Genomic DNA, 72,089 nt, shown 5'->3' on the forward strand with positions numbered 1-72,089 from the left:
TGTTGGCCAACTTTTGAAAATTTCCGAGGAGAATGAAAATTCAGGTTGGTACTGCTTCGAAAGAAAATGTGAATATGACTAAGAAAGGCACAACTGAAGTATGTTGATTTGAAATTGGCACAATTTGGCAGGATATTTGCTATGCTATGCCATTTTTTAAAGAGATTATAACAGTTTGGTGACAACAACAACAGACTTTATTTTCTCTCACAATTTTAATTTATTTATTATTTCTTATTCTTAGTGATTTATGAAATTTAATTTTTAGGATATGTGTTCTTATGTGACGATCTGAAAATATATTCGAATTTATTTACTTGTCATGAGTGGGAATAGCATATATTTGAAGGGAATATTTTTTTTATTCCTTTTGCCAAATGAAGATTGATTAATTTCTATATAGTTTGGTAGCATTGATGGAATATGTGGAAGATTATTTTCAAGGTAGTAAGACATAAATTAGGCTTTAAAATCATGAAAATTGTAGCGACCTTGAAAATTTGGTAAGGTTGTACGACATTAAAAAGCATCGACAAATATTATTATATCGTTTACCCGTCAAAAATGACACCCTTTTCTCCTTAGTATTTTCTTATATTCATAAGTGCTATTGGATATTTAGATTATTATACTTGTACGGTGAGACATTGACTAAGGAAATTAGAAATCTGATTTCTGCCAAAAAGAAGTTCAACTCGAAATAAGACGCAAAGCCTTATGGACCTCTATATGATGGCTTCAAAGTTAGCTTACCAAAATGAAAATATTCCACATCTCAATATATGAATTACTGTACTACAATATTGGATAGTTAAAGATATGACAAATATTTCAAAGTGAACAAGAAGAATGAGAGAAATTCGGGTTATGTTTCTTCTCTTCTTACTTATTTTCAATCGTTCTCCATCATTTGTAATTTTGAAGAAATGAAATACATGTTAGGATAATAGATATTTATGACTGAGACTACAGAAGAAATATGATGTCTTCGATCGCATACTCATTCTAAAGTTATAAAGATACGTTGTGTGATCATGGTGTTATGTGCTGTTGTCAGTACTTTGAAATACCTATAACGATTCCAATGGCTAGAATTTTGTCGTTGGGCTTGAAAATTAAATGAAGTTTGTTTTATAAACAGAGATCAAATATGTTGGCAATCTCTGTCTCATGAAATGTTTCCGCAAAATGGAGAATATAGTCCAAATACTTTGCTCAATAGTTTATTTCACGGCGTGCAAAATATAATAGACTATTGAATAAAAATAAGAAGAAAAGAACCGTTACAACTTCTCATAACTTGTCAAAGGGATGGTTTATGTTGAAAATCCAATGTGTATGATCTTGAGATTCATGCTACATATAGAAATGACATCTTTGGTATGCTTATCTCCTCACGACCCAAATCCGTAATAGGTCGAGATTGTACCTAATGCAGCCGTTAGGCAAGCTCATAAGTGAAACTATTAATTATTTACCCCTTTTTAACATATTTTAATACGAAAATTTCTTCCTTTTAGAGAATAGTTTAAACTAGCTTTTATGCAACTGCGACAAGTCTTTTTAAACTAAATGCCAACAACATAAGTACATACTCTGAGATGATAGAAAAGACAAGTACGGTAGTACATAAATGCTACAAATCCCCATAATCCGACGTCACAAGTACATGAATAATCTACAGAATATACAAAACTACTGTATGAAAGTGATAGACATGAATAGTAAATAAAATAGAAGGAGACTCTGGTGCTGCGAATCGTAGCAAGGAAAGCAACTCACCACTAAGTCTCCATAGATCATCGACTAAGCGCCCGCGTGATCACTGGTAGAACCTGTCTCAGTACCTGCACACCAGTGCAAAATTGTAGAGTGAGTACGGAAAACAACACGTACCCAGTAAGTATCTAGTCTAACTTTAAAAACGTAGTGACGGAGGGTTGACTTGACACTTACTAGAGGTCAATAATAATAATATAAGTGCATAAAGTAGACAAGGTGAGCATACAACATGTATCAATGAAACAATTAAAAACAACTACAATAAATACAACAGGAGTCTGTATCACATCACCAGCAACTCCTAACTGGCTGTGAAGGCACTAACTCAATTACCCAGACTGGGACCCATTTTGGTTATTAAGTACGAAGTTGCCGAGACGAACGGCCCGATCCCATAAGAATAGTGGTACTCAGTACTACTGAGGTGAACAGCCCAATCCTATAAGGAAAGTGTTACCATCATACTGCGGAGGCGAATGAACCTATCCCATAAGAATAGTGTTATCATACTGCCGAGGCGAACTGCCCGATACCATAAGAGTGATGTTATCATACTGTTGAGGCGAACGACCCGATCCCATTAGAGTAGAGAAATTTACCTCACCCGTGGAAGTACTTGCGAGGTGAGAAGACATGAATTTTCACAGTTTATTAAGTATTCCCTAACTTTTTCGAAATAAGAAGGCTAAGTCGATATTCGCAAATTTAAATCCCTAGTCTTGCCCTAATTAAGGCAATTAATACGAATAATAAATACAACAGTACGATCAAAAGCATGATGTGAATCTAAGTCTACCCGGACATATCATGGAATATAGCTACGCATGGACTTTCGTCACCTCGTGCGTACGTAGCTCCCCACACAAGTAACACACAACAATAATACGCCTAAGGGGGTGGGTTCTCTCTTACAAGGTTAGGCAAGAGACTTACCTCGGTCCCAAGTCTTCAATCCGGATCTCCAACCTCACTAGAACCCTTCAAACGACACTGAAGACTCCTAAACTAATCAAAAGTCATATAAACTAGTAAATATATGCTCAAGGTCCATATTTTAGCTTTTATAGTAGTTACCCAACTCAAGTTGGAAGATTAATAAAATTTATCCCTGGGCCCACGTGCCCAAATTTCGGAAATATTTTAATATAATTGTTACCCATGAACTCCCGAACTCAAATATAAAATTTGTTCCCATTTCCATCACCAAATTCGTGGTCAAATCCCAAATTTACCAAAACCCTAGGTTCCTCATAAATCCCACAAGTTTTCATAATTTTTCCATATTTAATCTACCTAAAATCCACATAATTAACTTGAAAATGGGTGGGAGTTACTTACCTTAGGATATTGATGAAAATCCCCCCTCAAATGTACTCTCAAAATCGCCCAAGATCAAATGAAATTTGAGGGAAAATGGCCTAAGTCTCGTATTAAAAGGCTTCACTCCCCAGTGATTTCCGCTTTTACGGACCTTTGGTCGCACCTACGATGTCGCATGTGCGGAACATCCATCGTAGATGCGGTCCTCACCAAGCTTGGCCAAGCTGCTTCTGCGGAGAAGAATGTGCACCTGCGCATCCGCTTATGTGGAGATGGTCCGCATCTGCGCAATTGCACCTGTGGAGAAAAGCCCTCTCCTGCGACCCCAAGCCTTCTTGGCCTATCCCGCACCTACGACCACTTGCCTCGCACCTTCGGTAAACCCTTCACTTCTGCAATCACTGGCCAGCCTACTCTAGGCCGCTTCTGCGATCGATGGTGTTACACCCTATATTTTCGTACTTAAAAGTGTGTCGTGAGAAAACTAATGTAGGACAAAAAATGAGATCATCTTTGAAAATATATAAAGTAAGTTAATCATGTTACCTCAGAGGTTACAAATATTGAAGATCATGAACAACAAGTACAAAGAGGGTTGGAAGGTTCCGAAGCTAATGGAATTGAAGAAAATAATATTTCATCGAAAGTCGACAAGTTGGGAATATTATAACATGTACTTTTGGGGTGAGACCAGGATGTTTAACATGATAAGGAGGTTATGTTATGAGTTATGTTATTCGTATGATAGTCGTGTGTTATGTTATGAGTTATGTTATTCGTATGATAGTTTAATTATCGTTGTTGTAGATTAAGGTGCGAAGAGGCGAGTTCAACTTGGTGATTGGAAAGATTGTGATAAGGTATGTTACAGCTAAGCCCGTCCTTCATTTTGGCATGATGTCGTAACTACATGTGTTTGATAACGAGGTATAAAGAGAACTTCATACTCCCGCATTTATATACATTATCCTAGTCATATAAGTTACAGTTTATTAAAGTATTTTCACCACCATCAAGCTATAATCGATGGGCAGACCCCTATTGGGCAACCTCTAATTAGTTGGTAAGTTATATACCGAGTTTACAGTGGCCGAGCACCTATGAGAGAGCCCAGGATGGCCGAGATATAGAGCCTAGTATGGACGAGCGCCTATGAGCGAGCCTACTACGACTGAGTAGTTACACGTACCGAGTCTTATAGGGCCGAACATTTATTTTACTTACAATGTTGAAGGAGTTGAGTTAGTATCAACAGGTAAGTATATCTCCATATCATCTTTGACTCCCTGTTACTTTCAGCTATTATATTATCAGTTCAGTTTCAGCTTTCAGGTATTTTATTGCCTTACATACTCGGTACATTATTTCGTACTGACGTCCCTTTTCTGGGGACGCTGCATTTCATGCGTAGAGGTTCATATAGACATACGGTAGACCTCCTCGGTAGGTGTTTCCCGAGTTCATATAGACATACGGTATTCCCTTTTTTAGGAGTTGCTGATGTGATCTTAAGAATCAGAATTCACAAGACTTCACAAGGTCTAGCATTATCACAGTCTCACTACATTGAAAAGATACTTGACAAGTTCAAGTATTTAGATTTCACAATTGCCAAGATCCAATTGACGTGAGTTAGGCACTTCAAAAGAATGAAGGTAAAAGTGACTCACAACTGGACTATGTATATCATAAATTGTACACAACCAGATATAGCATGTGCTATTAGTAAACTGAGTCGGTTTACAAGTAATCTCAATCACATACATTGGATGGCAATGAAACGAGTTTTGGGGTATCTCAAACATACCCAAAATTATGCTTTGCATTATAACAAATATCCCTCCGTGATCGAGGGATATAGTGATGCAAATTGGATCACTGGATCATCTGAAGTTAAATCTACGAGTGGATATGTTTTCACAATCGGGGGTTGAGAAGTGTCTTGGAAATCATCCAAACAAACGTGCATCGCCAGTTCTACAATGGAATCTGAATTCATAGCTTTAGAAAAGTCCGGTGAAGAATCTGAATGGCTTCGAAATTTCTTGGAAGATATTCCATTTTGGCCCAAACCTTTGGCACCTATTTGTATACATTGTGATAGTCAAGCGGCAATATGAAGGGCAGGGAGCGTTATGTATAACAGAAAATCTCGTCATATACGACGGAGACACAATACCGTTAGACAACTACTCTCCAGTGGTGTTATCACGATTGACTACATAAAGTCAAGAGATAACATGTTGGATCCACTTACAAAAGGCCTATCTAGAGAGGCAGTTGAAAGATCATCAAAGGGAATGGGATTAAGGTCTAGGACAAGTCATCATGGCGGTAACTCTACCTAGCAGACTGGAGATCCCAAGAGCTAGGTTCAAAGAGATCAAACAAAGTTATGAATGACGGTTCAACATTGTCAAATAGCTCAATCCATTCTCGTGATGAAGACAATGTTCAGAAATTGAGGTAAAGCATTAAGGCTTTTTGATGAGTCAATAAAGCTTAAAGCTTTTTAATGATTTGCTAAGTCTGGCAGTATATGACCAGATAGTGTGTTTATAGGATTACACGTTTAGAAATTACCTATGTGAGTGTGAAATGTAAGCCGCTTCAAAGGGAATGAAAGTAAAGGCTCATTCTCTAAGCACTCATGAAACCAGGCGGTGTTCACGGCTGAAACGAACACAACCATGAAAACCATAGATGGTTAAGGGTTAATTGTGTGACTTATGTTGTCTAGGTATACAACAAAGCTCGACGGTTGAAAGATATCAAATCTACCGATTGACCGAGTATATCCGATATAAGTTCACTACGGAAAATTCAAAGGGAAACCTACTTATCCATATGCAATTAATTCTTGCATGTAAAACACACACGCATCCGTGCATTCCTTTATTTTATAGTCATTCCCCATTTATGTGGGGGATTGTTGGGCTTTTAAGCTTGGTTTAGCTTAAAGAGGGTGAATGGGAAATGAAGAGAAAATAAAATATTTGAGTTTCCCTCTTTGGCAAAGGGACATTGTCTCATATTGGAGGAACAAAAAGCTTTTGATGAGTATATATACAATTGCTCTTCTTCTAGCTCTTAAAGAGTTAAGAAGAAGGCAAGCCTCGCGCCGTCGTCTTCGCTCGCTCGGCTCGGCTTCGTATTTGGATTTGGTCAAAGATCAATTGATTGATTAATCTTTTTGGATAAAATTCCTTTCAATTATTTAATTAATTAATTAATTAATTAAATTATTTAACAAAAATTTAATCTGGAATAACCCATGACCTGCGACCCGGTCCGTCCAGGCCCGTTGTTTTTCCCGAATTATTTTAAATCCATTTTTTCTGCAATATTGCAAATAACCTGTTCCAACAGCCATGGCTGTTACTGAAAGGTTGCAAACCTTTTCAGAAATAGTGCCAGAAAGTCTATAAATATGCTTTGAATCTCAGAATATTTCCTTACGAAATTTTCTACTCTTCTTCTTCTTATTATTATTATTATTATTATTATTATTATTATTATTATTATTATTATTATTATTATTATTATTATTATTCTGCACAGAATCTTCAGTGTGTTTACAATCTTCGAGTGGTTCGCTGTTACATCGGCGATTTTGGTACCAACACTCTGGTGAGTTAAATCGTTCTATCCTGGGATGATAATATTCCAGCACCTCGGGTACTTGAGGGGAATAATTTTCTTAAGGACACACTGTGCATTCAATAGGCTCGGTTTATTCCGAAATTATTTTTTCAGAAATTAGTTCGACATTCTTTTCTTTCTAACTTTCTGTTTCTGTTTTTCCTGTTTCAGAAAGTTTATTGTTTCATTATTTGCAGAAATACATATTGGAAAACAATCTTAAGGAAAATACTTTATTGTATTCTATTTGTGGAGATTAAAAAAACTTGTGTGATTTTCTACTCCTTCTACATTTTACTATTCTGACTTGAAGATATAAAAACTTCATCAGAGTATTGAAATTCAGAAATGATTTGAAGAACATAAAAACTTCATCGTTTTCTGTGAAACAAATATAAAAACTTTAGTTTTTATTTATTAAATGTACTGGTTATTGTTAATTATAGTATTGTTTACCATTCCATTTTCTACCATTAATTGAACTCTTCTATTATTGACAGTGAGAAATAGCTATTGATAACGGAAATCCTTCTGTGACTGTTGCGGCAACGACGATAGCCTCGTCAAGCCGAACTGTTGTTCCACCGGCCGAGAAATCGGGAAACTTTTCTGGAGCCAACTTCAAAGGATGGCAGCAAAGGGTATTCTTTTGGCTTACCACACTTGGTATGCAGAAATTCACTAGTGAAGAACCTCCAGTGCCTGCTGCGGACATGCCGGACAACGAGAAATTTATGATTGTTGAGGCGTGGAAGCAGGCAGATTTTCTTTGCAAAGGCTATATCTTAAGCACTTTAGAGGATGACTTGTACAATGTCTACAGTGCGATGAATACTTCAAAATAATTATGGGACGCACTTGAGAAGAAGTACAAGACTAAAGATGCATGCTTGAAGAAGTTCGTGGTTGCCAAGTTTCTAGACTATAAAATGATAGACAGCAAAACTGTTGGAACCCAAGTTCAGGAGCTTCAACTTATTTTTCACGAACTTATTGCTGAAGGTATGGTCGTGAATAATGCATTTCAAGTGGCTGCAATGATTGAAAATTTGCCTCCTTCGTGGAGAGATTTCAAGAACTATCTTAAGCACAAGCGTAAAGAAATAAAGTTGGAAGATATTGTGATTCGTCTCAAGATTGAGGAAGACAACAAAACAGCCAAGAAGAAGTCTCGTGGAAATTCAAAGATCATGAGAACTAATATCGTTGAGGAGACTGCTCCAAAATGTAAGAAGAGAAAGAGGTCTTTTGCAAAAACTAAGGAGCAGAATAAAAAGAAATTCAAGGGAAGCTGCTACAATTGTGGAAAAGCTGGTCACAAAGCCCCTGATTGTCGTCTCCTGAAAAAGGATAAGAAGAAGAGACAGGCCAACATAGTGGATAAGAATGATGACATTGATGATCTGTGTGCAATGCTTTCGGAATGCAACCTAGTTGGAAATCCGAAGGAGTGGTGGATTGACTCTAGAGCCAATCGACATGTTTGTGCTGTCAAAGAAGCATTTGCGACTTACCCTACTGCTGGTCACGAAGAAGAGCTTTCCATGGGAAATACTGCAGCAACCAAGATTGAAGGTTATGGAAAGATATTCCTGAAGATGACTTCCGGCAAGGTGTTAACGCTCAACAACATTCTTCATGTTCCTACTATTAGGAAGAATTTAGTTTCTATTTCTTTACTTGTTAAGAATGGATTCATGTGTGTATTTATTTCTGATAAAGTTTTTGTAAGCAAGAATGAAATGTATGTAAGAAAGGGCTACCTCACAGAGGGCCTTTTCAAACTAAATGTAATGGTTGTTGACAGTATGAATAAAATTTCAGTTTCTTCTTATTTGGAGTCAAATGATTTATAGCATATTCGTTTAGGACATGTCAATTACAAAACCTTGCGGAAGTTAATTAATTTAGAAGTATTGCTTAAATTCGAGTGTAATAAATCAAAATGTCAAATATCTGTTGAATCTAAGTTTGTAAAATATCCTTATAAGTCTATTGAAAGGAATTCAAATCCTTTAGACTTAATTCATACTGGCATTTGTGATATGAAGTCGACACCATCTCGAGGTGGGAAAAAGTATTTTATTACTTTTATTGACGATGGCACTCGATATATGTTTATTTGTTTAATAGTAAGGATGAAGCAATTGAAGCATTTAAGCAATATAAGAATGAAGGGGAGAATCAATTGAATAAAAAGATCAAAATGATTAAAAGTGATAGGGGTGGAGAATATGAATCTCCGTTTGTAGAAATATGTACGGAATATGGAATTATCCATCAAACTACTGACCTTACACACCTCAATCCAATGGAATTGCGGAAAGAAAAATCGGACATTAAAGAAAATAATGAATTCTTAATTAATAAGTGCCGAATTACCGCAGAGTTTGTGAGGGGAAGCTATCCTTACAGCTAACCGAATACTCAACAGAGTACCCCACAACAAAACGCAATCTATTCCATATGAAAAATGGAAAGGAAGAAAACCCAACTTTAAATATTTCAAAGTGTGGGGGTTTCTAGCAAAGGTACAAGTTCCTTTACCTAAAAGGGTTAAAATCAGACCAAAAACTGTAGATTGCGTTTTCATTGGATATGCTACAAATAGTAAAGCATGCCGATTTTTACTTCATAAATCCGATAATCCCGAAATTCATGTTAATACAGTAATGGAATCAGATAATGCTGAATTCTTTGAAAGCATATATCCATATAAAACTGAATGTGAGTCGTTAAGTGAAAGACCTAAACGACCTCGGGAAGAACAAAAGGAAAATACTCCAAGTATAGAAGATCCAAGGCATAGCAAACGTCAAAGAACATCTACTTCCTTTAGACCAGATTTTGTGACATTCTTGCTTGAAAATGAGCCTCAAACTTTTAAAGCAACTATGTCATCTTCTGATTTTGCGTTTGGAAAGAGGCAGTCAATAGTGATATTCAATCAAATTTGGATAACCATACATGGGAATTGGTTGATCTTCCTCCGGGAAATAAGCCTTTAGGTTCGAAATGGATCTTTAAACGGAAAATGAAAGTTGATGGCACTATTGATAAATATAAGGCAAGATTTGTTGTCAAAGGTTATACACAAAAGGAAGGCCTTGATTACTTTGACACTTACTCGCCAGTAACGAGGATAACATCTATTAGGGTGTTAGTGGCACTAGCGATCGTGCATGGTCTTGAAATCCATCAAATGGATGTTAAAACAACCTTCTTAAATGGAGAATTGGAGGAAGAGATTTACATGGAATAACCTGAGGGTTTTTTGGTTCCTGGTAAAGAAACAAAAGTGTGCAAACTTGTTAAGTCGCCTTATGGACTTAAACAAGCACCCAAATAATGGCATGCCAAATTTGACCTAACAATGTTGGTAAGTGGGTTCAAAATCAACGAGTGTGACAAATGTGTTTACATTAAAAACACTCCAAATCATGAAGCCATTGTTTGTTTATATGTTGATGACATGTTGATAATGAGTAAAAATATGACAGATATAAATGCTACTAAGCGCGTGTTGGCTAGCAAATTCGACATGAAAGACTTAGGAGTTGCTGATGTGATCTTAGGAATCAGAATTCACAAGACTCCACAAGGTCTAGCATTATCACAGTCTCACTACATTGAAAAGGTACTTGACAAGTTCAAGTATTTGGATTTCAAAATTGCCAAGACTCCAATTGACGTGAGTTATGCACTTCAAAAGAATGAAGGTGAAAGTGACTCACAACTGGACTATGCAAGAGTATTGGGAAGTTTGATGTGTATCATGATTTGTACACAACCAGATATAGCATGTGCTATTAGTAAATTGAGTCGGTTTACAAGTAATCCCAATCACATACATTGGATGGCAATGAAACGAGTTTTGGGGTATCTCAAACATACCCAAAATTACGCTTTGCATTATAACAAATATCCCTCCGTGATCGAGGGATATAGTGATGCAAATTGGATCACTGGATCATCTGAAGTTAAATTCAAAAGTTGATATGTTTTCACAATTTTGGGGGTGAAGCAGTGTCTTGGAAATCATCCAAACAAACATGCATTGCCCGTTCTACAATGGAATCTGAATTCATAGCTTTAGATAAGGTTGGTTAAGAAGCTGAATGGCTCCAAAATTTCTCGGAAGATATTCTATTTTGGCCCAAACCTTTGGCACCTATTTGTATACTTTGTGATAGTCAAGCGGCAATAGGCAGGGTAGGGAGCATTATGTATAACGAAAAATCTCGTCATATACGACGGAGACACAATACCGTTAGACAACTACTCTCTAGTGGTGTTATCACGATTGACTACATAAAGTCAAGAGATAATGTGTCGGATCCACTTATAAAAGGCCTATCTAGAGAGGCAGTTGAAAGATCATCAAAGGGAATGGGATTAAGGCCTAGGACAAGTCATCATAGCGGTAACTCTAACTAGCAGACTGGAGATCCCAAGAGCTAGGTTCAAAGAGATCAAACAAAGTTATGAATGACGGTTCAACATTGTCAAATAACTCAACCCATTCTCGTGATGAAGACAATGTTCAGAAATAGAGGTAAAGCATTAAGGCTTTTTGTTGAGTCAATAAAGCTTAAAACTTTTTAATGATTTTCTAAGTCTAGCAGGATATGACCAGATAGTGTGTCTATAGGATTACACGTTTAGAAATCACCTATGTGAGGGTGAAGTGTAAGTCGCTTCAAGGGGAATGAAAGTAAAGGCCCATTCTTTAAGCACTCATGAAACCAGTTGATGGCTGAAACAAATACAACCGTGAAAACCATAGATGGTTAAGGGTTAATTGTGTGACTTATGTTGTCTAGGTTTACAGAAAAGCTCGACGGTTCAAAGATATCAAATCTACTGATTGACCAAGTATATCCGACATAAATTCACTATGAAAAGTTCAAAGGAAAACCTACTTATCCATATGTAATTAACTCTTGCATGTAAAATACACACGCATCCGTGCATTCCTTTATTTTATAGCCATTCCTCATTCATGTGGGGGATTGTTGGGCTTTTAAACTTGGTTTAGCTTAATTTTAAGCTTGGTGTAGCTTAAATAGGATGAATGGAAAATGGAGGAAAAATGAAATATTTGAGTTTTCCTCCTTGGCAAAGGGACATTGTCCCATATTTGAGGAAGAAAAGGCTTTTGATGGGTATATACAATTGCTCTTCTTCTAGATCTTAAAGAGTTAAGAAAAAGGCAAGCCTCGCGCCGTCGTCGTCGCCGCTCGCTCGGCTCGACTTCGGCTTCGGCTTCAGAATTGATTGATTAATCTTTTTGGACAAAATTCCTTTCAATTATTTAATTAATTAATTAAATTATTAACGAAAATTTAATCCGGGATAATCCATGACCCGCGACCCGGTCCGATCAGGCCCGTTTTCTTTCCCAGATTATTTTAAATCCATTTTCCTGCAATATTTTAAACAGCCTGTTCCAACAACCATGGTTGTTTCTGAAATATTGCAAACCTTTTCAGAAACAGTGCTAGAAAGTCTATAAATATGCTTTGAATCCCAGAATCTTTCCTTACAAAATTTTTCTGTTCTTCTTCTTCTTCTTCTTCTATACAGAATCTTCAGTGTGTTTTACAGCCTTCGAGTGATTCGCTGTTACATCAGCGTTTTTGGTACCAACATTCCGGGGAGTTAAATCGTTCTATCCTAGGAGGATAATATTCCAACACCTCAGGTACTTGAGGGAAATAATTTTCTTAAGAATACACTGTGCATTCATTGAGCTCGATTTATTCCGAAATTATTTTTTCAGAAATTATTTCGACATTCTTTTCTTGCTAACTTTCTGTTTCTGTTTTTCCCGTTTCAGAAAGTTTACTGTTTCATTATTTACAGAAATACATATTGAAAAACAATTTTCAAGGTAGTAAGACATAAATTAGGCTTTAAAATCATGAAAATTCTAGCGACCTTGAAATTTTGGTAAGGTTGTACGATATTAAAAAGTATCAACAAATATTATTATATCGTTTACGTCAAAAATGACACCCTTTTATACTTAGTATTTTCTTATATTCATAAGTGCTATTGGATATTTAGATTATTATACTTGTACAGTGAGACATTGACCAAGGAAATTAGAAATCTGATTTCTGCCAAAAAGAAGTTCAACTCGGAATAGGACGCAAAGCCTTATGGACCTCTATATGATGGCTTCAAAGTTAGCTTACCAAAATGAAAATATTCCACATCTCAACATATGAATTACTGTACTACAATATTGGATAGTCAAAGAGATGGCAAATATTTCAAAGTGAACAAGAAGAATGAGACAAAATCGGGTTATGTTTGTTCTCTTCTTACTTATTTTCAATCGTTCTCCATCATTTGTAATTTTGAAGAAATGAAATACATGTTAGGATAATAGATATTTATGACAGACTACAGAAGAAATATGATGTCTTTGATCGCATACTCATTCTAAAGTTATAAAGATACGTTGTGTGACCATGGTGTTATGTGTTGTTGTCAGTACTTTGAAATACCTATAACGATTCCAATGGCTAGAATTTTGTCGTTGGGCATGAAAATTAAATGAAGTTTGTTTTATAAACAGATATCAAATATGGTGGCAATCTCTGTCTCATGAAATGTTTCCGCAAAATGGAGAATATAGTCCAAATACTTTGCTCAATAGTTTATTTCACGACGTACAAAATATAATAGACTATTGAATAAAAATAAGAAGAAAAGAACCGTTACAACTTCTCATAACTTGTCAAAGGGATGGTTTATGTTGAAAATCCAATGTGTAATGATCTTGAGATTCATCTACATATAGAAATGACATCTTTGGTATGCTTATCTCGCGGCCTGTCATGACCCAAATCCATAATATGTCGAGACTGCACCTAATGTCGCCGTTAGGCAAGCCCATAAATGAAACTATTAATTATTTACCCCTTTTAACATATTTTAATACGGAAATTTCTTCTTTTTAGAGAATAGTTTAAATTGGCTTTCATGCAACAGCGACAAGTCTTTTTAAACAAAATGCCAATAAAACAAATACATACTCTGAGATGATAGAAAAGACGAGTACGGTAGTATATAAATGCTACAAATCCCTAAAATTTGACGTCACAAGTACATGAATAATCTACAGAATATACAAAACTACTAAAACTACTGTATGAAAGTGATAGACAGGAAGAGTAAATAAGATAGAAGGAGACTCTGGTGCTGCGAATCGTAGCAAGGAAAGCAACTCACCACTAAGTCTCCATATATGATCGACTAAGCGCCCGCGTGACCACTGGTGGAACCTGTCTCAGTACCTGCATATCCGTAAGTATCTAGTCTAACCTCGAAGAAACAGTGACGAGGGATTGACTTGACACTTACTAGAGGTCAATAATAATAATATAAGTGCATAAAGTAGACAAGGTGAGCATACAATAGGTATCAATGAAACAATTAAAAACAACTACAATAAATACAACAGGAGTCTATATCACATCACCAGCAACTCCTAACTGACCGTGAAGACACTAACTCAATTACCCAAACTGGGACCCGTTTCGGTTATTAAGCACGAAGTTGCCGAGACGAACGGCCTGATCCCATAAGAATAGTGGTACTCAGTACTACTGAGGCGAACGGCCCAATCCCATAAGGATAATGTTACCATCATACTGCTGAGGCGAACGGACCGATCCCATAAGAATAGTGTTATCATTCTGCCGAGGCAAACTGCCAGATACCATAAGAGTGATGTTATCATACTGCCGAGGCGAACGACCCGATCCCATTAGAGTAGAGAAATTTACCTCGCCCGCGGAAGTACTTGCGAGGCGAGAAGACATGAATTTTTACAGTTTATTAAGTATTCCCTAACTTTTTCGAAATAAGAAGGCTAAGTCGATATTCGCAAATTTAAATCCCTAGTCTTGCCCTAATTAAGGAAATTAATACGAATAATAAATACAGCAGTACGATCAAAAGCATGATGTGAATCTAAGTCTACCCGGATATATCATGGAATATAGCTGCGCACGGACTTTCGTCACCTCGTGCGTACGTAGCTCCCCATACAAGTAACACATAACAATAATACGCTTAAGGGGATGACTTCTCTCTTACAAGATTAGGCAAGAGACTTACCTCGGTCCCAAGTCTTCAATCCGAATATCCAACCTCACTAAAACCCTTCAAACGACACCGAAGACTCCTAAACTAAACAAAAGTCGTATAAACAAGTAAATATATGCTCAAGGTCCATATTTTAGCTTTTATAGTAGTTATCCAACTCAAGTTGGAAGATTAATGAAATTCATCCCCGGGCCCACGTGCCCAAATTTCAAAAATATTTTAATATAATTGTTACCCATGAACGCCCGAACTCAAATATATAATTTGTTCCCATTTCCATCACCAAATTCATGGTCAAATCCAAAATTTACCAAAACCCTTGGTTCCTCACAAATCCCACAAGTTTTTACAATTTTTCCATGTTTAATATACCTAAAATCCGCATAATTAACTTGAAAATGGGTGGGAGTTACTTACCTTAGGATATTGATGAGAATCCCCTTCAAATGTACTCTCAAAATCGCCCAAGTTCAAATGCAATTTGAGGAAAAATGGCCTAAGTCTCGTATTAAAAGGCCTCACTGCCAAGCGATTTCCGCTTCTACGGACCTTTGGTCGCACCTGTGACGTCGCATGTGCGGAAAATCCATCGTAGGTGCGGTCCTCACCAAGCTTGGACAAGTCTGCTTCTGCGGAGAAGCATGTGCACCTGCACATCCGCTTATGTGGAGATGGTCCGCATCTGCGCACTCGCACATGTGGAGAAAAGCCCGCTCATCTGACCCTAAGCCTTCTTGGCCTATCCCGCACCTACGATCACTTGCCTCGCACCTACGGTAAACCTTTCGCTTATGCGACCACTAGCCAATCTACTCCATGCCGCTTCTGCGATCGATGGTGTTACACCCTATATTTTCGTACGTAAAAGTGTGACGTGAGCAAACTAATGTAGGACAAAAAATGAGATCATCTTTGAAAAAATAAGATATGGGCATTTTTGCGAGACTGCGCAGATTGTCACCTACTTGCTTAAATGAGAATCCAAATATGGGCCAGTTCGGGTCATCCAAAGAAGCCTTTTTAAAGGCCTATCTCCTTCATATATTATATTTATAATAAGTCACAATAACCAGACATAAGATCTGCAAAATCCTTCCAAAAATTGCCCACAAACCCTAATTGATTTTCTCTCCCTTTCAAGTTCTAATTGGAGGTAAAAACCTAGAGTTTAAAAAATCAAGATAGGAGCTGAGTTATCCAAAAAATAATGTAAGTTTACTTCTCTCTTTCTCTATTTTTTTCTGCTGTAAATGCATAGTAAGTAGTTCTATATTTGTAAGAACTCACGGGACGGTGATCGGAAGCCGTGAGTTGGAGTTATTCACTTGTAGCACACTATTTTGTGGGTTGTTTTGTGTTGTTGTTGGGCTGCGTGTTTTACTACTATTTTGTGGAGTTTTTAAGTAGGAAGGATATGGAGAAACACCATATAAATTCAGGGTGGTGGGATGGTCGTTCGTCATAACATTTTCGGATTGTTTGACACTACTAGGGTGGTCGTTTTGTGTATGAAGAGATTGGGGTATGTTGGGCTGTTTTGTAGTATTTTGTGGTGTATATAAGGTTGGAAACTAATGTATATAGGTTTTTATTATTGTGTTCTTGTGTTGTTGGTGTTATCTTGAATTTGGAGGAAGTAAGGATTATGGAGGAGATGCTGCCCATTTTAATATAAAATAAGCTTGTCGTTCGTTGTGCGATAGTTGTACCTTTCGTAACTTAATGATAGTATTATTATCATTTTTGTAGATTAAGGTGCGAAGAGGAGAATTCAACTTGATGATTGGAAAGATTGTGATAAGGTATGTTAAGGCTAAACCCTTTCTTCATTTTGGCACGATCTCGTAACTACATGTGTTTGATAACGAGGCATAAAGAGAAGTTCATATTCCCGAATTTATATACATTATCCTAGTCTCATAAGTTATAGTATTCTTCCTTATCAGAACTTTATATTCAATTGAGTATTGTTTTCTTCCAGTCAAGAGGGCAGAGGGTCTATATATATATATATATATACAATATTACAGTATTTTCACCACCATCGAGCTATAATCGGTGGGCAGACCCCTATTGGGAAATCTCTGATTAGATAGTAAGTTATATACCAAGACTACTGTTTTCGAGCGCCTATGAGAGCCCAGGATGGCCGAGATATAGAGCCTAGTATGGCCGAGCACCTATGAGCGAGCCTACTACGGCTGAGAAGTTACACGTACCGAGTCTTATAGGGCCGAACATTTATTTTACTTACTGTGTTGAAGGAGTTGAGTCAGTATCAACAGGTAAGTATATCTCAAGATCATCTTTGACTCCCAGTTACTTTCAGTTATTATATTATCAGTTAAGTTTCAGCTTTCAATTATTTTATTGCCTTACATACTCGGTATATTATTTCGTACTGACATCCCTTTTCTCGGGACGCTGCATTTCATGCGTGAAGGTTCATATAGACATATGGTAGACCTCCTCAGTAGGTGTTTCCCGAGTTCAGCCTAATCGGTAAGCTCCACGTCCTTCGTAGTTGTCGGGTTTAGGGATTCATGTACATCTTTTGTATGTATGTATATATGATATGGGTAGGTCAGGGCCCTACTCCGATCACAATACATCCATCAGTAGAGGCTTGTAGACATATCCTGTCAGTTAGTGTAGTATGTTGGGCTTGTAGGCCTGGTACGTATATTTTGTTGGTTTGTCAGTTGTGGTAGTTATGACAGCCTTGTCAGCCCAGCTTTATATTGATGTTTAGTCAGCGGTAGTTTCCGTTCAGTTTTATATTTTGCTTTGTAAATTGTCTTGCAATGTCCATGGCCAAATTATAACATTATATGTTCAAAGTCCCTTAGTCGCAAGTTGGTACGCTAGGTTTGGTGAGGCACCGGGTGCCGGTCTCACCCACAGGTTCGGGGCGTGACAAACTTGATATCAGAGTTGTTCTGTCCTAGGGAGTCTACAAGTCGTGTCTAGTAGGGTCTTGTTTATAGATGTGTTGTGCACAACATTATATAAGCAGGGAACTATGGGCATTTAGGAGTTGGTTACCCTTTTTTCAAATCTAAATCGTGTTGTAGAACTGAGTTATATGAAATTTGAGTTAAAATTACGTGTTGGTGTTTGTGTACACAGATGACGGTGAATAGGAAGACTACGGCTAGTCAGAGGGGAGATACAACAGCAGGTGAGGGGACTAGCAGGGTACCCCCAGTAGATGGGGCCCATTCTGAGGCCGAGGGAAAGACCCCTACTTAGCCATTACCGGCTCCTCCACCACCTAAGGAGATTCCTAGGGATACCACACATCCAGTTCCCACTCCACTTCCATCAAATCAGGACTTGAGGAGTGCGGTGCATCTTTTGACCCAGTTGGTAGCTACCCAGCAACAAGCTAGGGCATCAGCTAGTGCAGGATCTTCTGAGGGGTCTGGGAGTTCAAGGGTCCGAGAGTTATTGCTTTGAGTCCCCCAGATTTCACAGGGACAGATCAGAGGGAGGACCTGAAATATTTCATAGATTAGCTTCACAGGATCTTTCGGGTTATGCATGCCACAGAGACAGAGGCAATTGAGCTAGCATCTTTTCGACTCCGAGATATAGCCATCCTTTGGTACGAGGGATGGGAGAGGTCCAGGGAACGTGATGCATCTCCAGCTATTTGGGAAAACATTTCAGATGCCTTCCTTGACCAGTACTTACCGTGGGAAATCCGACAGGCTCGGTTCGATCAGTTTCCAGCCCTCAAGCGGGGCAATATGAGTGTTCGGGAGTATAGTCTCCGTTTTGACTCATTGGCCAAGTATGCACCATCCATAGCTATTACTATGCGGGACAGGATCCACGGGTTTATATCAGGGTTAGCCCCAGAGTTGACCGAGGCATGTGCCACGGCTGCATTGTAGGATAGTATGGATATCTCCCAGATTCAGGCATTCGCTCAGAATATACAAAGGGGTAGGTGTTGGCAGCAGGGAACAGAGAGGACTGAGCAAGGGCAGCATAAGAGGATGAGATTTCCCAGGTCTCAGGAGCAATCTCAGGGTAGTTATAGGCCCCAGTACTTCGGATGGCCACCTAGGCCTCCGCCACCTCAATTACAGGGTTACAGGTATGACCGATATACTTAGTCAGGACTAGGTGAGAGCTCACGGGCATCGGGTTTGCAGCGACAATGAGGTTTAAGGCAGACATGGTCATTTCCTCCGCGGTGTGACATCTGTGGTAGAGGACACTTGGGCCAATGCAGCGAGTTCAGCAACAGGATCATCTATGTTCGTGCATCCTTCAGGGCATGAGTCTCAGTCTTTGGCTGGTAGAGGTCGAGGCAGAGGTAGAGGTTCTAGTTCAGGTGGTAATCAAAACCGTATCTATGCTTTAGTGGGTCGACAGGACCAGGAGTCTTAACCATACGTTGTGACAGGTGTATTGCCCATTTGCTCTCACGATGCTTATGCCTTGATAGACCCAATATCTACTTTATCGTATACTACCCCATTTGTCGTGGGGAAGTTTGGTATAGTGCCTGAAGTACTAAGTGATACTTTTGCGGTATCTACACCGGTCGAAGAACCGATTATTGCTAGACGGGTTTGCCGAGGTTGTACGGTGACAGTTTGTAGTTGTCAGACCTTAGCCGACCTATTTGAGCTAGAGATGATGGATTTTGATGCTATCATGGGCATGGACTGGTTGGCATCTTGCTATGCCACAGTTGATTGTCGAGCAAAGGTAGCCAGATTTCATTTTCTGGGTGAGCTAGTCCTTGAATGGGTAGGTAATACAGCGACACTTAGAGGTAGGTTTATTTCCTATCTGAATGCGAGAAAAATGATCGCAAAACAGTGCATTTATCATATTGTGCGTGTTAGAGATGCAGATGCTGAGATACCTACACTTCAGTCTATTCCTGTAGTCAAAGATTATGCAGATGTGTTTCCAGATGAGATTCCAGGTATTCCTCCAGAGCGAGAGATTGATTTTAGCATCGATTTGCTTCTAGGAACTAAACAAATATACATCCCTCCGTATAGAATGGAACCTACCGAATTGAAAGAGTTGAAGGAGCAGTTAAAAGATTTGATGGAGAAAGGTTTCATCAGGTCCAGTACCTCACCTTGGGGTGCACCGGTACTATTTGTGCGGAAGAAAGACGGCTCGCTGAGGATGTGTATCGATTATAGGTAGCTGAACAAGGTAAATATTAAGAATATGTATCCACTTCGAAGGATCGATAACTTGTTTGATCAGTTATAGGGTGCTAGATTCTTTTCAAAGATAGATTTGAGGTCGGGATACCACCAGGTCAGAGTTCGGGAGAAATATATTCCGAAGACGGCCTTCAGGACCCGATATGGCCACTTCGAGTTCCTTGTCATGTCCTTCGGGTTGACGAATGCACCCGCTGTATTTTATGGACTTGGTGAATAGCCTATTCCGTCCATTTTTAGATTTGTTCGTGATAGTATTCATTGATGATATTATGGTTTATTCAAGTTCAGAGGATGAGCATGCGGACCACCTGCGAGCGTTACTCCAAACCCTCCGTGATCGTAAGTTGTATGCTAAGTTTTCTAAATGTGAGTTCTGGTTGAAGTCTGTAGCATTCTTGAGGCATATTGTATCCGATGAAGGTATAAAGGTAGACACTCAGAAGATTGAGGCCATGAAATCTTGGCCTGGACCTACCACTCTGATAGAGGTTCGTAGCTTTCTAGGCTTAGCAGGATACTACCGAAGGTTCGTAGAGGGTTTTTCTTCCCTTTCGGCACCATTGACGAAGTTGACGCAGAAAGCAACTAAGTTTCAGTGGACGGAGGCTTGCGAGCGGAGTTTCCAAGAGCTTAAGAATAGGTTGACCTCAACGTCATTTCTAACACTTCTAGAGGGTCCAGAGGGTTATGCCGTGTATTGTGATGTCTCAGGTGTCGGGTTAGGATGTGTCCTGATGCAATATGGGAAGGTAATTGTGTATGTTTCAAGGTAGTTAAGTAAGCATGAGAAGAATTATCCAACTCACTACCTCGAGTTAGCTGCGACATGCACTTAAGATATGGTGGCATTATTTATATGGTGTTCATGTTGATGTATTTACTGATCATAAAAGCCTGCAATATATCAAGCAAAAACAGTTGAATTTGCAACAGAGGCGATGGCTTGAGTTATTGAAAGATTACGATGTTAACATTCTCTACCATCCAGGGAAAGCTAATATTGTAGCAGATGCCTTAAGTCGCCGATCTATGGGTAGCTTAGCACATGTAGAGGCCGCGAAAAGACAATTAACTAGAGATATTCATCAACTGGCTTGTTTGGGGTTTTGGTTAGTAGATTTTGACAATGGTGGAGTTGTACTCCAAAACACTGCAAAATCATCTCTAATAGCTGAAGTAAAGGAAAGGCAGTACGAGGACCCAGAGTTAGTCAAGTTGAGAGAGCGAGTTTCGCAGTAGAAGAAGTCGTTGTTAGAGCTTAAGGGAGAAGGGGTTCTCAGATACAGGGGTCGTCTGTGTGTTCCAGATGTAGCAGGGCTACGAGACAGGATTATGTCAGAGGCACATTATTCGTGGTACTCCATTCATCCTGGGTCGACGAGAGCATCAGAAGCCCGGAGGGCTAATGCAGACTATAGAGATCCCGACGTGGAAATGAGAGGAGCTAAACATGTACTTTGTCATGGGTTTACCTCGTTCTCATCGTAAGTTCGATTCTATATGGTTGATAGTTAATAGGCTCACGAAATTATCTCATTTCCTACCTGTCAGATCTACATATACAGTAGAAGATTATGCAAAGTTATATATTAAGGAGATAGTGCGGCTACACGGAGTACCAGTATCTATTATATCTGACCGTGGGGCCTAGTTTATAGCATATTTTTGGAGGTCATTTCAGAGAGGTCTAGGGACTCAAGTGAATCTCAGCACAATTTTTCATCCACAGACTGATAGACAAGCCGAGTGCAAAATTCAGACGCTCGAGGATATGTTACAAGCATGTGTGTTGGAGTTTAAAAGAAGTTGGGATGAACATCTACCTCTTATCGAGTTTGCATATAATAACAGTTATCACTCCAGTATCCAGATGGCTCCGTATGAGGCTTTGTATGGGCGTAAGTGCACATCTCCTATAGGGTGGTTTGATGTTGGAGAATCTTGGTTACATAGGCCAGACCTGGTTCAGCAGGCCGTAGAGAAAGTAAATCTTATCCGGGAGCGATTGTTGATAGCTCAGAGTTGTCAGAAGTCATATTCTGACGTGCGACGACGAGACTTAGAGTTTGGGGTTAATGACTAGGTATTCTTAAAGGTATCACATATGAAGGGAGTGATGAGGTTTGGCAAGAAAGGCAAGCTTAGCCCAAGGTATATTGGGCCTTATAGAATCATTCAGAGAGTGGGCCAAATAGCTTATGAGTTAGAATTGCCCTCAGAATTGGAGTCAGACCATCCATTTTTTCATGTATCTATGCTATGGAAGTGCATTGGCAATCCTACTAGAGTGGTGCCCACAAATGATGTACAGATTACGGAGGACTTGTCATACGAGGAAATTTCAGTTTCCATCCTTGACCGACAAATCCGCAAGCTAAGAAATAAGGAGGTAGCTTCCGTGAAGGTTTTATGGAGAAGTAAGAATGGGGAAGAGATGACGTGGGAAACGGAGGAAGAAATGAAGTCTAAATACCCCCACCTATTTCAAACTGAAGATATGGCTCGAGATGGGATGCTACAACATAACTCTATTCAGGCTAGTAGGTCATCAGGTAAGCTCTTATTTCTTGACTTTTAGTATTTATGATTTACGGCTGTGTGAGGCAAAGTGTTGCTATTTATAGACATTGGCCATGTGGGTCATGCATAGTATGTTTTCTGGCTGCGTGCATGTTGGTTTTAGTCTAGTGTACGGAGGAGACTCTGGCAAAAATTTTCAAAAGTCTCTAAGAGTAAACATTCGAGGATGAATGTTCCCAAGGGGGGGAATGATGTTACACCCTATATTTTCGTACGTAAAAGTGCATCGTGAGCAAACTAATGTAGGACAAAAAATGAGATCATCTTTGAAAATATATAAAGTAAGTTAATCATGTTACCTCGGCGGTTACAAATATTGAAGATCATGACCAACAAGTACAAAGAGGGTTGGAAGGTTCAGAAGCTAAAGGAATTAAAGAAAATAATGTTTCGTCCAAAGTCGACAAGATGGGGATGTTATAACATATACTTTTGGGGTGAGACCAGGGTGTTTAACATGATAAGAAGGTTATGTTATGAGTTATTTTAGTCGTATAATAGTCGTGTGTTATGTTTTGAAGTCAAGCGAGTGGTGGAAAAAAAGTCGATGAAAGTCATCACAAGTTACGTTCATAAGTTTTACTGAAACTTTGGGTCAAATGTAACTGCGATTTTCTCCTAATATACTTAGAGTTACAGGGTGTTCCACCCATAAAATTGAAGATATATGAGTCTATTTTCTAACTCATTAAATCGTTTGTCAATACTATATCGGAGTAGAGAGATATGAGCATTTTTGCGAGATTGCGCAGACTGTCACCTACTTATTTAAATGAGAATCCAAAACTGGGCCAGTTCGGGTCGTCCAAAAAGGCCATTTTAAAGGCCTATCTCCTTCATATATTATACTGATAATAAGTCACAATAACCAGACATAATATCTGCAAAATCCTTCCAAATATTGCCCACAATCCCTAATTGAGTTTCTCTCCCTTTCAAGTTATAATTGGAGGTAAGAACCTAGAGTTTGAAGAACCAAGTCTGCTCTCTTTCATCCATTTTTATGCTGTAAATGCATAGTAAGTCATTCTATATTTGTAAGAACTCACGGGACAGTGATCGGAAGTCGTGAGTTCGAGTTATTTACTTGTAGTGGACTGGTTTGTGGACTATTTTGTGTTGCTGTTGGGCTGCGTATTTTACTACTATTTTGTAGAGTTTTGGAGGAGGAAGGGTGTAGAGAAACACCACATAAATTCAGGGTGGTGGGCTGATCGTTCGTCATAATATTTTCTGGCTATTTGACACTACTACGGTGGTCATTTTGTGTATGAAGAGATTGGGGTGTGTTAGGCTATTTTTGTAGTATTTTGTGGTGTATATAAGGTTGAAAAATAATGTATATAGGTTGTTTTTGTTGCGTTCTTGTGTTGTTGGTGCTATCTTTAATTTGGAAGAAGTAAGGATTACAGGGGAGATGTTGCCCGTTTTAATACAAAATAAGCTTGTCGTTCGTTGTGCGATAGTTGTACCTTTTGTAACTTAATGATAGTATTATTATCGTTGTCGTAGATTAATGTGCGAAGAGGCGAGTTCAAATTGGTGATTGGAAAGATTGTGATAAGGTATGTTAAGGCTATGCCCTTCCTTCATTTTGGCATGATCTCGTAACTACATGTGTTTGATAACGAGACATAAAGAGAAGTTCATACTCCCGAATTTATATACATTATCCTAGTCTAATAAGTTACAGTATTCTCCCATATTGGGATTTTATATTCAATTGAGTATTGTCTTCTTCTAGTCAAGAGAGAAGAGGGTCTATATATATATATATATATATATATATATATATATATATATATAGTATTACAATATTTTCACCACCATCGAGCTATAATCAATGGGCAGACCCATATTGGGCAACCTCTGATTAGTTAGTAAGTTATATACCGAGCCTTGGGCAACCTCTGATTAGATAGTAAGTTATATACCGAGCCTACTGTGGCTGAGCGCCTATGAGAAAGCTCAGGATGGCCGAGATACAAAGCCTAGTATGGACGAGCGCGTATGAGCGAGCCTACTACGGTCGAGTAGTTACATGTACCGAGCCTTGTAGGGCCAAACATTTATTTTACTTACTATATTGAAGGAGTTGAGTCAGTATCAACGGGTAAGTATATCGCTAGATCATCTTTGACTTCTAATTATTTTCAGCTATTATATTATCAGTTCACTTTCAGCTTTTAGTTATGTTATTGCCTTACATACTCAGTACATTATTTAGTATTGATGTCCCTTTTCTGGGGACGTTGCATTTCATGCGTGCAGGTTCAGATAGACAGACAGATAGACCTCCTCAGTAGGTGTTTCCCGAGTTCAGCCTGATCGGTAAGCTCCACATCCTTCAGAATTTTCGGGTCTAGGGCTTCGTGTACATCTTCTTTATGTATATATGTTATGGGTAGGTCGGGTCCCTCAGTAGAGGCTTGTAGACATATCTTGTCAGTTAGTGCAGTATATTGGGCTTGTAGGCCCGGTATGTATATTTTGTTAGTTTCTCAGCTGTAGTAGTTATGACGGCCTTGGCGGTCCAGCTTTATATTGATGTTTAGTCAGCGCCAGTTTCCGTTCAGTTTTATATTTTGCTTCGCAAATTGTCTTGCAATGTGACCCCATGGCCAAATTATGACATTATATGTTCAGAGTTCCTTAGTCGCAAGTTGGTACGCTAGGTTAGGTGAGGCACCAGGTGCCGGTCTCGCCCCCCAGGTTCGGGGCGTGATAGATGGTCCGCTTCTGCATCCAAATCCACGCAGGTGCGAACGCACCAGACCTGAAGCCACCAGCAGTTCCCCTATATCCAAATTCGAGTCCGATTCCAATCCGTTTTACATCCAAGGCCACGGGACCCATCCAAATACACTCACACATTCACCAACATAATATGGACCCGCTCGCGTGATCGAAAAATAATAATAACATCTAGAATTACGAATTGGATCCCGAAACACATGAATTCGACATGCAACTAAAAAACTTCTAAAAACGCTTACGCGCGTCTGATTCCTATCAAATCAACTCGGAATGACGCCAAATTTTACGTGCAATTTATAAATCACCATACAAAACTATTTCCAGAATCGGAATCCCAAATGGACCTCAATAACACCAAAGTCTACTCCAAATAAAAATTAAAGAACTTGGAAAACCTTCAATGCACCAACTTCCAATATTAAGCGTCGAACGCTCCCGTGTTATCTGAAACCCGATCCGAACACACACCCAAGTCCAAAATCATCATATGAACCTATTGGGACCGTCAAATCCCGGCTCCAAGGACATTTACTCAAAACGTTGACTCAAGTCAAACTTAACCAATATATGCTACTATTAAGGAACTAAGTGTTCTAATTTCAACCCGAACCCTTCCAAACCTAAACCAACTATCCCCACAGGTTATAAAACAGTAAAACACATACGGGGAGTCTTAATTAGGCGAAAGGGGATCTACAAAGCAAAATAACTTATCAGGTCGTTACACAGCCAAATAAAAACAATAAAAAAGTTATCGTAATTATGTTAAAAAGATCATGCTTATTTCAAATTAAGGGATGATAAATATTTTTTTTGGAGGAGTCATATCTATACTTGAAACTTGATTTATTGTTTTGGGATCATGAGATTAAATCATGTTTATATTTATATATTATTCCAAAATTGATGACCTTTTGTGAATTTGGTATGTCTTGAGAGAGAAACGCAATCTATTACTCATTTTGTCCCAATTTATATGATGCACATTTTATAGATAGAAATAATATTATTTTAAATTTTTATTTTATCCTTAATTAAATAGTTTATAGCCGCACAAATATTTACGGCTTGTTAAATCACAAGTTTCAATAAAAATTCTTTCTTTTTAAACTCTATGCTCAGTTAAAATGTATCAAGTGTATTATGAAGGAAAGAGTAGTATTTAGCATTATGCTTGAATTTAATTTTTATGTATAGGATTCATATTATAGGTTAAAGATGAGCAATGGCATCCGTCTTGCCAATGCTACAAGACAGTAAATATTAATAATTCACTGTTCTTGTCAAGATTGATAAGAAAAGCGAAAACACGAAGGAATTAATTATTTAAGAGAAATAACTTGAAGATATTGATGCAACGTAGTTGAGAAACTAGATAAATCAGCAATAGTATTAGTGAAGAGGACGAAAACTCACCATACGACGATCCACACTTATCATTACATAAACGTATACTTTATTATTTCATGCATATTATAAAGTTTTAATTATAATAATATGACATTATTTTATAAACTTATATACTACATGACTTGGCATAGACGTGCAGCGCACGTGGAGCGAAACTAGAAAAGAATAATAAATAAGAAAGAACATAATAGATTAAACAGAATGATAAGCAAAGGAGATTCTTCTTGATTTTTAATCTTCAAACAATCTTCGATAGCAGGAAAGATCAAGTTACAAAGCTATTCAAAAACGATTCTAATACAAGATGATTTCCCCTCTCTCGAAGTGTTAGGACGACAATTATAGTAGTATAGGGAGTGTTGCCGCTCCGAGTTTTGGGCCAGCGCGCCAGGGGGTTAGGTAGTAGAGAGCGAGATCCTCAATAGTCGCAACTGTTTCAGCGTAACGTCTGATGTCCACGATGTACGGGCGCAGTTGACTGGGTCTCACAGTATGCACGTCCACCTTTTGAATGCTTAACCTTTCGATGACCACTATCTCTGGAGCAAGAGGGCTTGCCGAACCCAATAGTGAGTACTGTCATCCATCTTGATTTCTAAGCCTCTCTCACCAGGCGAGACTTTTCGTGCACGCCACGTGGAAAGAGTAAATTTTATCAATATACTCGTGGTGCCTAAAAAAATTACAAAGTAAAACTTGACTTGCCACAAATCCTTTAGGATCACCGGAATTTTAGTACAAATTATGTTGTAACTTTATAATAAATTGTTCATAAATCTTGACAGATCACTAGAATTTTTTTGATGGATGTGTAAGTCCTAACAGATCACTAGGAGTCATAGCATATCATAAGTCCTGCAATGAAAGAAGTTCTCTGCAATTTCGTTATTCATTTACAAATACCATACAAGCGTACTTCCCTCTCCAAATCAATGCTTGTAAATAAAGAAACAAAACTCTCTTTATCAAAAAACAAAGTTAGAGTAATCGATATGATACGAGGGTTAGAACATTTATTTTTTGTGTGAATTATTATATTAATTCCTTAAAATTTATTAATAGGATCACATGTTTATAGTTTATGTTGAAATAACTATATTTTGTTACATAAATAGGAAAGAGAGTAGATTTTACTTATTCTGCTGCTATAAATAATCCCGCCCAGAAATAATATATACGACAAATAATAATAACACAAGAGAGTAACAACGATAGCAACTCTTTTAATGAGGTAAATACAATACCCGAGCATACCAATATTATCACTATAATATTACAACTTAGTGTCAAGAGACTATTATAATTTTGAAAGAAATAACAATTTATATTTAAAATACCTCACTACAGTATTATTGACACTTACTATTTATCTCACAGACTACAATATGTTGATTTTTCTCTCTAACTTCTATTGCTTCTCTTTGTTTTGGTGTACTTAACGAACGAAGCTCCTATTTATAGGAGAACCTGCCAAACATTGAACCAATCATATTGCATGATTCTGCAACTTGCAATTTACAGCTTGCAAATTGCAAGTCTTGTTATAATTTAAAACTTGTTGTACCGTCCAAAACTAACTACACAAATTGGTTTTGCAATTATGTTCCAGCCGCCCATTGCAACTTGTTACCATTTTCTTTTATTTATTTTTATTTAAGTGAGTTCCACAAATTTCATTCCTTTTGCTTTTGCTTTTGCTTTTGCTTTTCTAAATCATTTTCTCTTTCTTTTCTTTATTTCTTTTTTATTTAAATAAGTCCCACAAATTTCCTCCTTAATTTTTATTTTTCTTCTTCATTCTAAGTTTTGATCTCAATCTCTAGAAATCTTAATATTTGCAACTTGATATTTGCAAAGATATTTGCAAAGATATTTGCAACTTGATCATGAGACTTTACATGTTTGAGCTCGATTTCCTTCTTGGCAATGCATTCTTTGATGAAGTGATATCTTGTATCTATATGCTTGCTTCGATCATGATATACCGGATTCTTGGCAAGTGACTGTGCAGCTTTGTTGTCAATACAAATCTATGTAGCTTCAATTAGTGGAAAATTGAGCTCCTTTAATAATCTTCTCAGCCAAATAACATCACAGGTACATGATGTTGCTGCTACATATTCGGCTTCACAAGTCGAGAGAGTAACAATGGACTGTTCTTTGAACTCCAGGAAATAACAAAATTACCCAAGAAAAATACAAAAACAGTTGTATTTTTTCTATCATCAATATCTCCCGCATAATCACTATCATAATATCCCATAAGGTTGAAATCATTAGAAGAAGAATAAAATAACCTATAGTCGATCATACCTTTTAGGTAACGAAGAATTCTTCTAGTGACTTTTAAATGAGTGGAGGTAGGAGCTTCCATGAATCGACTTACTACTCCAACTACAAAGAGTATATCTGGCCTGGTAGAAGTCAAGTACCTCAAACTTCCTACAAGACTTTTAAAGAATGTGGGATCCACTTTTTCTCCTTCATTAAATTTGGACAATTTTATCCCACTCTCCATGGGTGTGTTCACAAGGTTGCAATCGAGCATGTTGAACTTCTTCAATATCTCTTTTGTATAGCTTTCTTGAGAGATTAAAATTCCATCCTCCATCTGCTTCATTTCTTGGCCCAAATAGTATGACATGAGCTCTACGTCTCTCATCTCGAACTCACGGGACATATTTTTTTAAAAGCTTCAAATAAACTTGGGTTATTACCCGTGAAAATAAGATCATCAACATAAATACAAACAAGCAAGATATCTCCATTAGTATGAACTTTAAGGTAAAGAGCATATTCATGGACACAACGAGTAAACCCATTGTCTTGAAAATACTTGTCGATGCAACTATTCCATGCTCGTTGGGCTTGCTTTAATCCATATAAATCTTTATTCAATTGCAACACTTTATCTTCATAATATTTTACCACATAGGCCAATGGTTTTAAACATAGACTTCTTTTCAAGATAGACATTCAATATGGATGACTTGACATCTAGTTGATGGATCTCCCACTTCATTTGCGCCACCAAAGAGATCAGCAAACGAATCGTCTACATGCAGGCAACAGGTGCATAGACTTCTTCATAGTCAATGCCTTGCCTTTGCTTGTAGCCTTTATCCACAAGTCGTGCCTTGTATCTCTCCACATCTCCATCAACATTCTTCTTTGTCTTGTATACCCATTTTATTCCAATTGCGTGATGACCCTTGGGAGGAGTTGTTAACTCCTAAGTGTTGTTCTTCTCTATTGACTCGATCTCCTCCTCCATGGCTTGTCTCCACCTTTTATATGTAACAGCTTCATCAAAGTTCATTGGTTCATTATCAACAAAGAGACAATATAAAAAATCAAAATTAATAACTTCTTCCGTGCCATCATAGAGCTCTTGAATACTCCTCGTCCGTTACAATTGTTCATTTGAACTTTATTGAGAAGAAGGAGATGCGACATTGGTTGGAGAAGGAGGTGGAGTTGTATCTTGCACATGTTCTATGGTCGCTGGTTCTTCTTCATCACCAAAGTATGGAAGAAAATCATATGAAGTTTCTTCATGAGCTTCCCAATTCCATGCCAATTCTTCATCAAATTCAACATCATGACTCACCACCACCTTGCCGCTGCTTGGGTTGTATAACTTGTATCCTTTTGAACTCGTTTCATAGCCAACAAACACATGCTTGACACTTCGATCGTCAAGCTTCGCTCTCCCTTGCTGTGGCACATGAGCATATGCTATGCTCCCAAAGATTCTCAAGTGCTTGACACTTGGCTTTCTTCCACTCCTTGCTTCTTGAGGGGTTTGATCTCTAACATTCCTTGTTGGAGACCTGTTGTTCAAATAAATTGCACAAGAAACAGCTTCGGCCCGAAATTCCTTAGGCATACTTTTAGTTTTCAACATACATCTAGCCATATTAAGAATTATTAGATTCTTTCTCTCTGCACACACGGACATCTTCTATGTCCTCCCTGTGTCTTCATAGTTGATTTACAACAGCCTTTACTTTTGAACAATAATCCGAAATGCATTCGGATTCTTTCATTTTTAAAACTTGAAAATCAGCCATTAGAGTTTGAAGCTTTACCTTCCTCACCTTGTCAACTCCTTGAAGAGAATTTTGTAAAATCTCCCAAGCTTCCTTTGAGGTAGTAGCATCTGACACCTTCTCAAACATGGCATCATCCAAACGTTGGTGGATAAACGTGAGGGCTTGTTGATCCTTCTTCCTTGTCTTTGCCAAGACATCTTTTTCATTTTGAGGCAGAACTTCCTCATTATCGGGTTTTGCATACCATCTATCTACGATTTTCCACACATCCTGGGAACCAAGAATGGCTTTCATACGTAGACACCATTTCTCATAATTATCTTTCGTGAGACGGGGTACTGAAAAAATAACATACCATTATTTGCCATGGCTCTGGTACCACGTTGTTGAGAAAAAATAATAATCACTCCCAGAAATAATATCAACGGCAAATAATAATAACACAAGAGAATAACAACGACACTAACTCTTTTAACGAGGTAAATACGATACTCGAGCGGATCAATATTACCACTATAATATTACAACTTAGTAGTGTCAAGAGACTACTACAATTTTGAAAGAAATAACACTTTTTATTTAAAATACCTCACTACAATATTACTAACACTCACTATTTATCTCACAGACTATAATCTTTGGATTAATATCTCTAACTTCTATTGCTTCCCTTTGTTTTGGTGTACTTAAATTGAACGAACGAAGCTCCCATTTATAGGAGAACCGGCCAAACATTGAACCAATCATATTGCATGGTTATGCAACTTGCATTTTACAGCTTGCAAATTGCAAGTCTTATGCACTGTCCAAGACTAACTACACAAATTGGTTTTGCAATTATGTTTCAACCACCCATTGCAACTTGTTATCATTTCCTTTTTATTTCTCTTTATTTAAGTGGGTTCCATAAATTTCATTTCTTTTGTGCTTTTGCTTTTCTAAATCATTTTCTCTTTCTTTTCTTTATTCTTTTTTTTATTTAAATAGAATGACCTTAAGAGAATTTTGGTAAGCTAATTTTACCACTTGACCTAGTAAGAAGTAGTTTCGACATATCGTGACAGAACACACCTTAAGCTAGCGTTTGGGCATAGATTCCCAAATTTATTCTGAAAAATCTGATTTGGGTGAAGTTTGGTTTGAAGATGAAAATGTGTTTGGACATCTATTTTGGGTGAAGTTTGGTTTGGAAAAATATGAAACATAACTTATACCCATAAGTTCTAAAAATTATCACAAATACCCAACGGTACCATTATCAATAACATTTATTATATTATCGCAAACCATAGTCTTGAACATAAATAAATTTGATACAAAATTATCATTTTTATAATGAACTACATGATACACTATCAGATGACCGAGAAGACGAAGCAACATCGTTACAAAATAATAAATGGTGGGCTCTTTTATAAAATACAAAAGTTTGGGACAATTTTTAAAAAATATAATAGTGATATTTTGGCCCAAAACCAGCTCAATTGGGATTTGGGACTTGAGATTTGGCCAAAATGTAGGCAAAATCTATGGCCAAACATGTGTTTACCAAATAAAACCCAAATTTATTTTGGCAAAATCTATGACCAAACGGGTCCTAAGTTTCAGTTTATATCAAAAGTGCAAAGTTTTGGGGGTACAATTTAACAAGCTTTCACCAGATATAATTCCATTAGAACTCATCGTCATATTACTCATATATGCTACATAATTTATCTGTCGTAGCTTCGTCCTCCATTTGAATATCTTAAACTTAACTTTTGTTTCGAAACGAACTACGAAATCTATACTTCCATTGCCAATTCCTTGCCAAAATAGCTCATCAACATTATACATTTGCACTTCCTTTCTTGCAATGTTTTTGTGGCCTTGGTAAATCCCTTGTGTAGAACTTCTGCCTACAACCAAACCATTGTAATTCAAAGTGAAGTTGATATCATTATAGTAAATGCTCATACCTTTGTTGGGATTGAAAATTTCAAGGTTTAAAATTACAGAATTGTTGTCGCCAAGGAGAGAAGAATTCTTAACGTTCAAGTCAAGGAAGGAGAAATCAACAAGAGTAAAAATTGGATTTCTTGGAATCAAACAAAGCCACATGACTAATGAGATCAAACTTAAGACAGTTGCAACTTGGAAGAACCAACAGTAGAGATCAAAATCATAAGGTTTGGATATCCTTCGATGATTCATTTTTGGTCGAATATTTGGAATTCATTAACGTGGACAGATTACAAGTTTAGTAAATAGAACAAGTTCAGGAAAATGATGAAGCAAAAGGTCTATCTTTTAAATATTTGAAGTGCCCAGAAGCCAATATTTATAATTCGTGCTGTATAGTTTGATCGAAACTTTGTAGAAACGATAACCAAAAGAAAAGTCTGCCTTTAGTTAAACTTTAGTAGTGTTAGCTTGGTTGTGATCTACTCAGCTATTCCTAGGAACTTTTATAAAGAAGCACATTTATTGGATGGATATTCATATCCTACACCAAAATGACGCTGGAAAGTAAATGTACTTAGGAACAGAATCTGGAAAATTATAAGACACCGTCTAATTTGAAGTCTATCATCTGTTGAAACTTAACGAAGAAGCAGAATAAATTAAATTTAAATCTGAAGTACTGGAAGCCTTCTTTTGCTATTTCAATTTTTTACTTTCTTCTCATAAAAAATATATCTTTTGATTTCTATATTTCAATTACCTTTTTCCTTATTTAAAGCTAAAAATATTCATTAGCCTCTCTCATATTTCCATGATTTTTCTTTATGTTAGTAATGATGTCATATTATTATTACCCAAAAAAAAATGATATCATATTATCTTTGTTATTCATCAGGATTCTGTCCAACTTTTGTATTAGGTGATGCAATATACACAGTGAAAAATGTTACACAATCTAATAATGTCCTCTGTTAAGCGATTACATAAATATAGGTAAAATTATCAGAGACCCCTTGTCCTTTACAGTAATTGTGGCAGTGAAAGAATTAATGTATTCTTTTTTACAATCAAATACAAACCAAAAATGAAAATTCAATGAGGAAAACATGAATTGAAATGTCTAGTTGAAATATTCTGGACATCTCTTATCTATGTAACCAGCCAAGACCATACCATCCTGGCCTACTCCCACAGGACAATTAGCATGCATCCTATGATGTTTACTATTCCACGACCATAACCTAAATCGAATTTTCGCCGTTAATTCTATCCGAAAAACCACCGTTCCTCGAGACCGATCGTCGAGCATTTGCTGCCATTGTGTTCCGGTCACCGTAATCATAGGGCCTGAAAATGTACCAGCAAGAACAGTTGTGTTTTTGGGCAGTTGATAAAATGGAGTCAATAATTGCGAATTCCCAATACTTTGTTCTTGATAAGTCGCTGTCACCTGCATTGCATCGTAAAAAATCCCAATAACTTGATTTGAATTTCTTGCTGTTACATTGAAGTTTATTTGTGCACTTTCAGGTCCAATTCCCTGACTTATAGCTGGAATTGAGAAATCATGGAGGAAAATTCTTGGGCGATGAGGTCGCAAACCTAGCCATAAAATGAATCCAATGATACCAACAATAGCAAGAAGGGTTAAGAAAATTGTACAAACTAACTTGGAGAGTCTAGTAGTTAGACTTTCTTTAATATGGTGAGCATAGTATCGAGCCGAGTGGTGCCTCAGTACAGGGCGGTCTTGATCTGAATAAACAGGTAACTCGTGCGTGTTATCCATTTTCACTTGCTACAGGGTTGAGATTAATGTTGTTCTTGAGGTTGAAGAACAGGACCAACTTTAAGGTACGTGATTATATATGTTAAGGTTGGTTAGCTGGAGCACAAAGTAATGTCAAAGAATGTTCTTTCAAGAAAGGAAAGAATAAGATGATCTAACTGGTTACATTCTTGATAGACAAATATTTGTTATATAATGTCATGCAATTCTTGAAGTCATGTGAAAGTATACTTTGTTCAATAGTACTCGCAATAATTTGTTCTTTCTCGCTAAGTATACTCGTGGAATATACAATGGTATTTCTTTCTGATCTTTTTATTGCTTTTGAAGGGTTCAAACCAAAAGAGATGACTTTCTATTGGTTTGTATCTTGGTTTTGTAAGACATTGAAGAAAGCTAAGTTATAGACTGTGGCCTTAAAACAACTGATATGCTTGTTCGAGGTTTATTGAACCTTTTTTGCATTTTTTAGAATTGCCATATTAGAATTACTAAGAAGGTTACATGTTGTTGTAGGTCACCTAAATCATAAATATAAGTACCGTCCAATAAATTATCTTCTACAATTAGTTAAAATACATTGATAGAGTAGAAATTCTTTATCAATATATATATAAGTTAAATCTTTGAATGTTAGCAAAGAAGGAATTTGCAAATAAGGGTGTGTTTGGTATAACGAAAAAGAAAAAAAAAACTGAAATCTGAAAAGAAAAAAAACTTTTTGAAGAGAGGGGGTGGGAGAGGTGGGGGAGGGGTTTGGGGTTAGATGTGAGGTTAGGTGGAGTTTTTGGAAAATATTTTCCTAACTTTTTTTAGGGAAGTCATTTTCCTGAAATGTGATATTTAGGAAAACATTTTCCAAACTATTTTGTGCAACCAAACACTGAAAAATGGGAAAACCGCCATACCAAACACACCCTAAGACTAGGATCTTTTGAGGGGAAATTGAAAGATAGAAACAATTCTCTTTTTCTCTTTTTGAGAAACAATTTCCCTTTTTCTTTCTTGTTTGGAGGGTCATTTTACGTATCTGATTGACCCAAAATTTGGCCCATAGGCCATTTTTTGTACGAAAGAGAAAAATTCTCTGTGGGCCTGAGAAAAGAAAATGATGATAGATTATGGTTTTTGGGCTACTTCAGAATTTTCTGGAACAAATACTACTCACAGTCATAGAAATCTGTATTAGTCCAGGACTTGAGGGTTTTAAAATATTACTTAAGTTATATACTTGAATGAGAATGTAAAGGATTTTTATAGTATCATTAAAATATAACTAACTATGGCATTATTTTCTCGATTATCTTATTGGACTTATTATAAAGCCTACATATTATTGTAAATCAATAATTGTTAGCAGATTCAAAGAAGTTTCTCTTTCGCTTTCAGCTTAACCCCTTATAATTTTGGCCCATAACTTTTGGTATAAAAGGGAATTCTACTCCTTGGCCGAAAGAGAAATTGATAAATTTGGCTCTTGTCGCACTTCAAACTTAGGGGGAGCAACCTACGTATACGTAGCATTTGCTTTTTTTTTTTTTTTTTGGGGGGGGGGGGGGGGGGGGGAGAATTGGCGAGAAGATGCTTTGGACATTTTGGCATTTTGATTGACGCGGAAAGAGTGGAAAAGTCTGAATTCGTTTAGTCTAAGGGATAATTTTTCCAGTGAATTTGGCATAGGTGCGTCAACGATTCGAACATCCACGGTGGCTGCTTAACAAAGTAGATGGCATAAAGCAAAATTTTGTGGAGAGGCCGTAACTTTTTTCTTTAAACTTTCATATATAATTTTATTTTAAGTCTATTTTTATAGTTTTTGATATGCAAAAGATAATAGTGTTATTTTTTTATAATAAATTTCTTCTAGTATTTTTTTGATTGACAATATAACTAATCAATCACAAGGCTATATAGTTCTTCTTTTATTTTTATAAAAGTATTGTGATTTTCACCTTAAAAATATTAAATATATTTGAAAATTTTAAGCATAAAATCTATTTTTAGTGAAACTTGGGGCCCCTAAAATTTTGGGGGCCTAAAACCTTTGCTTTAGTTGCTTTGGCACTGAACACCCATAGCTTAACATAAGTAGTACTTGGTCTAACAATAGTTTAATTCACTATTTTCCTTTAAAACTTGGAGTAAAATTTGGTAAAAGAAAAGGATGGAAAATGTTAAAGTTGTACAACATCAGTTCTATTTAGTGTTGACCAAGTCTGTAGTATAGCTAGTTTTTAGCTTTAAGTTGTTATTTTGTTGTTAGTTGCAGATATTTTTGCTAGTTTTTAGAGTTGCAAATATCTTTTCCTAAAGTTTAGGAGAGTCTGTTTAGTGGGATAACAGGTTCAAGCTAATTTGTAAGCCTATATAAGGCCATCGGTGAATTGAATAAACCATTCAACTATTTTCTTCCACAAAATTTTCAATTCTACTTCCAGTTATTCTTTCTAATATTTAGCTTGCAATTATTCTATTTTGATTCTTCATTTGGTATCAGAGCCAGCACAATGACTGATCTTCAAGTAGTTGGCGGAATCAAAAAGCTCAATAATCAGAATTACAATACATGGGCAACATGTATGATGTCTTATATGCAGGGCCAAGACCTTTGGGAAGTGGTCAACGGAAGTGAAGTTACACAATCAGTGGCGGACGATGGGAATAGAACCTTGCGAAAGTGGAGGATCAAAGCACGTAAAGCAATGTTTGCTCTCAAAACAACAATCGAAGAAGATGTGTTGGAGCATGTCCGCGATGCTAAAACGCCAAAAGAAGCATGGAACACACTTGCTGCACTTTTCTCAAAGAAGAATGATGCAAGGCTGCAGCTTTTAGAGAATGAGCTTTTATCAACAGCTCAATGTGATATGACAATTGCCCAGTACTTCCATAAAGTAAAGTCGATATGCCGTAAAATTTCAGATTTAGATTCAACGGCTCCAATTGGGAAAACCAGGATAAAAAGAATAATTATCCATAGGTTGAGGCCTGAATATGCAGATTTTGTTGCTGCAATACAAGGATGCCCAAATCAACCATCACTTGTGGAGTTTAAAAATTTGTTCGCTGGTCAAGAAGCCATGGCGAAGCAAATGGTAGGAGCTTCGGTGAAGAGTGAAGAAGAATTTTTGTACACCAATAAAACCAAGAACTTCAAGCAACATACTGCTGGTAGTTCTAAAAAGAACAATTTTCATGGAGATGGAAATTCATGGTCAAGGGGAGCTTTGAAAAATCACGGGAACAATAAAAGATTTGAAGGAAAGTGTCATAATTGTGGAAAGAAGGGTCATATGGCAAAAGACTGTTGGTCCAAGAAGAAGTTTGTGGAGAGTAATGCTGCTATGTCAAATTCAAATAAGAAAAGCGAAGATGATTGGGATGTTGAAGCATGGTTTGCTATAGAAGAGGAAGATTTAGCACTCACAGCAACAATATATGAATTAATTGATCATGAGAACGACTAGATCGTTGATTCAGGTTGTGCAAATCATATGACGGGTGATAAGAAAAAGTTGCAGAACTTGACAACATACAATGGAAGTCGTGTTGTGGTGACGACCAACAATTCAAGGTTATCGATTGCTCACATTGGTAAGACAATAGTTTCTCCTCAACGAAGTTCCATCCAGATCTTACTTGATCATGTTTATCATGTTCCAGGTATGAAGAAAAACTTGCTTTCAGTATCACAATTAACATCATCTGGAAACTATGTTCTGTTCGGTCCTCAGGATGTGATGGTATGTCGTGATCTCAAGAATTTAGAAAATCCAATTATGAAGGGGCGTAAATTAGAGTCAGTTTATGTAATGTTTGCAGAGGCAGCATATGTAGAAAAGACTAGAAAGAACGAAACTGCAGATTTGTGGTACATGCGATTGGGTCACGTGAGTTATTCCAAGCTAAGTGTGATGATGAAAAAAATCAATGATCATGGGTCTTCCTCAACTTGAAGTAAGAACAGACACCGTTTGTGCGGGCTGCCAATACGGTAAAGTGCATCAGTTGCCCATTGAAGAGTCCAAATTTAAAGCTGAGGAACCACTAGCATTAATTCATTATGAAGTATTCGGACCTGTCAAGCAAGTGTCCATTGGTGGGACGAAATATATGGTGATCTTCATTGATGATTTTCCAGGTATGTGTGGATTAATTTCTTAAAGAAAAATCTTTATCGTTTTTAAAGTTCAAAGAGTTTAAAAAGGATGTTGAAGCAGAAGTTGGTAAGAAAATTCTTTGCTTGTGAACTGACAACGGTGGGGAATATACCTCAAACGAGTTTGCTGGTTTCCTTCGAGAGTGTCGAATATGTCATAAGTTCACATGTACAAACACGCCGCAACAAAATGGCATAGCGAAAAAGAAGAACAGACACTTACCATAAATCTGCCGGAGTATGCTTCACGCGAAAAATATTCCAGGACAGTTTTGGGCAGAAGTAATGAAGACTGCAACTTTTGTGATCAAATACTTCCTCAACAAAAGTTAAATTTCCTTTCACCTTTTGACAAGTTGTGGAATATGAAAGCTAATATCAGTTATTTGCGAGTGTTTGGATGTGTGTGCTATGTTTTAATAGCAGATCATCTACGTAGCAAAATGGACAAGAAAGCTGTTAGGTGTATTTTTGTGGGCTATGACAGTCAAAGAAAAGGGTGACGATGTTGTGATCTAACAACAGGAAAGTGTTACACTTCTCGAAATGTAGTATTTGATAAAACTTTTTCATGGTGGTTTTCAGATAAGGAAGTGTTGCCCGACTCAGATGTTTTCAAGGATGTGTTGGACTCGTCCCAGATTCAGTTTAGTGTAGATGAAGCTGAAGGTGCAATTTTTGAAGGTAATGTTGAAGAAGGCGTGACTCAAAGTCCTTGGCAATATGGTGTATACCAACAACCAGGTGAAGAAGGAGAGCTTAGTAGCGCAACTGCACCACCCATACCCAGAAGGTCAATAAGGACCAGAAAGCCAAACCTAAAGTATGTCAATGCTGCCACAATAGAAGAAGCAGATGCGATAGAACCTGAGACATTTGAAGATCCAAGGTGGACTAATGCTATGGAAGGGGAAATTGCAGCATTAGAACAAAATCAAACTTGGGAGCTTTTGCCAAAGACAAAAGATGTGAAGCTTATATCTTGCAGATGGATTTATAAAATAAAGCGTCGCACAAATGGGTCGATCGAGAGGCATAAAGCTCGTTTTATAGCTCGAGGATTTACTCAAGAATATGGTTTGGACTACGATGAAACTTTCAGTCCAGTGGCAAAGTTTACAACTATATGAGTCTTACTTGCACTTGCAGCTAGCAAAGATTGGAATTTGTGGCAGATGGATGTAAAAAACGTGTTTCTACATGGAGAACTGGATCGGAAAATTTACATGGTTTAACCAATGGGATTCTAGAACCAAGAGCATCCTGAATATGTTTGTAAGATAAAGAAGGCGCTCTATGGATTAAAGAAATCACCAAGGGCATGGTATGATAAAATTGCTGAATTTTTAACTCAAAGTGGTTATTTTATTACATCTGCAGATTCAAGTTTGTTTGTCAAAGTCAATGGAGGAAAGCTAGCTATAGTGCTAAGTATATTTCGACGACTTGATCATAACTGGTGATAATGAAGATGAAATTTTCCAAACAAAGGAGAATTTATCTTTTCGGTTTCACATGAAAGAACTTGGACAACTCAAACATTTTCTTGGCCTGGAGATTGATCGTACTCAAGGAGGAATTTTTCTTCATCAACAAAAGTATTCCAGAGATTTGTTAAAGAAATTCGGAATGCTGGGGTGCAAGCCAATTGCAATACCAATTGAATCAAATGCCAAGATGTGTGCGCATGAAGGGAAGGATTTAGAAGATGTGACGATGTATCGACAATTGGTAGGGAGTCTGATTTATTTAACTCTAACTCGACCTAATCTTTCTTTTTTAATTGGTGTAATGAGTCATTACATGCACAATCCAAAGAAGCATCATACGGAGGTTGTTCGGCGAATGCTAAGATATGTAAAAAGTTCAATTGATTATGGTCTTTTGTATGAGAAAGGTGACGATTGCAAGGTTGTTGGGTACTGTGACGCAGACTATGCAGCAGGCCATGATACCCGTCGCTCAACTACTGGATTTGTGTTTAAGCTTGGAGCTGGAGCAATTTCTTGGTGCAGCAAAAGGCAACCAACCATATCTTAGTCAACAACAGAAACAGAATATCGGGCAGTACCAGTTGCAGCTCAAGAAAGTACATGGCTTATGCAGTTGATGAAAGATGTACAACAACCAGTAGGCTACACAATTCTCTTATATTGTGACAATCAGTCAGCAATTCGCTTGGCTGAAAATTCAGTTTTCCATGCAGGACTAAACATGTGGAAATACATTATCACTTTGTCAAGAAAAAAGTATTGAAAGGAGAAATTGTTTTGGAGCATGTTAAAATCGAACATCAAATAGCAGACATGTTCACAAAAGGTTTAAGTGTCAACAAGGTTAAAAGTTTCTCCTATCAACTAGGCATGGTTAAGATAATGACAGCTGATGCCGAGAGGAGGTGTTAAAGTTGTACAACATTAGTTCTATTTAGTGTTGACCAAATCTGTAGTATAGCTAGTTTTTAGCTTTAAATTGTTATTTTGTTGTTAGTTGCAGATAATTTTCCTAGTTTTAGAGTTGCAGATATCTTTTCCTAAAGTTTAGGAGAGTTTGTTTAGTGGATAACAAGTTCAAGCTAATTTGTAAGCCTATATAAGGCCATCAGTGAATTAAATAAACCATTCAATTATTTTCTTCCACAAAATTTTCAATTCTACTTCCGGTTATTCTTTCTAATATTGAGTTTGCAATTCTATTTTGATTCTTCAAATTTATTGACGGATCATATAACCCATGTTCAATAAGTGGAACACAGAGACGGATCCAGAATTCGAAGGTTGTGGGTGCCACCATGTTATGCACACAGTATACATATCAGTAGCTACAAAGACAGATTAGGAATAATGGGTCGGTTCGGTTAATTTTTGGTTAATTTGAATAGGCCTTTCATTCACAAAGCAAATAAGTTCGATTTTGGTTCAAATTTGTAATACATAATTTAAACACATTCTAAATAAATATGCAAAAGAAAAATAACATTTCATGAAAGAGCGCCTCCAATATAAATATTTGCTTAAAGAGTACCTTAGCTGCACTATATATTCTTTGTTTGACTAGATTAATTTACTTGTATTATTCTTTTTTTATTTTTTCATCTTAATTGTTGAGTTATATGACAATTATTTTCAAAGAAAAACCTTCAACATTCAATCTATGATATTCGATTCAAAACGACTATCAATCAAGCCATTTAATTTTTTTTCAAAACCCAATAGAAGATATTGCTCAAATTATATTTCAATATATAAATTAATATCGTTTCATTAAAAGTAAGGAAATTATATGCTAATTAAAATCAATTCAAATTACCTATAGAAAATAATTGTTCATAAAATAAAGTATAATGATAGAAACAAAAAGAGGACTGAAATTTAAAAAAATAAAGAAGAGAGACTTAGCAAGTAATAAAAGGAGGGAAAGAATAGAAAAAGAAAGAAAAGAGGTGAGGCCCTAGGGCTTAACTGAAAATAAAGAAAATTTTAATAAGTAGAAAAAAAGGAAAAATCAAAGGAGCTACTCCAAGAGGGAATCGAACTTGCATTCATGAGGCCAAGGAAAGCCTTCAAATGGAAGGCCGAACCAATGGCGCCCGCTTCCACTTTGTGACTTTTGAGTGTCATTCTATCCATTTATACGTTTCTTTACAGAGATATTATGTACATAATAAGAATTTTAACGAAGCGAGCGGGTGCCGTGGTACCCCTACCTCGTAAGGTAAATCCGCCCCCGGATTGAAACACACAATTGATCATGTATTTCCCCAGTATATTCTTACTTCTTCTTGATGTTAATGTCCTTTTTTGGTCGGAGAGGTGATGATGGCTAAGGTATATTTGCTCCAAAATTAATCCAACCAATTATCTGAAATAGTGCGGGGGAAATGTGCAATATTTTATATCCTCTATATATATATACGTGGAAAGGTAACCCAGCGTTAATTACAATATTATGTCAGTGTTGCTTGATTTAAGCATATCCAAATATCAAATACTACCCCAACAACCCACAATCAAACTTTTCAACGTGGTTCTGTTTTGGACCGATGGAATATTCATGATATAGAGTACTACCAATTATCACATCCTAATTGGTCGGTCTCCCACTTAATAAGCTAATCAACTCTTACTTGGAAATAAATAAATAATATTCTACCTTCGTTATAACCTGCACTAAAAATGTCTAAAGATACTTTGTCCCTCTTAAAGAAAGAGGACGCAGAAGTAGTTTGCAGATGTCTAAGTTTAACTACTTGTTAGGATTGGTTTGGTTTCAATCTCTCCAAGTTCCTTTCCTCTTTTTACCTTTCCATTGTTTTTTAGTCACGGATTAATTCCATCCAACAAAAAGTATAGTTGAAAAAGTTTAACTTATAAATACCAACAGTTTAAACAAATTTATTATTATCATCACTTAGAAGATTTTTACAGGTAATGTTTAGAAAATATTAGTTTTGTAAACTTAAAAATGAAACGAATTATACTGTCAACCAATATAAGCTGGACTCTAATAAAAGAAGAGAAAAATCAAAAGCACTCGCCCTCGAATTGACTAGCCCCAACTAAGATTCAACCCTTTTGTGTTAGGTGTCCATAAGTCGGATTGTTTCGGTTTTCTAATTATCAAATCAAATCATTTGTGCTGGGTTATTAAATTTAAATATCAAATCAAATCAATAAGAGTCGAATTTTTTAATCTCGATTTTTCTCGGATTTCTCAGGTTTTTGGATTTTTTAGCATTTTTTTTAATATAGTTTTCATAGCACAAAATATAGAATTTGTGCTCCAAATATTTCTTTAATTCTAGTATGATATAACTATATAAGGTGTTTCCAAGAAACTAACATAAAATATGAGATAAGTCATGGCATTGTACTAAAATATTCTACAATAAAGATAATAAAATCACATAAATAATCTATAATGAAAATAAACATAATCTTAAATTACTAAGTTTTAAAAATAAGTACGACTAATAAGTACTATTATTTACATGACTAAATATTGCTCTCAAACGCACACGCAAATATACGTGGTCGTACAAGTAATAAAATGATAAGTCGAGTGTCGAACTCACATAGACTTGTATTAACTACACACTAAATTCACTAAGATTGTTATTCAGTCGAGTCAATTCGAGTTCAAATGTGTGATTTTACTAAACAAGAATTATAACTAGTAACTAAATTATCAAGCAACAAAATGGTTGTTGTGTATTCAGTAGAGACAAATATTTCAAGGTTGTGATCGATTAACTAATCTTATTGTATTTTAGTTAACTCTCCCTTTCATACAATTCACTTACGGTTGCTAATTAATCGAATAATTCCTCTCGTGGCCTTCTCCCGAAGTACTACTCGCCTATTCAAAATAGATTAACACTTAATTCCTATGAAATTAATCTATTAAGAACGCATTAAGATTACGATATTTAATTAAGCACGGTGACTAGGTATATTCCTATCCTAACCACAAGTCTGCCCCCCTCAGAGTTAAGATCGTGCTCTCTTCAATTCTTCTCTAATCTAAACATGGCTTTCCCAAGCATAACATAGATAGTAAATAGAACTTAACTGCTGACCAGACAATTAAGCAATTAATCACAGAGTTGAAGAAACAACCATATATTGATGAATTGTAATCAAGGTTAAGTCAACGTTAAACAACAATATTCATGGCTAAATCACAACCCCAGAACTATGGGTTTTAAAACTTCTATACATGTAACATTGGGTTGGTTTGGTTTCGGTTTGATTTTTTTTAGTTAAAACCAAACCAAACTAATTATGGCCGGATTTATTTTTTCAACACCAAACCAAATCAAACCAAATCATAGTGAGATTCTTTTTTTTAATTTGACTCAAATTATCGATTTGGTGTGATTTATCAGTTTTCTTTAGACACCCCTACTTTTGTGTATTTACCGTACGAGTGTTCTTATTTTTTACGGCATTATTTACTATATTTCTTTACATGAAAAGGTTTAAATTGAATTCGTTGGACAGAAATTAACGTGTGTAGTACTCCCAGGATGAGAGCCAAAACCTTCCTTCGTAGGAAGTGGAGAAAGAAAGAAAGCAATGAACAATTCCATGACATGTGGCTTTTGGTTTCTTTCTTGACAAGTACCCCTCCTCCTCCTCAAATTATCTGTTCTTTTTATATCTCCCTTGAAAAATATTAAATAGGAAAGATTTTTAACTATTTTATCCTTATTTATATCTTAAGATATAATCTATCTTCGTTTAATACTTACTCATAATTAGGGTATTTGTAATCTTCAAGATAAATTAATATTAAGGGTAGAATAGGAAAAATAATAATTAATTTACTGTTGAATTTTTAAAATAATAAATAATTTGATACAGCTATTTTTAGAAACTATGATTGACAATTTTAAATGGATGGAGTATATTATTAATCTCTCATCTCTTTCCTTTTTCTTCCTTGCTTAATTTATTGTGAGCGTTGCCAGACTTCATTGCCTTTTATCTTGATTATAATTACTCTAAAAAGCGGTAGATAAATGAAGAATCGTGAGAGAAGAAGGTGAATGCATGAAATATTTTTCTTTTGATTGGTAAATATTCTGAATGCAGACTCAGTTAAAGATAGACATATTTTTTTTTTATATAAGTGATATATTTACTAACATTAATTTTTATATTATTTGGTATGATAATGACATGAGCTGAACTTAAATAGATAATGAGAATTTACATCCATAAGTGACTTCAACTTGTTTAGAACTGAAATGTAGTATGATGACCCGATAGGTCATTTATAGTTTTAACCTCCAATTATGTGTTTCGAAACCTCGACTAGCTCCGTTTTAGCCTTCCTCGATTTGCGTGCACAGACCGTGTCTTTTTTTCGGAAGGTTTTATATGAAAATTTGATTAAAATATAAAATCGTACTTTAAAAACCCATTTGTATTGACTTCGGTCAACGTTTTGAGCAAACAGACCCGGACCGGTCTTTTGACAGTCCCGATGAGTCCGTATCGTGATTTGGGATTTGGACGTATGCCCAAAATCGAATTCGGAAGTCCCTAACTTGAATTATCGTAATTTGTTGAAAATTAAAAGTTTAAAGGTTAAAGAAATTCCAACTTTGACTGAAGTTTGACTTTGTTACTACCGAGTCCGGATTCTGGTTCCAGAACTTGGTATAAGTTCATTACAGTATTTATGAATTGTCTATAAAATTTGGTGCAAAACGGAGTTGATTTGACATAATTCGGACATCTGGTCGTTAAAATGAATGTTCTTGAGTCTCTTTGAAAATTTCATTTATTTTGGTGTCCGGTTCATAGTTTTAGGTATTATTTTGGTGTTTTAATCATGCGTACGAGTTTGTATGATGTTGTTGGACTTGTGTGCATGTTTGGTTTGGCGCCCCGAGGACTCGGGTGAGTTTTGCATAAGTTTCAGAGTGGTATTGGACTTGGGAAAAGAGCTGGAGAAATATGTTTCTGGTGTAGGCCTCAGACCTCGCAATTTCAAGGTCTAATTTTCATTTGCGATATTACATGGCCTCTGTCAAGTTTGCAATTGCAAATAATTACTTCGCAATTGCGAAGAGGGACTGAGTCAACATGTATCACATTTGCGATCAAAATGGTCGCAATTGTGGAGGGTCCAAGTTCGCATTTGGAAACAAAACTATCGCAATTGCGATGGCAACAGAGGTGCGAAGTCTTCGCATTTGCGAAGCAATTCTCGTATTTGAAGAATTCGCAATTGCGAACCCCAGGTCGCAATTACGACATCTGTGCCTGGACAAAAGAGGGAAAACGAGAATTAACTCATTTCTTTCAAACTCTCAACCCTAAACACCCTAGAGGCGATTTTTCCCAGAACATTTCTTCCTAAATTCATTGGTAAGTGACTTTAATCTACTTTCTTTCAATTACCTATGGTATTTCATAAGTTTTTAATAAGTTTTCAATGGTAGAAATAATGGATTTGAGTAGAATTAGAAATTTTTGTACATTTGGAATTTAGACCTCGAATTAAGGTTGGATATCGAAATAAATTACATAACGGGGCTCGAGGGTGAATGGGTAATCGAGTTTTAGTCCGAATTTCAGGTTTTGACCAAGCGAGCCCTGGTTGACTTTTGTTGACTTTTTCAATAATGATCTAAATTGAACCTCTTTCATTCGTGTGTAGTTTCTAAAGCTTATTTTGAATCGTTTGGTCAATAATTTATAGATTTTGTCTGTTTGGAGGCTTGTTCGAAAGGCAAGGTCGTGGTTGAACTTTGAGTTAATTGCGGAGTGAGGTAAGTGTTGGGTCTAACCTTGATTTGAGGGAATAGGGACCCTTGAGTTATGTGCTATGTGAAATTCATGTGTATCGGCGTATATACGAGGTGACGAGTATACATTCGCCTTTAATTACTTGTTTCCATGTCTACCTGTATTTTATTAATTATATCATTCCATTTCTTGATTGTTACATGCCTTAATTGCTTCCTATGCTTAACTTGCTACTTGTCATTTATTATTCTCGCATTATAAATGTAAATTTCTCCCATGTCTCTATGCTTAACTGATAATTGCCTTAATTATCTTACTTGTACCCTTTAACTGCCATATATTTGACTTGTCTTGCTGTATTGTGTTAGTTTTGGTGCTTTCGTACGAGACTCTGAGTATTGATATTTCTGTATTTATTGGTTTTCGAGGATTGAGTTATTTTCATGAGTTAGCTACCTTATTTTTCCGTATTTTCCTCTCCTGTCATTATTTATATACTGCGTACAGGTTATTGTAAGTGACCCGCCTTAGCCTCGTCACTATACTCTGTACTTTCTGTACAAATTTTAGAGTCGGTCTCAACGACGGTCCGTATATTGCTCGAGTTGACTATTAGTACGAAGACTTGAGTTATAGATGCTCGGCGTTTGCAGCCCTGAAGTCCCTTTCTCCTTATCTTAGCTGTGTATTTTTCTTCAGACAACTTTACTTTTATTCAGACCCTTATCTGTAGTATTCTAGTAGCTCCTGCACTTGTGATACCAGATTCAGGTTTGTATTTATATATTTCAGTTGTTATGGCTTTCCGCACTTTATTTCAGTTTTATCTTAGTTATTTCAGTAATTGACATCAGTTAAATTCGATTTGTTTAAAAATAACTTAAAACTAATCTAACGTTGTCTTTCCTGGCAAGTGAAAGGTAGGCGTCATCACGGTCCCGAAGGTGGAAATTTCGGGTCGTGACATGTATTTATTGTTATTATATTGGTTACAAGCCCACAAGAACTCAAATTGCTTGGAAACATACTCTTCGTTAGAGAAAAATTAGGATTTCAGCTTTATAGGTTATGAATTTTAGAGTGATGACTTCAAGTACTAATAAATGGGTTCTACATTTAGGGGGTCATTTGGTAGATTGTATTAGGAAAAATAATACATGTATTAGCTTCGATACTATTAATTTCTTGTTTGGTAGTGTTTTTCAATCTATGTATAACTAATACATGTATTAGGTTTACACCCTATTTAGTACTATTCTTATGTATAGCAAATCATGGCATTAGCAATACCATCATTTTTAATGCATGGATAAGCATGTATAAAGACATAACTGCCGCCCTTTCAAGTCATTTTCTAAAGCTGAAAAATGAGAGGGTATTTTTGTAAACAAACAATTTTTTTATAAATTTTGCAATGCATGTAATTTTTAATAAATCAAACAGTCAGTAAGAAATAATTTGATCATAACTAATCCCCTCATTACTAGTACACTCTATTTAATATTATTCTTATTGTCACTATCCAGATTTTCTACCGTCGGGACCGTGATGGTGCCTAATATTCCACTTACTAGGCAAGCCGACATTAGAGAGTTATTAAGCCAATCCTTATTCAATTCAGAAAATAATAGCAAATAAGCTAAAATGGAATACATCGAGTACGAAATAATATAAAAACATCATTAATTACTACCACCCGGATCTGGAGTCACAACTCACGAGCTACTATGATTTACTACAAGCAGAGTCTGAAAAGGAAAAAAAAACATTGTTTTGAAGTAAGGAAATAGTAAATGATAAAACTAGTAAGAGACTCCAGGGTCTGCGGACGCTAGCAGATCTACCTAGGGTCTCCTGACAGCAAATCCAAGCTGCTAAGCCTCACGATCAGCTAGGACCGGTACCAAAATTTACACAAGAAGTGCAGAGTGCAGTATCAGTACAACTGACCCCATGTACTGGTAAGTGTCGAGCCTAACCTCGACGAAGTAGTGACGAGGCTATGACAAGACACTCACATAATAAACCTGTGCAGATAACCGTATATGTACAAGAAAACAACAATAACAGCTAAACATGTACTGTTGGGGGGAAACATGCTGAGGGAAATACGAGATAGAGAACTGTAGCAGAATGGTAACTTGAACAGTCAATGTACTATGAATCAATAAGAACCATTAAACACAGTAAAGGAAAAATGCACGGCATCACCCTTCGTGCTTTTATTTTCAACCTCATCATAAAATCAATAGAAACGACACGGCATCACCCTTCGTATGTTAACTCTCATAACATGGCATGGCATAACCCTTCGTGCATTAACACTCACCATATGGAACGACATCACCTATCGTGCATTAGCACTCACAATATGGCACGGCATCACCCTTCGTGCATTAACACTCACAATATGACACGACATCACCCTTCATGCATTAATACTCTCCCTTACCATAATGAAATGAACAAATAACAACACGAAGATAGAATAACAAGTACAAGCTTTACTTCAATATTTGGTTCCATAATATCAACCTCAACTTCGAAATCAATACTTAATTATCACTAGAAGATCCGTAAACATGATAAGAACGATCAATTTAACAATACTAGACTAAACATGGATAACATGAACAAATGAAGCTATAATTGCAAGAAATCAATCCCCCCGCCCGCATGCTTTAACCCGACTATAACGCATAAGTACTCGTCACCTCACATTTATGTTATTCCCCAACATCTAAACATGTAGCAAATAGACAAACAAGGTCTATTCCCTCAATTCAAGATTAGACACAACACTTACCTCGCTCCAAAGGCCACTTAATGCTCGATTACCGCTTTTCCTCTAGAATCCACCTCAAAACCACTCATATCTATCCACAAACGACTCAAATCATCCCGTAGCCTATCCGAAACTCACCCGAGCCCTCGGGGCTCTAAACCAAAAGTGCACACAAATCCTAAAATATCATACAAACTTGTTCGAGTGATCAAATCGCCAAAATAACACCTAGAACTATGAATCGTGCACCAAATCAAATAAAATTTTCAAGAAAACTTTAAAACTTCTATTTTCATAACCGAACGTCCGAATCACGTCAAACTAACTCTGTTTCTCACCAAATTTCACAAACAAGTCATAAATATAATAATGGACATGTACCGGGCTCCTTAACCAAAATATGGACCCGATATTAACAAAACCAAACATAGTAAATTATGAAAATCATTAAACTTCCAAACTTTTAATTTTTCATCAATATTCCATATCTCGAGTTAGGGACCTCGGAATTCGATTTCGGGTATACGCCCAGGTTTCAAATTATGATACGGACCTACTGGGACCATCAAAATATAGATCCGGGCCCGTTTACAAAAAAGCTTTCCAGAAACACACTCGGACTGCGCACGCAACTCGGTAGGGATAAAATGAGATTTTTAAGGCTTCAAATCATAGAATTAGATTTTAAAATATAAGATGACCTATCGGGTCATCACATTCTCCACCTCTAAAATAACCGTTCGTCCTCGAACGGATATAGAATAGTACCTGGGCTGGTGAAAGATGCAGATATCTATTGTGCATATTTGAATCACACTCCCAAGTAGTTGCTTCAATGGGATGACCTCTCCACTGCACTCGAACTGAATGATAACTCTTAGACCTCAGCTGTCGAACCTGCCGGGCTAGAATAGTCACCGGCTCCTCCTCGTAAATCAAATCCTTGTTCAACTAGACAGAGTTGAAATCTAACACATGGGACGGATCGCCATGGTACTTCCGGAGCATGGACACATGGAATACAAGATGAACAACTGCTAAACTAGGCGGCAATGCAAGCTTGTAAGCCACCTCGCCCACTCTCTCCAGAATCTCAAAGGACCCGATATACCTAGGGCTCAACTTGCCCTTCTTTCCAAATATCATTATACCCTTCATGGGTGATACCCGAAGAAACACTCTCTCTCCGACCATGAACGCAACGTCACGAACTCTATGGTAGGCATAACTCTTCTGCCTGGACTGAGCTGTGCAAAGTCGATCTTGAATAATCTTGACCTTATCCAAGGAATCATGTACTAGATCTGTACCCAACAACCGAGCCTCCCCCGGTTCGAACCACCCAACTGGCGACCGACACTGCCTACCATATAATGCCTCATAGGGAGCCATCGAAATGCTCGACTAGTAGCTGTTGTTGTAGGAGAACTATGCAAGGGGCAAGAACTAATCCCACGTTCCTCCGAAGTCCATACACATACAGGAAGCATATCCTCCAAGATCTGAATAGTGCGCTCGGACTGTCCGTTCGTCTGAGGATGAAAAGTTGTGCTCAACTCAACCCACGTACCCAACTCACATTATACTTCCCTCCAGAAGTACGAGGCAAACTGCATACCTCGATTAGAAATGATAGACACGGGCACACCATGAAGACGGACGATCTCGAGGATGTAAATCTCTGCCAACTGCTTCGAAGAATAGGTAACTGCCACAAGAATAAAATGTGCTGACTTAGTCAGCCTGTCCACAATGACCCAAACTGCATCGAACTTCCTCTGAGTCCGTGGGAGTCCAAAAATGAAATCTATAGTGATACGCTCCCACTTCCACCCAGGAATCTCTATTTTCTGAGGTAGACCACCAGGTCTCTGATGCTCATACTTTACTTCCTGACAATTTAGACATCGAGCTATATAAGCAACTATATCCTTCTTCATCCTCCTCCACCAATAATGCTACCGCAAGTTCTGATACATCTTGGCGGTGCCCAGATGAATAGAATACCGAGAACTGTGAGCCTCCTCAAGAATCAACTCACGAAGTCCATCCATATTAGGCACACAAACATGACACTGCATCCTCAAAACTCCATCATCTCCAATAGTAACCTGCTTGGCACCAACATACCGCACTGTGTCCCTAAGGACTAACAAATGAGGGTCATCATACTGCCGATCTCTGATACGCTCAAACAAGGAAGATCGAGCGACTGTACAAGCTATAACACGACTGGGATCTAAAATATCCAACCTCACAAACTGGTTAGCCAAAGTCGGAACATCTGATGCAAGCGGTCTCTCACCGACTGGAATGAACGCAAGGCTGCCCATACTTTCTGCTTTTCTACTCAATGTGTCGGCCACCATATTGGCCTTCTCAGGGTGGTACAAAATAGTGATATCATAGTCTTTCAATAGCTCCAACCACCTCTTATGCCTCAAATTGATATCATTTTGCTTGAACAAATACTGAAGGCTCTGATGATCCGTGAAAACCTCATACGACACACCGTAAAGACGGTGCCTCCAAATCTTCAGCGCATGAACAATGGCTGCCAACTCTAAGTCATAGACAGGGTAATTCTTCTCATGAACCTTCAACTGCCATGACGCATACGCAATCACCCTGCCCTCCTTCATCAGTACCGCACCGAGCCCAACACGGGACGCATCATAATATACCGTATAAGATCCTGAACCTGTGGGCAACACCAACATCGGCGCTGTAGTCAAAGCAGTCTTGAGCTTCTGAAAGCTTGAATCACACTCGTCTGCCATCTGAACGGGGCACCCTTCTGGGTCAACTGGTTAACGGGGCTGCTATAGATGAAAAACCCTCTACAAATCGACGGTAATAGCCCGCCAAACCCAAGAAACTCCTGATCTCCGTAGCTGAAATAGGTCTAGGCCAGTTCTGAACTTCCTCAATCTTCTTAGGATCTACCTTAATGTCCTCCGCTGATACAACGTGCCCCAAGAAAGCGACTGAATCCAACCAAAAATCGCACTTTGAAAATTCAGCATACAACTGGCTGGCTCTTAGAGTCTGAATTACAATCCTGAGATGCTGCCCATGCTCCTCTCGACTGCGATAGTAGATCAAGATATCATCAATAAACACGATCCCAAAGGAGTCTAAACAAGGCACTTGAACACTCGGTTCATCAAATCCATGAATGATGTTGGGGCATTTGTCAACCCAAAGGACATCACCAGAAACTAATAATGCCCGTAACGAGTCCAAAAAGTTGTCTTAGGGACAGCAGATGCCCTAATCCTCAATTGATGGTAGCAAGATCTCAAATCAATCTTCGAAAATACCTTGGCACCCTGAAGCTGATCAAATAAATCATCAATCCTCGGCAATGGATACTTGTTCTTGATGGTGACTTTGTTCAACTGCCGATAATCTATGCACATCCTTATCGATCCATCCTTCTTCTTCACGAACAACACAAGTGCACCCCAGGGCAAGACACTAGGTCTAATGAAGCCCTTATCAAGCAAATCTTGCAACTGTTTCAACTCTGGCGCGGCCATACAATATGGCGGAATATAGATGGGCTGAGTGCCTAGAGCAAAATCAATACAGAAATCAATATCCCTGTTGGGTGGCATCCCCGACATGTCTACAGGAAACACCTATGGAAATACACGAATGACGAGTACTAAATCCATGGAAGGAACCTTCGCACTAGAATCGCGAACATAAGCCAAATAAGCTAGACACCCCTTCCCGACCATACATCGAGCCTTCATATAAGAGATAACTCTGCTGATAGAATGGCCAGGAGTCCCTCTCCACTCTAATCGAGGCAACCCTGGCAAGGCTAAGGTCAACGTCTTGGCATGACAATCTAATATAGCGTGATAAGGTGACAGCCAATCCATACCCAAGATAACATCAAAATCGACCATATCGAGAAGTAGAAGATCTACACTAGTCTCAAGACTCCCAATGGTAACCACACATGAACGACAAATATGATCTACAACAATAGCATATCTCACAGGTGTGGACACATATACAGGAGCACTCAAAGAATCACGAGGTACAACCACATATGAAGCAAAATAGGATGACACGTAGGAATAAATAGAACTCGGATAAAATAGAACTGAAGCATCTCTACTGCAAACTGAAATAGTTGTTGTGATAACAGCATCAGATGACTTAGCCTCAGGATTGGATAGAAAAGCATAACACTGAGGCTGGGGCCCATCACACTGAACTACGTCCTTGGGATGACCTTTAGCTGGATGGCCTCCACCTCTAACAGTATGACCTCCACCTCTAATAGTCTAGCCTCTACCTTTGGCTGCCTGACCCCTGCCTCCGGCTGGCTGAGTAGGTGGTGCAGCAACTGGTGCCGGAACCATGGCACGAGAACCCTGATGCTGTGAGTTGCCCGATGCCCAAGGGCAAAATCTAGCAATGTGCCTCGGATCACCACAAGTATAACAGGACCTCGGTTGCTGTGACTGTTGACCATGAAAGTGACACTGTCGACCTAAGTAACCACCCTGAAAACTCTGGAGCGGAGGTGCACTAACAGGAGCTGGTGGTGCACTGTAGGCTAGCTGGTCAGAATAAGGCATATGAGGGCCACGACCACCTGAGGCACCGTGGGATGCCTGGAGTGCTGAATGAAATGGCCTGGGAGGATGGCCTCTGCCAAAAGTACCCCTGCCTTCAGATGAGGCACCGCTGAACCACCCGGAATGACATGGTCTCTTGTTAGACCCCTAACCTCCCTAAGCAAGAACCATCTCGACTTGCCTAGCGACATTGGCAGCCGCCTGAAAAGAAATATCACTCCCAGTCTTCTTAGCCATCTGCAATCTGATAGGCTGAGAAAGTCTATCAATAAACATCCTCACCCCCTCTCTCTCTCTCTCTCTCTCTCTCTCTCTCTCTCTCTCTCTCTAGGAAGCAGAAGAAGAGCATGGCGGGCCAAATCCATAAAATGGGTCTCATACTGAGTAATAGTCATACTGCCCTGCTGGAGACGCTCGAACTGACGTCGGTTCTCCTCTCACAGTGTGATAGGAAGAAACTTCTCTAGAAAATGCTGAGAGAACTGGTCGCAAGTAAGAGCATGCGACCCCGCTGGTCTGGTCAATAAATAATCTCTCCACCATGTCTTGGTGGAACCAGTCATCTGAAATGCAGCAAAATCGACCCCATTGGTCTCCACTATACCCATATTTTGTAGCACCTCATGACAGTTGTCAAGATACTCCTAGGGATCCTCTGAAGGAGCACCACTGAAGTGAACCGGGAAGAGTTTGGTAAACCTGTCCAATCTCCATAACGCCTCAGAAGACATAACTGACCCATCACCGGTCTGTGCCACCACAACCGGCTGAACTACTCTGACTGGATGAGCGGCTGGATTCTGATACTGGGGAGCCATCTACTCCGGAGTGTGAGTAGCAGTAGTCTGGGCTCCTCCTCCAGCCTGAGAGATGGTTGGTGCTAATGGGAAATGTGCCAGTCTGGGCCACACTCTCCATAAGTCCCACCAAACGTACCAAAGAGTCCTGAAGCACTAGGGTGGCAATGACCCCCTCTAGGACTTGAGCTGGTCTAACAAGCACATCATGGGTTGTAACCTGCTCATCAAACTCTACCTGAGCCCTACCCCTGCCTCGGCCTCGGCCTTGACCTCTACCCGTCATAGGAGCTGCCACTGGAGGCTCTGGCTGCTGCTCGGTTGAAGATGCGCTAAGTGTTCTCGCCATCTGCGAGAAAATAAGAGTAGAAGAGTTCAATTAGCATTGTGAGAACAAAATCGCACGACAGAGAAGAATAGAAGTGAAATTTGTTCCTAAACTTCATAGCCTCTAGGAGATAAGTACAGACGTCTCTGTACCGATCCTCCAGACTCTACTAAGCTCGCCCGTGAATTGTGAGACCTGGGCAACTTAGTGCTCTGATACTAACATGCCACGACCCAAAATTTTCACTGTCGGGACCGTGATGGAGCCTAACATTCCACTTGTTAGGCAAGACGACATTAGAATATTATTAAGCCAATCCTTATTCAATTCACAAAATAACAGCAAATAAGCTAAAATGGAATAGAGCGAGTGCGGAATAATATAAAAACTTCAGTAATTACTACCACCCGGATTTGGAGTCACAACTCACGAGCTACTATGATTTACTACAAACAGAGTCTGAAAAGAAAAAAAAATACATTGTTTTGAGGTAAGGAAATAGTAAATGATAAAACTAGGAAGAGACTCCAAGGTGTGCGGATGCCAGCAGATCTACCTTGGGTCTCCTGACAACAAATCCAAGCTGCTACACCTCACGATCAACTAGGACCGGTACCAAAAGCTGCACAAAAGGTGCAGTATCAGTGCAACCGGCCCATGTACTGGTAAGTGTCGAGCCTAACCTTGAAAATGTAGTGACGAGGCTATGACAAGACACTCACATAATAAACCTGTGCAGATAATCGTATATGTACAAGAAAACAACAATAACATCTAAACATGTACTATTGGGGGGGGCATTCTTATGGAAATACGAGATAGAGAACTGCAGCAGAATGGTAACTTGAACAGTCAATGTACTATGAATCAATAAGAACCATTAAATGTAGTAAAAGAAAAATGCACGGCATCACCCTTCGTGCTTTAACTCTCATAACATGGCACGACATCACCGTTCATGCATTAACACTCACCATATGGCACGACATCACCCTTCATGCATTAGCACTCACAATATGGCGCAACATCACCCTTCATGCATTAACACTCACAATATGGCACGACATCACCCTTCGTGCATTAACACTCTCCCTTAGCATAATGAAAATGAACAAATAACAATAGAGAGATAGAATAACAAGTACAAGCTTTACTTCAACATTTGGTTCCACAATATCAACCTCAACTTCGAAATCAATACTCAATTATCACTAGAAGATCCGTAAACATGATAAGAATAATCAATTTAACAATACTAGACTAAACATGGATAACATGAACAAAGAAAGCTATAATTGCAAGAAATCAAGCCCCCCCATCTGCATGCTTTAACCCGAATATAACGCATAAGTACTCTTCACCTCACATATACATTGTTCCCCAACATCTAAACATGTAGCAAATAGACAAACAAGTCTTATTCCCTAAAGTTAAGGTTAGACACAACACTTACCTCGCTCCAAAGGCCACTCAATGCTCAATTACCGCTTTTCCTCTAGAATTCACCTCCAAACCACTCGTATATATCCACAAAATGACTCAATAATATCAAATATTGCTAAAGAAATTGATTAAAATGCATAAATTTAGATTCCCCAAACTTTCCCTCAAAAAGTCAAAAATCGACCTCGGGCCCGCTTGGTCCAAACCCTGAGGTTCGCACCAAAATCAATTCACCCATTCACCCCCGAGCCCGATTATATAATTTAATTCGAAATCCGACCTCAATTAGAGGTCTAAATTCCAATTATACAAAAGTCCCAAATTCTACCCAAACCCCCAATTGCTACCATGAAAATCCTAGATTGTAGGTTGAAAACTCATGAAATGTAATGGGTAATCGAAAGAAATTAGGTTAGAATCACTTACCAACAAATTGGGGAAGAAAATCTTTTAGGAAAATCGCCTTTAGGTCTTCTAGTTTTTAATTTTTTGAAAGAATGGAAAAATCTCGTAATTGGGACTGTTTTAAGCCACTGGCGTCAGGTGTTCATCGCATTTGCGTGAAACCTGTCGTGATTGCGAAGAGCATGGCCCCAACTAGCTTATGCAATCGCATGTAACTCCACGCATTCGTGAAGGTCTAGCCCGCCTCACCTCCGCGTTCACGAGACTGGGCTCGCGTTCGCGTAGCGTTACCTCAACTCCCTTGCCCCGTCTATCTAACGCTATGCGTTCGCGTTCGCGTAAAGTAGGCCCCCCAATGCTCCGCATTCGCGACCAAGGTTTTGCGTTTGCGTACAACAAAATCTCCCCTAGCCCATTTTACCCTTCGCGATCGCGGGAGTATATTCGCAACCGCGAAAAAGGAAACACTAGAAACCAGTAGAAGTGAAGACCAACAAACTTTCTAAGTTCAAATCATCCCGTAGCCTATCCGAAACTCACCCGAGCCCTCGAGGCTCCAAACCAAAAGTGCACACAAGTCCAAAAATATCATACGAACTTACTCGCACGATCAAATCGCCAAAATAACACCTAAAACTACGAATCAGACACCAAATCAAATGAAATTTTCAAGAAAATTTTAAAACTTCTATTTTCACAACCGAACGTCCGAATCACGTCAAACTAACTCTGTTTCTCACCAAATTTCACAGACAAGTCATAAATATAATAATGGACCTGTACCGGACTTTGGAACCAAAATACGGACCCAGTATCAACAAAACCAAATATTAGTAAATTCTTAAAATCAGTAAACTTCCAAACGTTTAATTTTGTATAAAAATTCTATATCTCGAGCTAGGGACCTCGGAATTTGATTCCGATAATACGCCTAGGTCCCAAATTACGATATGGACCTACCGGGACCGTCAAAATATAGATCCGGGTCCGTTTACTCAAAATGTTGACCAAAGTCTACTCAAATCATTTTCAAAGCAAACTTCCATATTCTTCATAGTTTTTAACATAAAAGCTTTTCGAAAACTTGCTCGAACTACGCACGTAACTCGAGAGGGGTAAAAATGAAAATTTTAAGACTTCAGATTACAGAATTAGATTTTAAAATATATGATGACCTATCGAGTCATCACACTTATACACTCTACCAAACAATCACTTAATATATGTATATGTTTAAATAAAGATTTTAATACAAATATATTATTTGAGCAAAAACAAATGGGTTTGAACGAATCCGTACTCGGACTTTTAGATCTGCCCCTGCTCTTCGTAAGAGACCAACTCCAATCATCATATACACGGTCGAAATTGATTTCGGCCTTCGTACGAATGATCAAGATGAGATCATAATGGATCGAAGGAAGTCTTCATAATATGGAGATGGGACCTGAAGATAGCACAAACGATCTTCAAATTTCAGGTACAGATCAAATAGCGAGTCCGAAGTCATTATCGAGATCGGGTCCGAATCGAACTATGATGAGATGTGATGGAATCGAGCTTAAGGGACAGAGGCCTGCCGATACCAAGCCCAAGTAATTACCGTACCCCGAGTTGGCATCGACATCAAACCCATATCGAGCTCTAAAACTGGAATCTGACTAATACCGACCAATGCTGAGTCCGATCAAGATCGATCTCATAGACAAGAGCCGTTAAAGCCGTAGTAAGGGAGAGATTCTCGACGGGAATTAAGGAAAATCTGATTTATCATGGGTTCCCCACTATGTATTTTTATTTATATCTAAAGTAGAATCCCCCACTATAAAAGAGATGACTATACTTCTTGTAAAGGATGAAGCTTTGGCATACATTGTAACTCAGATATCATACATTCCTATATTGAAGAGTTTTTAAGCTTCATAGATTGATTCATCTTGCTTAATCTATAAATCATCATCTTCTCAACTGTGCTTATTTTTTGTTCTCTACAGTAAATATTCAATATTCCTATTCATCATTACGATTTGAGTCAAGTTACACCACATATCCTTAGAATTACATTCAAATTCAACTTTATCCATGTTTCGGGTAAACATTTTGGCGCCCATCGTGGGGCTAAGGATAATAGTGGTTATTTTATATGGATCCGTAAAATACGCCATTTTACGCTTGTTTCCGGAAGTGTCTTTGATTTTAGATTAGCAACGACTAACTATCAATTAAATGGCCTTACCTATCGACAACAAAACTGGTCTTCAAGATGAGAATAACAATTTGACACCCAGTACCGAAAGGCCGCTTGTCGACGCCGTTGGAGCTCGAATCAAAGTGCCGATAGACATTAATTCGCATGTGGCCATTGAGGCGAACCTACATTCTGAACCTGAAAATAACATTCATAGTGGCACTCGATCTGCAGCTCGAGATACCCATAACATCGAGGAAAACGGTGTCACCTTGCGTATGATTTTCAAAATGTTGCAAGCTCAACATGCAGCAATAGCTCAGTTGCAGAGTCAAACCCATATACCGAGAAGGCCGGAGCCCAGTCCACCCCGAGAAATTGCCCATACAACGGAACCAGCTATAGTAAGGTCAAATGAGCAAGAGTCGGGGACTAATCTCGAAATTTCTAAGATGTTCGAAGAACTGACCAAACGAATAGAATCGGGAGAAAAGAGGATCGAAGAAAACGCTAAAAATGTGGAAACATATAACTTCAGGGTTGATCAGATCCCGGGGGCACCACCAATATTGAAGGGCTTAGATTCCAAAAAATTCGTACAAAAGTCTTTCCACCCAAGCATGGCTCCTAAACCGATCCCAAAGAAATTTTGCTTGCCCTAGATTCTTAAATATAATTGAACTACCGACCCCAACGAACATGTCACCTCTTACACATGTGCCATCAAAGGGAACGACCTAGAGGTTGATGAGATCGAATCCGTATTATTGAAGAAATTCAGTGAAACTCTGTCAAAGGGAGCAATGATATGGTATCATAATTTACAATCTAATTCTATTGATTCTTTTGATATGCTTGCAGATTCCTTCGTAAAAGTACACGTCAGGGCCATAAAGGTCAAGATAAGGAAGTCGGACCTGTTCAAGGTAAGACAAAAGGATAACGAGATGTTAAAGGAGTTCGTATCTTGTTTTCAAATGGAACGAATGGATCTGCCACCAGTCACAGACGATTGGGCTATCCAGGCTTTCACTCAAGATTTGAACGAACGAAGTTAGATGGCTTCACGGCAGTTGAAGCATAGCCTGATCGAATACCCGGCTATTACTTGGGCCAACGTGTATAATCGGTACTAGTCAAAAATTAGAGTCGGAGAAGATTAGTTGGGTTTTGAACCCGCTTCTAGAAGGGACACCAATCGAGAACAAGGTCCGATTAGGGACCGGTACCGACCATATAGTGGAAACCATAGGATCAATGAATCGAGACGTGACCCTGGACAAGGCAATAAAATAAATGATTGAGGTCAAGGGTCTCGGGGGCTGATGAACAAAAATGGGTTCGACAGGCCTACCGGACCTAAGGAAGTATCACGGTTATCGAAGTATAACTGACATTGATGTATCCGCCATCGTGTCGGCTATCGGACGCATCAAAGACACTAAATGGCCTCGACCCATGCAGACCGATCCTGCCCATAGGAATCCCAATAAAATGTATGAATATCATGGAACCCATGGCCACATAACGGAAGATTGCAGACAACTAAAAGAGGAGGTAGCCCGATTGTTCAGTAAAGGGCACCTTCGAGAATATTTAAGCGATAGGGCCAAAAATCATTTAAAAAATAGGGGTTTCGTTAAATAAAACGAACATGAAGAACCACAACACATAATCCACATGATTATCGGTGGAGTCGATACCCCTCAAGGGCCTGTGCTTAAATGCACTAAGACATAGGTTATGGGAGAAAAGCGACCCCGAACTTAGGATTACGCACCCATAAAAACATTGTCCTTTAATGATGAAGATGAAGAAGTAGTCATGCAACCTCATAATGATGCACTCATAATATCCATACTTATGAATAAAACTAAAGTTAAGCGTGTGTTAATTGATCCAGGTAGCTCGGCCAACATTATTAGATCGAAGGTTGTAGAACAGCTCGGTCTATAGAACCAGGTCGTACCCACAACCCTGAATCTAAATGGATTCAATATGGCATGTGAAACCATCAAATGCGAGATAATTCTGCCGATAAACATGGTCGGGACCATCCAGTAAACGAAGTTCCACGTAATCGAAGGCGACAAGAGGTACAACACCCTTTTTGGAAGGCCATGGATCCACAATATGAGAGCCGTACCTTCGACCCTCCATCGGGTTCTTAAATTCCCAACATAGGATAGAGTCAAAACAGTGTACGGAGAACAACCGGCCGCAACAAAAATATTTGTCGTCGAAGAAGCAAATCTGATATCCACACCTTCGCCAGCAAAGGGGTCAGACTCAAAAGGGGAACGAGATGCTAAATATCAATCACAGACATCAGCTTCAACCCAACTAGAAAATCAGAAGATTGATGAAGATGATGATCAAAGGATCCCTAGATCCTTCGTAGTCCCCGATGATTCCGACGCTACCCAATCAACGATTGAAGAACTGGAACAAGTCATACTAATCGAGCATTTTCCCGAAGGAAAGCTATACCTAGGAACGGGATTAACCCCCGAACTCAAGAAAAGGCTTATTCAATTTCTTATCGATAACATAGATTATTTTGCTTGGTCCCATTTAGACATAACAGGGATCCCACCAGATATAACGACGCATTGGCTAAGCCTGGATCCTAGGTTCAAACCGGTGAAGAAAAAGAGAAGACCCCAGTCCAAGGTAAAGCATCATTCATAAAGGACGAGGTAACTAAACTTCTTAAAATAGGGTCCATTCGGGAGGTGAAATACCCCGAATGGTTAACCAATGTAGTTGTAGTCCCTAAAAAAGGGAACAAACTTAGAATATGTGTAGATTATAAGGATTTAAACAAGGCATGCCCCAAAGATTCTTTTCAACTACCTAACATCGATCGCATGATCGATGCCACGGCCGGCTACGAGGTCCTTATTTTTGTCGAAGCCTATCCGGGTATGATCAAATCCAAATGAACCCGGAAGTCCAGGAAAAGACTTCATTTGTCACCAAGCATGGAACATATTGTTATAATGTGATGCCCTTCTGGCTAAAAAATGCAGGAGCTACTTACCAACGCCCAGTAAATAAGATGTTCGAGGAACAAATAGGTAAATAAATAGAAGTTTATATTGATGGCATGCTAGTTAAGTCCCTGCGTGCAAAGGACCATTTGGCTCATTTGTAGGAAACATTCGAGATTTTAAGGAAATACAACATGAAGTTCAACCCAGAGAAATATGCATTTGGGATCGGTTCGGGCAAGTTCCTCGGCTTCATAGTATCGAATCGGGGAATTGAGATCAACCCCGACAAAATCAAGGCCATCGAAGACATCACCATCATGGACAGTGTAAAATTCGTGCAGAGGCTAACGGGACAGATTGCTGCCTCAGGTCGATTTATTTCAAGGTCATCAGATCGAAGTCACAGATTTTTCTCTCTACTCAAAAAGAAGAACGATTTCGCCTGGACCCCGGAATGCTAACAGGCATTAGAGGAATTGAAGCAATACCTATCGAGCCCACCATTTCTTCATACTCCAAAAGCAGACGAGAAACTTTACTTATACTTGGCAGTATCGGAAATCGCGGTAAGTCGTGTCCTAGTTCGAGAAGAGCAAGGTACGCAATTTCCCGTTTATTATGTAAGTCAAACCTTAGGGGAATCAGAAACTAGATAACCACACTTAGAGAAATTGGCACTTGCACTGACAAGCGCCTCTAGAAAGTTAAGACCATACTTTCAATGTCACCCCATATGTGTATTAACCACTTACCCACTTCGTAATATTTTGCACAAGCCCGAACTATCAGGCCGATTGGCCAAATGAGCTGTCACACTCAGTGGGTATGATATCGAGTATAAAACCCCGGACGACCATCAAGTCTCAAATTTAGCGGACTTTGTGGCCTATTTCACGCCAACCCTCGTACCCGAAGTCAAAAAGGAACTCTTATTGAAACCGGGCACATCATCGGGGTTATGGACCCTCTTCACAGACGAGGCTTCGATCGTGAAGGGGTCCGGGCTAGGCATCATTTTAAAGCCGCCTACGGGTAGCACTATTAAGAAATCTATCAAAACTACTAGGTTGACTAATAACGAGGCCGAGTATGAGGCCATGATTGCAGGTCTCGAGCTAGCTAAAATCTTGGGAGCAGAAGTCGTTGAAGAAAAGTATGACTCTTTACTGGTGGTAAATCAAGTAAACAAAACCTTCGAACATCGAGAGGATAGAATGTAAAGGTATTTGGACAAACTGCATGTAACTTTGCATTGTTACAAAGAGCGGATTTTACAACATGTACCTCGAGAACAAAATAATGAGGTCGATGCACTTGCAAATTTGGGATCATCGAGCTCGGGGACTGTCGTTCAACTCTCGAGATCTGTGATCGAGGAAGGTCATGCCGAGATAAATTCTACAAGCTTAACCTGGGATTGGAGGAACAAGTATATTGGATACTTGGAGAACGAAAATCTCCCATTGGACCCTAAATATTTGAGGGCCCTACGAACCAAAGATACTCCATTCACATTGTCTGCAGATGGAACATTATACCGAAAGACATTCGATGGACTTTTGGCAGTATGCTTAGGTCCAGGAGACACCGACTACATCCTACGTGAGATTCATGAGGGTACTTGTGGAAATCATTCCGGTGCCGATTCATTAGTTTGAAAAATAATCAAAGCAGGATATATTGGATCGATATGGACAAAGATGCAAAGGCGTTTGTTCGAAAATGTGACAAATGTCAAAGGTTTGCACCGATGATCCATCAGCCCGGAGAGCAACTTCACTCAATCCTATCCCCATGGCCATTCATGAAATGGGGAATGGATATCGTCGGCCCTCTGCTTTCGGCCCCAGGTAAAGCTAAGTTCATTTTATTTATGACTAACTATTTCTCTAAATGGGTTGAAGCACATACGTTTGAAAAAATAAGGGAGAAAGAGGTTATAGACTTCATCTGGGATCATATCGTATATCGATTTGGGATACCCACCGAAATAGTGCGTGACAATGGTAAATAATTTATCGGCAGCAAAGTGACAAAATTCCTCGAAGACCACAAAATAAAAAGGATATTATCAACACCGTATCACCCTAGTGGGAACGGACAGGCCAAATCGACAAACAAGACTATCATTCAAAACCTAAAGAAAAGGTTGAATGACGCTAAGGGAAAATAAAGAGAAATTCTACCTGAAGTTCTTTGGGCATATCGAACAACATCAAAATCTAGTACGGGGGTAACCCCGTTCTCCTTAGTATAATATACAACAGAAGAGTCAAATCATGAGGCTATAAATACTAGCCTCGAATTATTGGATGAAAAACGAGAAGCTGCTCTCGTCCAATTGGACGCCCAAAAGCAGCAGATCGAAAGATACTATAATCGAAGAACCAATCTTCACTATTTTAAAATCGGGGACTTAGTGCTAAGGAAAGTCACCCTCAGTACCCGAAATCCAAATGAAGGAAAACTGGGTCCAAATTGGGAAGGACCGTATCAGGTTCTCGAAAACGTCAGTAAAGGATCCTACAAACTCGGTATTATAAACGGCAAATAACTACCAAGCAATTAGAATGTGTTACACCTAAAACAATACTACTGCTAAGGTACGACCTTCCCATATTCGCTTATATTTCGAAACTAACCCGTGCAGGAGTTCGATCAGGAACAAGGATGGATTATTCAACACGAAGCCCTAGGTCTGAAAGCACGTGTTGCACTCTTTTTCCCTTGGACCGGTTTTATCCCAAATGGGTTTTTCGGCAAGGTTTTTAATGAGGCAACTATTGATCGTGCTAACTTAGAACAATTCAATAGTATATGAGGCCTCTTTATAATCGACCTCGAATACTGGGGGGAATTACCCCTCAAATATATCAAGTTCGATGCAAGAAAGTTACTCCATAACAACAGGGTTCCGATAGGAAAAATTGTAAAAGCCAAAGGGTCAAAATGAACCATGCTCATGTAGTTGGACCGAGCCCTGACACAAAACATGAACACATGTATAATGACTTACAAAGAAAAATTTCTTCTTTACCGATATCTTATATCCAAGAAAGATTCCTCTATTTCGAGATTTATTATGCAAAGGCCGACCATTACCCCATAAAACGGCGACTGCTAACTGAAAAATCAACGAGTTCGAGAAATGACTCACCCAACTATTAAGCCCACGGGCTACATTACTTCGAGTTCGAATCACTCACTCGACTACTAAGCCTATGGGCTACTTTCCTTTCGAGTTCGAGCAAGAACTCACTCGACAATTAAGCCTACGGGCTACATTACTTCGAGTTCGAATCACTCACTAGATTACTAAGCCTGCATGCTACTTTATTTTGAGTTTGAGCAAGCACTCACTAGACAACTAAACATACGGGCTACTTTCATTTCGAGTTCGAGCAAGCACTCACTCGACTTCTAAGCCTATGGGCTACATTACTTCGGGTTCGAATCACTCACTCGACTACTAAGCCTACAGACTACTTTTATTTCGAGCTCGAGCAAGCACTCACTCGACCATTAAGCCTACGGGCTACATTACTTCGAGTTTGAATCATTCACTCGACTACTAAGCCTATGGGATACATTACTTCGAGTTCGAATCACTCACTCGACTACTAAGCCTATGGGCTACATTACTTCGAGTTCGAATCACTCACTCGACTACTAAGCCTACATGCTACTTTCATTTCAAGTTCGAGCAAGCACTCACTCGACTACTAAGCCTACGGGCTACATTACTTTGAGTTTGAATCACTCACTTGACTACTAAGCCTACGGGCAACTTTTATTTCGAGTTCGATCAAGCACTCACTCGACTACTAAGCCTGTGGGCTACTCTTATTTCGAGTTCGAGCAAGCACTCACTTGACCATTACGCCTACATGCTACATTACTTCGTGTTTGAATCACTCACTTGACTACTAAGCCTACGAGCTACTTTTATTTTGAGTTCGAGCAAGCACTCATTTTACTACTAAGCCTACGGGCTACTTTTATTTCGAATTTGAGCAAGCACTCATTCGACTACTAAGCCTACGGGCTACATTATTTCGAGTTCCAATCACTCGCTTGACTACTAAGCCTACAGGCTACCTTATTTCAAGTTTGAGCAAGCACTCATTCGGTTATAAAGGCTACAAGGTCCAAATTCGATCAAATTGCCTAAAGCCTTATGAAAACCTTCATAAGGCATTAATGAAACAAAATCTTCACAAGGTAGAAAATAAAACAAAGATAAGTCGGGAAAAGAAAAGATATTTATATATATACAAGATTGTTTACAACGTCTGAAATGGAAACTAAGGGCTAAGTTTCTTCGTTATCTCCGGGGCGGTCTCTTCTCTATCGGGCTCCTCCCCACTCTCGGACCCGCTCTTTCTCCCATCATCGTCGTCATCATCATCATCGTCATCATCAAAAGCCAAGGTTTCAGCATCGGCTTCGAGCTCTTTAGCCCTTTTTATCTCTTCGGAGAGATCGAAACCTCGAGCATGGATCTCTTCGAGGGTCTCCCTCCGAGATCGGCATTTACCAAGTTCAGCAACCCAATGTGCTCGAGTGTTGGTAGTTTCGGTTGCGTCTCTTGCTTGTACCTGAGGAGCTTCAGCATCGTCCCAATAGACAGCCACTAATGCATCCGCATCGGCCTTTGCCTTCTCGGTGTCAGATTTGGCCTTGGCAAGTTCGGAGGCCAACTGAGCCTCGAGATCCTCTATTCTTCTTGCTTGAACTGAACTTTTCTCCTTCATGCTTCGAAGTTGGTTTTCGGCCGATGATAATTGGGCTCGAGCAGTTTATTTTTCTGCGGCATAACGATCCATGCCATCTTTCCATCCCAAGGCCTCCGCCCTTATCATATCGACCTCTTCACGAAGCTTCCCAATAACCTCGAGCTTCTGCTGCAACTGTGAGATCGAAATATTAGCCACCGTTTCACAATCGAGCCCACGGGTTTTTAAGATTACCATTACCTGCTCGGTCAGGTCGATCTGGTCTTGTTTAGCCTTAGCCAATTCAGCACGGAGGTCCTTGATTTCATCTTCCCTTTGTCCGAAGAGGAGTCTAAGGGAGTTCCTCTCCTCCGTGACCCGTCGGAGGTCGGCCTCATACCGACGCAACTCAGCTCGAGACCGAGAACATACTTCTCGATGAACGGTTGCGGCCTACGAAGAAAGAAGAAAAGAAGTTAGAAAAGAATAGGAAACATGAAAGTGGTATTAACAAAGGGAGTTATAGCTTACCTGATTTAGAGCTTGTTGCACTTCACAGAAAAGGCCTGACATATCACTAGGGCCAGCAACATCCTCGACACGAGTAAACAAATCACAGAAGAGGTCCTCCTCTTCATGAGATCGGTTTATCTCGAGGGACCCCAAAGCTTGGGCTTCCCGAATAGACCATTCAGAAAAGGCAGGGAGAGTGGGTGAGTCCCCGATTACTATTGCCTCTAGCGACTCGTTTGGGGCATTCTCCTCAGTTCAGAGAGCTTCAGGACCGGCCCCTTCTGATATACCCACTGTTTGTTGACTTCGGCGGGAAGCATCCTCGGTCCTTAATGATTCGAGGACTCTGCCCGAACCTTCCTCCGATATCTCTTCAGTCCAAGGCGGAGCTTTATAAATCACCATCGATTCAGCTGCCTTTGGGGCATCGATGGTTTTCTTCATTCGGGCCACCAGCACGGACCCGTCATTTTCTTCTTCTTATTCTTCTTCTTCTTCTTCTTCTTCTTCTTCTTCTTCTTCTTCATCTTCATCCCTTAGATACATAACTGATTCTACGGTGAAAGGAATGATATTCTTCCTCAGCTTACGAGCCATCCTCGTCTTCAGTTTTGGATCTTCGGAAGCGGAGGCCCTTTTTCTCTTATTATCCTTCACCGGCTTTGGAACAGAGGCCGAAGCCTCTTCCTCGACGGACGAGGGCCTCAAAACCGCATCTTTGCCCACACTTACATGCAGGAAAATTGATTTTTAAGTACGGAAAGCATCTCGTTCGAACTACCAAAGATATGATAAAGGGGCTTACCATGATTTTTGGCCTCCCATCGGCCCTTTGATAAATCACGCCATGAGCGCTCGGCGTATGTGGAGGTCGAAGCTAGATCTCATACCCAGTTCTTGAGATCGAGAACTGCACCGGGTATCCAGAAAACCGTTGCATCACAAAAAGAGGGTATCGTTGAAAAAAGAAATGAAAGGGAAAAATAATAGATAACAGCATAATTACACTTACGCTTCATGTTCCACTCCTCGAAAAAAGGCATCTTTTCAGTCGGAATCAGGTCTGAAGTCATTACTCGAACGAACTTGCCCATCCATCCTCTATCCCTGTCCTCGTCTATGCTCGAGAACAGAACCTTGGTAGCCTGACGCTAATGTTTTATTAACCCGCTTCGAAAGAGGCGAGGGCAGTACAATCGGATGAGATGGTCGAGGGTGAAAGGCATCCCCTCGATTTTGTTCACGAAGTAACAGATTAAAATAACGATCCGGCAAAAAGAAGGAAGGATCTGGCCTAGGGTTATTTGGTATTGACGGCAGAAATCAATAATAACGGGGTCGAGGGGACCTAACGTGAAAGGGTAAGTATACACACTTAAAAACCCTTTCACGTAAGTGGTGATATCTTCTTCAAAAGACGAGATTACTATTTCTTTGTTCTCCCAATTGCAATCTTTCTTTAGTTGTTTGAGGTGTCTCTCAGTTATCGAACACATATACCTCAATACTGGCTCACATCAACCGGGAACCGACGAGCCTTTATCGACCTTAAAATCAGAGGTAAGAACACACGCCCCAGAAACGCACTCCTCAGGCCGTGGCTCTACCGGTGTTTTGTCGACGGCAGGCTGTGAAGAAGAAGCTTTCTCTTTCTTAGGAATGGTTTTTGATGTTTTCGCCATTTTTGGATTTAAAGATCGAGAATAGAAGGAGGTGACAAAGATTTGGTGTTTTTGAAGAAGGATTTTGCAGAGAAGAATTACAGATTTGCGAATGAACTCAGAAGATACGAAAAAGAACTTAAAATTTTTGGAAGATTAAAGATGTAAAAGTGATAAATGCTAAAAAGGGGGGGGGGGGCTATTTATAGATTGAAGCAATGGCGGTTCAATATCAGCGGTGGCCGACCACCGCCTGACACGCATTAAATGCCTTGGTAAACTAAACCGACGGGACAACTATCAGGTACGTCATGGTCGGGCTCGATGCAAACGTCAGTGCATATCCAATCGAGCCGTTGAGAAATCATATCGTTTCTCGCCACATCCTTCCCGAGAAAAGAGGGGACTATTTGTATACGGTCGAAATTAATTTCGGCCTTCGTACGATTGATCGAGATGGGATCATAATGGATCGAAAGAAGTCTTCATAATATGGAGATGGTACCCAAAGATAGCACAAACGAGCTTCAAATTTCAGGTACAGATCAAATACCGAGTCCGAAGTCATTATCAAGTTCGGGTCCGAATCGAACTATGATGAGATGTGATGGAATCGAGCTTAAGGGCCAGAGGCCAACCGATACTGAGCCCAAGTCATTACCGGACCCCGAGTTGGCATCAACCTCAAACCCGCATCGAGCTCTAAAACTGGAAACTGACTAATACCGACCAATGCTGAGTCCGATCAAGATCGATCTCATAGATAAGAGCCGTTGCAATCGCACTAAGGGAGAGATTCTCGGCGGGAATTAAGGAAAAACTGATTTATCATGAGTTTCTCACTATGTATTTTTAATTATATCTAAAGTAGAATCTCCTACTATAAAATGGGTGACTATACTTCTTGTAAAGGATGAAACTTTGGCATACATTGTAACTTAGATATCATACATTCCTATATTGAAGAGTTTTTTAAGTTTCATAGATTGATTCATCTTGCTTAATCCATAAATCATCCTCTTCTCAACTTTGCTTATTTTTTATTCTCTACAGTTAATATTCGATATTTCTATTCATCCTTACGATTTGAGTCAAGTTATACCACATATTCTTAGAACTACGTTCAAATTCAACTCTATCCATTTTTCGAATAAACATATCAATATCACAATAAAAAATGAGGAGAAAAATTATCTCGGTAGAGATTAGGAAGTACGGGGAAATAGAAAGGATAGGGAGATCTAAATCCTAATAACCGGCTCGGTCCAATCACAGTTCACAAACGACACTAGACGGTGGCTTTACATGCATGACTGATGACATTATTACTGTAGTTTTTAGACACACAGATTCATAGTTTGGTCCAACTATTAAATGTTCGTAGTAGCTAAAATTTTAGGTACACAACTTTATACTAGTATATATGACCTAAAACCAATTTAAGTAGCTTAGCATCCCAATTCTGGTGCCATGTAACACACCACGATTAGCAATTGACAAAAATATCAAATTAAAATGGGAAAATGGCCAAATATACTCATTTACCTTCATATATTGTTTATATTTAACTTTCGTTATACTAACGGGCCAAATTTACCTCTACCATTGTACTATCAGACCAAATTTACCCCTACAATCAGCAAACTTTTAAAAATACCACTTGATCTGTTAAGTAATCAAAAAACCTCCTGAATTCCTTTTATTTAAATCACTTGTTGTTCTTCTTGGTCCACTATTTTTGAAATAATTGTCATTTACCTATTTTCTGAGTTAGAGAAAAAAATAAGAGAAAAAAATATTAAATAATAAATCGAATAAACAAAGTATAGTAAATTGAAAAATCTAAATTAGGTAACTTTTCTAAATTCTAAAAGTATTTACAACGTCCCAATTTTAATGAATTCGTTGCACCAAATGTATGGAGACTTTGCAAGTATTAGTGATTGAAATTGATGTTTCTCGGAGACTTTACATTGTATAATTCAACTTTGCTTTAATTAAATGCCTACACATTGTGCACTCTTAAGTTAGTCGATCGAACTCTATACTAACCAGACAATGACAAAATATATTTGAATATACATGTACATACATGACGATCAACTGCATATAATACACAATAAATAGACCCACTAAATTTTACGGTATGTATATGATTGAAAAATAAATAAAATTCTAAACTAATTTTATTTATTACAAGAAGCGAAATAGGTGCATTGGTAATTAAAACAAATTATGAATAATTTGTATAGTCTAGTAACTTTAACATTTACATCAATAGTAATTTTTGAAAATAATGGAGCAAGAAGAACAACAAGTGATTTAAATAAAAAGAATTTGGGAGATTTTGGATTACTTAACAGATCAAGAGATATTTTTAAAAGTTTGCTGCTTGTAGGGATAAATTTGGCCCGATAGTATAACGGTAGAGATAAATTTGGTCCGATAGTATAAAGCAGATTAAATGTAGACAATGTACGAAAGTAGAGGGATATATTGGGCCATTTTCCCAATTAAAATTGGGCAATAGATGTACTCAGCTAGTCACCTATTTCCGACGGTTGATCATCAAGTGAAAGGCAGGTACTTTTACCACGAAAGTAGAAATGCTACCTGACATCGGAAGGAGG

General features: G+C 38.4%; 2 protein-coding genes and 1 long non-coding RNA gene across 3 annotated transcripts; 2 read left to right on the forward strand and 1 right to left on the reverse strand.

Moving 5' to 3' along the window:
• Window positions 1-17,994: 17,994 nt before the first annotated feature.
• LOC138905145 (uncharacterized) lies at window positions 17,995-18,764 on the forward strand. Its single transcript, XM_070193652.1, has 2 exons — window positions 17,995-18,046; window positions 18,418-18,764. Exons 1-2 carry the CDS (start codon window positions 17,995-17,997, stop codon window positions 18,762-18,764), a joined length of 399 nt encoding a protein of 132 aa, XP_070049753.1.
• A 13,415-nt stretch (window positions 18,765-32,179) lies between these two features.
• On the reverse strand, window positions 32,180-33,420 carry LOC108947703 (uncharacterized). Its single transcript, XR_011414022.1, has 2 exons — window positions 32,870-33,420; window positions 32,180-32,772 (listed from the first exon to the last, which is right to left on the reverse strand). It is a non-coding gene; the product is annotated as an uncharacterized lncRNA (long non-coding RNA).
• A 6,861-nt stretch (window positions 33,421-40,281) lies between these two features.
• On the forward strand, window positions 40,282-41,171 carry LOC138905146 (uncharacterized mitochondrial protein AtMg00810-like). Its single transcript, XM_070193653.1, has 2 exons — window positions 40,282-40,775; window positions 40,973-41,171. Exons 1-2 carry the CDS (start codon window positions 40,282-40,284, stop codon window positions 41,169-41,171), a joined length of 693 nt encoding a protein of 230 aa, XP_070049754.1.
• Window positions 41,172-72,089: the final 30,918 nt, after the last annotated feature.

This window comes from Nicotiana tomentosiformis, chromosome 2 (genome assembly GCF_000390325.3).
Source record: "Nicotiana tomentosiformis chromosome 2, ASM39032v3, whole genome shotgun sequence".
Classification (NCBI taxonomy): domain Eukaryota; kingdom Viridiplantae; phylum Streptophyta; class Magnoliopsida; order Solanales; family Solanaceae; genus Nicotiana; species Nicotiana tomentosiformis.

Bases quoted from the DNA above. Each gene is read 5' to 3' on its own strand.
- LOC138905145 (XM_070193652.1), top strand. From the start codon at position 17,995: ATGACGGTGAATAGGAAGACTACGGCTAGTCAGAGGGGAGATACAACA. The intron at 18,047-18,417 runs GTGAGGGGACTA...TGCATGCCACAG, and splicing joins GAGGGGAGATACAACAGCAG to AGACAGAGGCAATTGAGCTA.
- LOC138905146 (XM_070193653.1), top strand. From the start codon at position 40,282: ATGAAAGAACTTGGACAACTCAAACATTTTCTTGGCCTGGAGATTGAT. The intron at 40,776-40,972 runs GTGCAGCAAAAG...TTTTCCATGCAG, and splicing joins GGAGCTGGAGCAATTTCTTG to GACTAAACATGTGGAAATAC.